Raw genomic sequence first — 72,089 nt, 5'->3', positions numbered from 1 at the left:
AGATAATTCCGATATGATTACTCCCTGTCCTGAAGGGTCAGTGCTCTGAGACTGAGACTACATCAGACTATGTCACATTTTCTCATCTTCCAATGTGCTTCTGAGGGCATCTTCATCTTGCTGCATATGCCTTCTTATTTTTCTAAAGTTAACTCAACATGATGACTTCAGGGAAATTTCCTGGACTACTCTGATTGAGACATTCCTCTCCCAGGCTCGCTTGAGTCCACCACTCTTGCAGAAATCATCGCAGTTGGACTGTGAACACTACTTGACTTGTCTGTCTCCATTATTAGGATAGAATCCAGGTGAGGGCCATGCTGGTTGGACTTGCTGTCCCCTAATAGAAAATATAAAATCAATGAACGAGCACAAGTTTACTGAGTATCCACTCTGTGTCAGTCACTGTGCGAGGATCTACAGGTACCAAAATCTAGAGGAAAGATACATACTAGATTAATAATCATACACGTCACTACATAATCTTGAACTGATAGTGCTTTGAAGGAAAAGAACAGGATGTTAGAAGCCTGTGTGGCAGGAGTCCTTGAATACTCAGGACTTTCACCTTGGCAGGAATGGAGAGGGAAGGTTAGCAGGTGTACTGGATGAGTCAATAGATAAGTGAGGGAGTGAAGGGGAAAGGGAACTTCGTAGCTGCTTCTGCTGACTTGATTTGTCCTGTGTACCTTGTTCAGGTGAGAGTACTTCAATTTTTTTCTTGGAAACCTAGCCTCTTTCATTTTCATCCTGACCTATGCCTCTTTCTAGCAATGGGTGCTTGACCTAAACAAATTGGATATGTCATCTCTCAGGCCCTCTCCCACATGATTAGTCTAGGGATCTTGGCAAAACTATAGAGAAAAACATTTCTTTCTTTGAGCGCTTGGGAGTTTCTGCTCAAAAGAGAAGAGAAAAGATGGACTGAGACAAACAGATTACTGATAATTCTTTTCTTTAGCACCTCCTGAATCCAGACATGCCTGAAACTCATGCAGATACAGCTGTGACTAAATTCATACATGTATGGCTCTTAAGTCTATTGACTAACAATTCTCTTTATTTGGCTTAAGCTCATTTTCATAGGGCTTCAGTTACTTGCAACTTAAAGTGTCTCTCTCTCTTTTTTTTATGGCTACACCATGTGGCTTGTGGAGATCCTAGTTCCCTGACCAGGGATTGAACCCTGGGCCCTCAGCAGTAAAAGTGCAGAGTCCTAACCACAGGACTGTCAGGGAATTCCCTAAAGTGTCTCTTTTAATACAATGATTTTAACTAATGTCAGTTGTTTGTTATATCCAAAGGTAGTAGGGGAGGCCTGCTAAAGCAATTGAGGAGGTCATTGAGCCAGGAAGAGCATAACCCAAACACACCAATATTTTCTGCACCAGGAGGGATTCCTCCCCAGGTTCTATGTTCTACAGTCTCTTTCCCATGGGCCCAGACCCTTGGGTCTACATCAGTGTTTGAGTGTTGTAGATGTGAAAGTCGATCAGTAGTGTCCGACTCTTTGTGACCCCATGAACTGCAACACTCCAGGCCTCCTGTCCATCACAAACTCCCGGAGTTTACTCAAACTCATGTTCATTGAGTCGGTGATGCCATCCAACCATCTCATCCTCTGTCGTCCCCTTCTCCTCTTACCCTCAATCTTGACCAGCATCAGGGTCTTTTCAAATGAGTCAGCTCTTAGCATCAGGTGGCCAAAGTATTGGAGTTTCCGCTTCAGCATCAGTCCTTCCAATGAACACCCCAGACTGATCTCCTTCAGGATGGACTGGTTGGATCTCCTTGCAGTCCAAGGGACTCTCAAGAGTCTTCTCCAACACCACAGCTCAAAAGCATCAATTCTTCGGCGCTCAGCATTCTTTATAGTCCAACTTTCACATCCATACATAACTACTGGAAAAACAATAGCCTTGACTAGACAGACCTTTGTTGACAAAGTAATGTCTCTGCTTTTTAATATGCTATCTAGGTTGGTCATAACCTTCCTTCCAAGGAGTAAGCGTCTTTTAATTTCGTGGCTGTAATAACCATCTGCAGTGATTTTGGAGCCCCCCCAAATAAAGTCTGACACTGTTTCCACTGTTTCACCATCTATTTCCCATGAAGTGATGGGACCAGATGCCATGATCTTAGTTTTCTGAATGTTGACCTTTAAGTCAACTTTTCACTCTCCTCTTTCACTTTCATCAGGAGGCTTTTTAGTTCTTCTTCACTTTCTGCCATAAGGGTGGTGTCATCTGCATATCTGAGGCTATTGATATTTCTCCAAGAAATCTTGATTCCAGCTTGTGATTCTTCCAGGCCAACATTTCTCACGATGTACTCTGCATATAAGTTAAATAAGCAGGGTGACAATATACAGCCTTGACATACTCCTTTTCCTATTTGGAACCAGTCTGTTGGTCCATGTCCAGTTCTAACTGTTGCTTCTGGACCTGCATACAGGTTTCTCAAGAGGCAGGTCAGGTGGTCTGGTATTCCCATCTCTTTCAGAATTTTCCACAGTTTATTGTGATCCACACAGTCAAAGGCTTTGGCATAGTCAATAAAGCAGAAATAGATTTTTTCTGGAACTCTCTTGCTTTTTTGATGATCCAGCAGATGTTGGCAATTTGATCTCTGGTTCCTCTGTCTTTTTTAAAAACCAGCTTGACATCTGGAAGTTCATGGTTCACATATGGTTGAAGCCTGGCTTGGAGAATTTTGAGCATTATTTTACTAGCATGTGAGATAGTGCTGTTGTACAGTAGTTTGAGCATTCTTTGGCATTGTCTTTCTTTCAGATTGGAATGAGAATTGACCTTTTCCAGTCCTGTGGCCACTGCTGAGTTTTCCAAATTTGCTGACATACTGAGTACAGCACTTTCACAGCATCACCTTTCAGGATTTGAAATAGCTCAACTAGAATTGGAATTCCATCACCTCCACTAGCTTTGTTCATAGTGATGCTTCCTAAGGTCCACTTGACTTCACATTCCAGGATATCTGGCTCTAGGTGAGTGATCACACCATCGTGATTATCTGGGTCATGAAGATCTTTTTTGTACAGTTCTTCTGTGTATTCTTGCCACCTCTTCTTAATATCTTCTGCTTTTGTTAGGTCCATACTTTTTCTGTCCTTTATCGAACCCATCTTTGCATAAAATATTCCCTTGGTATCTCTAATTTTCTTGAAGAGATCTCTAGTCTTTCCCATTCTGTTGTTTTCCTCTATTTCTTTGCATTGATCTCTGAGGAAAGCTTTCGTATCTCTCCTGGCTATTCTTTGGAACTCTGCATTCAAATGGGAATATCTTTCCTTTTCTCCTTTGCTTTTCACTTCTCTTCTTTTCACAGCTATTTGTAAGGCCTCCTCAGACAGCCATTTTGCTATTTTGCATTTCTTTTTCTTGGAAATCATCTTGATCCCTGTCTCCTGTACAATGTCACAAACCTCCGTCCATAGTTCATCAGGCACTTTGTCTATCAGATCTAGTCCCTTAAATCTATTTCTCACTTCCACTGTATAATCATAAGGGATTTGATTTAGGTCATATCTGAAAGGTCTAGTGGTTTTTCCCAACTTTCTTCAATTTAAGTCTGAATTTGGCATTAAGGAATTCATGATCTGAGCCACAGTCAGCTCCCAGTCTTGTTTTTGCTGACTATGTAGAGCTTCTCCATCTTTGACTGCAAAGAATATAGTCAATGATTTCGATGTTGACCATCTGGTGATGTCCATGTATAGAGTCTTCTCTTGTGTTGTTGGAAGAGGGTGTTTGCTATGACCAGAGCATTCTCTTGGCAAAACTCTATTAGCCTTTGCCCTGCTTCATTCCATACTCCAAGGCCAAATTTGCCTGTTACTCCAGGTGTTTCTTGACTTCCTACTTTTGCATTTCAGCCCCCTATAATGAAAAGGGCATCTTTTTTAGTTGTTAGTTCTAAAAGGTCTTGTAGGTCTTCATAGAACCGTCAGCTTCAGCTCCTTCAGCATTACTGGTCAGGACATAGACTTGGATTACCATGATATTATTGAATGGTTTGCCTTGGAAATGAACAGAGATCATTCTGTCATTTTTGAGTTTGCATCCAAGTACTGCATTTCAGACTCTTTTGTTGACTATGATGGCTTCTCCATTTCTTCTAAGGGATTCCTGCCACAGTAGTAGATATAATGGTCATCTGAGTTAAATTCTCCCATTCCAGTCCATCTTAGTTCGCTGATTCTTAGAATGTTGACGTTCACTCTTGCCATCTTGCCAGATACCCCACGTCCAAGATAAGGAGCAGCGGCTATGCTTTGCTGGAGCAGCCATGAAGAGATACCCCACATCCAAGGTAAGAGAAACCCAAGTAAGACGGTAGGCACTGAGAGAGGGCATCAGAGGGCAGACAGACTGAAACCACAATCACAGACAACTGACCGATCTGATCACACAGACCACAGCCTTGTCTAACTCAATGAGACTAAGCTATGCCATGTGGGGCCACCCAAGATGGACGGGTCATAGTGGAGAGGTCTGACAGAATGTGTTCCCATGGAGAAGGGAATGGCAAACCACTTCAGTAGTCTTACCTTGAGAACCCTATGAACAGTATGAAAATGCAAAAAGATAAGACACTGAAAGACGAACTCCCCAGATCGGTAGGTGCCCAATATGCTACTGGAGATCAGTGGAGAAATAACTCCAGAAAGAATGAAGGGATGGAGCCAAAGCAGAAACAACACCCAGTTGTGGATGTGACTGGTGATAGAAGCAGGGTCCGATGCTGTAAAGAGCCATATTGCATAGGAACATGTTAGGTTCATGAATAGAGGCAAATTGGAAGTGGTCAAGCAGGAAATGGCAAGAGTGAATGTTAACATAGACTATACAGTGCATGGAATTCTCCAGGCCAGAATATTGGAGTGGGTAGCCTTTCCCTGCTCCAGGGGATCTTCCCAACCCAAGGATCAAACCCAGGTCTCCCGCACTGCAGACAGATTCTTTACCAGCTGAGCCACCAGGGAAGCCCTTGAGTGTTGAAAGCAAACAGCAAATTAGCCAAGATAGTGGTGGTCAGGCTTTCTCACCCCACAGCTTCTCGCCCCACGTTTTGTAAACACATGGTTATGTCACGGTTGAGATCACTTATAGCACTGCATATGCGCGTCACAATGTACTCACTTGGCCACAGGTCGCTTCTGTTCTGTTTGCTTATATAAGCTCCACCTGAAAAGCCCCTGTGGCTGCATTATGGCTGTGTCCGCTGGGTCCACTGTGAGAGAATACAGCATGTCTGCGGCACAGCTGCTGTGCTAGTCGGGAGAAAATAAACATGCTTGCAGTTCCTACTGCAGTTTGAGTTTTCTTCCAGCTTCTCCACTCTCGCCTTGACTACCGTGGGTTCAGCAAACAGTGGGATACAAGACAAGTGTCTAGCAATAGATGTATTGAGGGAGGGCTGATAGAAGGAGATACAGATAGGAACCTTCCCGGGCCCTGGCCCAAGGTTCTGAAAAACCACAAGCTGCTTCTCTGTTGGAGGAATGTGGAATAACCCTGATTTAAGAGTGGAGAGCTGGCAGGCGAACTGGCTTTTGCTGGACTGTGTGAATCGAACCTGCAGGGCCAGGAAGCCTTGGACTGTCAGTGGCTTCCGTGAGCAGCAGTACCGGTGGGTATGACTGCCATCTAGTGCCAGATGTCACCTTCTGCAAGTTGTTTACTTGCGTTTCCAGCTGAAGGGCATTTTGGGAGCCAAATGGAGGTAGGAGGTCATTACCTCTATCATCAGGAAGAACTTATAATCTGGCTTTTGATATTATCTCTAATTTATCTTATTATACATAGAGTCCAGAATCAAACTGATTGGATGGAATAAAAAGGCAATCATTCCACAATATAAAATTTGTGTCTCATTTCAAACCTCTAGGTTACTGTGAATTTCATAGATGGTAGATAATGTTTTTTATAAAGAAATCCTGGAATGGTCACATTTCTGATTCAGGAGTCTTGTAGCAAACAGGCAGCACACTTCAAAGGGGTGGCTGGGAAGAGTTTAATGAAAGGGCTGTTCAAAAAGGATGGGAAGGGACTCAGGGAAACAATCAAGACCGGGAAAGCACTCTAGAGTTAGTGACAGTCGGAAGCAGCTAGCGCTCATAGGCCAGATGGAGCAAAAGCAGCAGAGGACCCAGAAGGACTGTTCCAGGGAGAGAGCCACTTGACAGTTGCTGTGGCCTCAGCTGCGGTTCTTGGTTGGGAAGCACACCCTTAGAGGAGGATTCACATGAAAGCAGTGTGATAAGGAATCCTTGGGCAGATCGGAAGGGGTGGGGGCACAGAAGCGGGGCAGAGGAGGAATCAGCAAGATGTTCTCTCAGGCAGAGTTCTGTGGATGGTGGTGTTAGCCTGACCCTTCAGAGGAAATTTGAGGGGTAGGCTATTTCTCAGAAGGTCTACCTGGAGGTAAAGAGGCTTGGCATTGAGTCCCTTAACTTGCAGTCATTGGTCAGGTGGATGGGGATGAGAGGAAGCAGGGCATTACATAGGACCTGGACCTTCTAAATATTCAGTTAGGGTGAAGCGCTAACTCCGGGGCTCTGAGAGCACCACCTGGGCACAGCTGAAGGTTCTGGGTGTTAGAAGAGCACGCTGAAAATCACTACAAAGTCATCCAAAGGGATCTGTGTGAAGCAAGAGCATCTGTTTCTACCGGGGATTAAGTCAGTGAGACATGATGGTTCAGTTAACTCCTGAAGGAGGAAGACACTGCGATGGATTTGGTGTACAAGAGGTTTACTTAGGGGAGAGGGTAATGTCTGATAAAGGGGGGCCTCAACACAGTCTGAGCTGACATTTTCAGCCAATCCCACGGAAACTCTAAAACAAAGATTGTCCATTAGAGGAGTTATGCAGTGGGCAGAAGTGACCAGGCCCTCATACCCTTGCATGTCCAGGAATTGATTGGTAGCCCACCAGGAAGGTCACGGATCCTGAAGGTGGTGCCGCTGGAGGCTCTTGGGTAAAGGTGCTCCTTGTGGCTGAATGGCAAGTTCTTTTACAAGGGAGGTCCAAATGGAGCACTCCCTCAGCTGCCACACTTAATCAAATGCGATGTTTCTGTTGTCTCAGCTAACTCCCCAACATCAGGAAAGAAGAGCTTGCCTGCATGGAGTAGAGAAACAAAAAGCTGAGGGACCTTCCTGGTGGTCCATTGGCTAAGAATCTGCCTGCCAATGCAAAGGATGTGGGTTTGACCCCTCGTTAGGGAATTAAGACTGAGTCTACATGCTGCAACTGAAGTCCAAACATCACAAAAAAGATCCCATGCCCTGCAACTAAGAGCCAGTGCAGTCACATGGATGAAATAAATTAACACTAAAAGAAAAAAAAGAAACAATAGGCCCAGAGAGAAATGTTGTCTTGGTGGCTCACTTGAGTACATAGATGCAGCTATACCCAGTCACATGCTTGGCTTTTTTAGTTATGTGAACCAGTGAACAGTCTTTCTGCTTAAGCCAATTTGAGTTTGGGTTTTCTTTTTCAGCAAAAGAAATCTTCTTGATTAATATGCTCTTTGAGCTTTACTTTTCTTAACTGTAAAATGTGACTTGGAGTTTGAGAAGGAAGAGGGACAACAAATGTAAAGCACAGGTGCAGAGTAGATGTCCCCAAATAGTATTTAAAACTATCAGAGAAAAAGGAAAAGGAGGCAAAGCGAGGCAGAGACATCTCCGGAGGGCCCTCTGTGTCCAGGGCCGGCCAGTGGGCTGAGTTCGGTGCTCAGCAAAGGCTGGTACCTGTCTTGCACCTTCCAGAGGCACTCAGCTATAAAACAGGGCTGGCCTCTTAAGTTGCTTTGAGCCTGTGACTTTCCTGCAGCAAATACTCCCTGATTCAGTGTGTTACTGGCCTCATAGGAAGAAAAGAAAATCTCTCTTTCAGGACAAGATATGAGAGAGTCTTCTCACTCTCTTTTTCTTTATATGGACAGTTCTCTGTATTTATTTTTGTTACTATTACTGTTTGTAGACTATTCCTTTGTGGAAACGTGAAGTTTATAACAAAATAAAAAGAATAAATATGAAACAACTACCTTTGCAGTGTTGCGATGACGCCAAAGCTTTAGGGGGAAAAAACCAAGAAAGAACAAAGACCTATAATTTATAACTCAGGAGTTATTTTTGGTTTTCTAAGAAGAATAAGAAATTTTATATTTTAAAGATCTGCTGAGTTTCCCACTGTTCTTCTTCTCATCTCCCACCAGAATTACAAAAATTTTGACTCCCCAGTAGAGATTTTGTGTTCTGAATGTTAAAACAATGACAGGAGTTGGGGAGAGAAGGTGTTGTTACATCTTAATTCTCCCAATCTCCCTGAGGAAGCACATGTCCTAATTACAGGAGCGAACAAAAAGTGGCTTTGAATAGCCATTTTGGTTCATCAGGTACTTAATACCTATTATTAAAGAAGCTTCTGACTGGGCTAATTGCATATTGTAAGACTAGAGCAACTACAGGTATTTTAGCACCACACGTGAAAGATCTTGAACAAAGTTAGAAATAGCATCAAAAGCCAGCGGAAAGTGGACTTCTCTGCCATCTTTCCTGGTTCTTTCTTACTTTCTGTCTTTAAGTCAGGGATAAACCAGATGACCTTTACTGATCCTTCTCATTTTGCTCAGTATCTGTGAGACCCCCAAAACTCACCTCTATATCATTTCTTTATGAAGCCCACCCCAGAATTTTCCGGTAGAGTTAGTTATTACTTCCTGGATCCCTGTGGTTGCCAGCACCCAGGATGGCTCTTAGTCATGTTCCTGGGATACATGCCCTCATTTAAAGTCTTGCCACGTTGCATAAAGCTGACCTGTATAACCAATAGGAAACTGCAGAAACGACAGAGTGTAGCTTCTGAAGTTAGACCATAAAAGATACTGTGGATTCCTTATTGTTCTTCCACCTACTTCCACACTGAAAGACCAGCTACCATGTCATAAGGACACTCAAGCACCCAATGGAGAAGTCCACATGGCTTTTCAAGAACTGAGGCTTCTTGCCATTAGCTAGTGTGGTGGTTTTAAAAGATGTCCACCATTTCTTTGATACATCTCTCTTAAAAGGTAGAGCTTAATTCCCTTCTTGAGTATGGACTGGACTTGTTAACTCACTTCTTTTTAAAATAGTTATTTACATTGTTATACTGTCTTTGGTTATTTTGAGTATTTTTTTTTTTTTTTTGTATTCTAAACTAATAGGAATGGAATTTTTATTCACCACAGTAGTTTAACGAAGGTAAGAATTACAACTCTTTTTCTGGCCATGCCTTGTGGCATGAGGGATCTTATTTTCCCAACCAGGGATTGAAACTCTGCTCCCAGCAATGGAAGCACAGAGTCTTAACCACTGGACCGCCAAGGAAGTTCCAACTCACTTCTAATAAATAGAATATTGAAGACAGGATGGTTTATGACTTCTGAGACTTGGTCATGAGCGAAATTGCAACTTTACCCGAGCCCTCTCTTTTAGATCACTTGATCTGGAGGGAATCTGCTGACGTGTCATGAGGCTACTCAAATATCCTGTGGATAAGACCACGAGGTGAGGAACGGGGGCCTCCTGCCAACAGCCACATGTGAGTCACCTTGGAAGCATATCCTCTAGCTCCAGTCAAGTCAGATGGCTGTAGCCCTGTTGACAGCTTGATTGCCACCTCCTTATGAGACATTCTGTGCCAGAACCATGTGGTTAAGCTGCTCCCAAATTTATAGTCATTTAAGCTTTTAATTAAATCTTAAAACTACATATCTAGTTTAATATTGATACCATTAGCTAAATTAGAGAAGGAAAATTTATTTATTTGCACTTCTAATGTATCAAAACAAACTTTATTATTTCTGGGTTATTTTTGTCCATATATATGCCATACTTAACAGTTAAGAGCTAAGACTGCAGTATATTATTTGTGGAGGTATACTGACCAATGAAACAATGAAACTGTCGTCACTTATATAGCATATACAAACAAAATGCAAATAAATATATTAAAAATAAAAATAATCTTTTCTAAATTGAAGTACAATTAACAAATTGTTTCAGGTATACAACACAATGATTTGATATTTTGTAAATACTACTAAATATCAAATCATTAAATGATCACCACAATAAGTCTAGTTAATACCCATACCATACATAGTTACAAAATCTTCCTTTCTTATCAAAATAACCTTTCAAGAGAAAGATTACTGAATTAAAGAGGCAACAGAAAAATAGCTGAACTGCTTTGAAAAACAGTTTGGCGGTTCCCAAAAAGTTAAATGTAAAGTTACCATGGGTACTTAGTCCATCAGTCTTGTCTGACTCTTTGTGACCCCAAGGACTGTGGCTGCCAGGCTACTCTGTCCATGGGGATTCGCCAGGCAAAAACACTGGAGTGGGTTGCCATGCCCTTCTCCAGGTAAAGTTACCATATTATCTTCTAATTCCAAACCGTAGTATATACATATGAGAAAAGAAAACATGTCTACATAAGAGCTTTTGAATGTTTATAGCAACATTACTTATAACTAAAAAGTGGAAACAACCCTTCCATCACAAAAGATGTCCATCAACTGTGAATGGATAAACAAAATGTGGAATACCCATACAATGGAATGTAATACAGCTTTTTTTTTTCATTTATTTTTATTAGTTGGAGGCTAACTACTTTACAAGATTGTAGTGGTTTTTGTCATACATTGACATGAATCAGCCATGGATTTACATGTATCCCCCATCCCGATCCCTCCTCCCAGTAATACAGCTTTAAAAAGAAACAGAACACTGGTACTTGCTACAACAGAGAAAAACTTTGAAAACATTGTGTTACATAAAAGAAGATAGTCATAAAAGACAACACACTCTGTGTGATACAATAAGAACTATATTTGGTTTTCTCCCCAGTTCCTGTCACAGAGTTTCAAAAACCCTTGGAATTTCCTGAGTGATAATGGTGACAGGAGCAGCTTTTGTTATTCATAAGCCCCTTTTGACTATACCAAGCTTTGTGCTAGTAGGATATCTCTTGGTGAGGCTCTAGGTAGCTTCAGAATGGAGGCTGGTTGCTAATGCAACCAAACATATGAATCAAAGGGTTGGAACTTTCAGTTAATCTCTGGACCTCTTGGGAGGAAGAGGGTTCAACACTGAGTTCAATCACCAATGGTCAATGAATTAGTCAGTCTGCTTATGTAATGGAACCGCTATAAAAAACCCTAAATGATAAGGTTTGGAAAGCTTTCCCATTGAGGTACCAGGAGGGTGGTGTGCCCAGAGAGGGAATGGAAGCCCTGTGCCCATAGCCCCGTACCTTGTCCTATGCATCTCTTCCATTTAACTGTTACTGAGTTGTATCCTCTTCTAACAAACTGGTAATAGTAAGTGATATGTTTTCCTGAGTCCTGTGAGCTTTTCTAGAAAATAACTGAAACTCTGAAGGGGATCATGGGGACTCCGGATTTATAGTGGATTGGTCAGAAGTACAGAAACTTGCAACTGGTATCTAAAGCTGGGGTAGTTTTATGGGACTCAGTTCTTAAAATGTGGGTTCTGTGCTAACTCCAGTTAGCATCAGAAATGTTAGTGTCAGAAATGTATTGTCCTATCTACTTCCCTGGTAGTCCAGTGGTTAGGAATCTACACTTTAACTGCCAAGGGCCTGGGTTCAACCCCTGGTTGGGGAACTAAGATCCTGCAAGCTGTGCAGAGTGGCCAAAAAGAATAAACGTATAACTGTAGGACACCCATAGTGTCTAGTGAGCTAGGGAATTGGTTAATGTGGAGAAAAAACTCCCCTCACCCTTGTTGCCAGAAGGGGTGTTGGAAAACACTACAGGCTATATGATTTCATTTATACAAAGTAATCAGAAAAGGTCTAAGTTCATAGAGACTAAAAGTAGATTAGTGATGGCCTTTGTTAGTCTGGTAGTCCCCAAGAAGAGTGTTGAGGTGCTGTCTGGTGTTGAGTGCTGAAGCTCAAGAAGTCTGTGATTGTCTTAGGGAGGAAATAAGCGTAGTAGAAAAGCTTTGTTTTGGTATGAGTTAGAGTGCCATTGGCTGTTAGATTAACGCAGAAGGATCAATAATATATAGTAAATAAGGTGTCTTTAAAAGGAAACAAACATAAAAATAGGTTATGAATTAATCAGTTGACAAAAATGTTGTGACCAGAGGCTTGCAGGAACCCAACCTTATATTTCCCCTAGAAACAATGGTATTCACTAATTCAGTGTTCGTGGTGACTTTGTTGAACTCATCTATTTATTTAAATTTATCTTTAGTTAATTATAGTTAATTTATAAAACTTAGAGAATTTAAATACTGCAAATAATGACAACTAGTGATATGTCCTTGTGTAGTTTCCTTTCACAGTGATTATGGCCCAGCCCTGTGTTACCAACAGAATACTGTGGAAGTAATTTCCCCATTACCTTCTGAGCCCATAAAAGCTTTGCATGCCCAGTCTTCTCAAGGACAATACCAAGTGACCCATCTGGAACCCCAAGTTAAGCTGACTGGTGAAGAACTGACTCTGCCAAAATGAATCTGTGAAGTCTCAAAGAGGAGACAGTTTACACAAATGGGCTTATACCAATTAAAAGGAATCAAGGACCTTGAAGAATCAGGTAAATATGCAAAAAAAAAAAAAGAAGAAAGCCTATGGGACTTATGGGACACTATCAAGAGAAACCACATTCACATTATGGGAATCTTAGGAGAGGTAAAAGAGACCGAAAATATATTTAAAGAAGTAATGGCTGAGAACTTCTTTAACATGGGAAGAGAAATTGACATTCAAAAGAGGCCCAAAGAATAACCCAAAACTGAATGCAAAAGGACACATAGAGACTCGCTAGATTTAAATTATTTGAAGTCAAAGTCAGAGAATTTCAGAGTACCCTCCCTCAGCAATGGCCTGCACTCTTGTCTGTGGAGTGTGTTCTTTCTAAATAAATCTACTTCTTACCGAAAAAAAAAAAAAAAGAGAGAGAATTTTGAAAGCAACAGGGAAAAGTGACAAGTCACAAGTATATAAGGGAATCCCATAGAACCATTGGAAGATTTCTCTATAGAAGTATTTTAGGCCAAGAAAGAATGGGATGGGATATTCAAAATATTGAAAGAAAAAAAAAAACAACAAACCAACATCAGCCAAGAATACTATATGTGGAAAAGCTGACTGTGAGGAATGAAGGAGTGATAAAAGACTTTCTAAAATAAGCAAGAGCTGACGGAGTTCCTCACCACTACTTCTTCCTTACAAGAAATGCTAAAGAAAGTTTTTCAAGTGGAAATAAAAGGACACTAACTAACATCATAAAAATACATGAAGGTAGTTGTGTAAAACTCATTGTGAACAGTAAATATGAGGTCAAAGTCAGATTCTCTAATATTGTAACGGTGGTGTGTAATTCACTTACAACTATAGTTTAAAAATTGAAAAAGAGCAACTTCCCTGGTAGTCCAGTGATTAAGACTCCACACTCCCAATGCAGGGGGCAAAGTTTCGAGCTCTGGTCAAGGAACTAAGATCCCACATGCTGCACAGCATGGCCTGAAAAATAAAGTTAAAAACAAACATTAAAAATAACCATAACTAAAATAATTTGCTTTTGAATACACACTATAAAAATGTAAACTATAAAATCAATAACCTAAAATTTAAAATAAAAGTGAAAGTCGCTCAATCATGTCCAACTCTTTGCAACCCCATGAACTATACAGTCCATGGAATTTTCCAGGCCAGAATACTGGAGTGGGTAACTGGTCCCTTCTCCAGGGGATGTTCCCAACCCAGGGATCAAACCCAGGTGTCCCGGATTCTTTACCAACTGAACAACCAGGGAAGCCCAAGAATACTGGAGTGAGTAGCCTAGTCCTTCTCTAGGGGATCTTCCCGACCCAGGAATTGAATCAGAGTCTCCTGCATTGCAGGCAGAGTCTTTACCAGCTGAGCTACCAGGCAAGCCCAAGTGTAAAGTAAAAATGTCAAGCTTGAGAATACTATCAAAGTTAGGCTGTCTTCAGCTTAAAATAGAATGTTATAAATGTAAGATGTTTTATGTAAACCTCGTGGTAACCACAAAGGAAACTCCGTTATAATTACAAGAAGATTATGGTAACAGAGTCAAGGCATACTGCTACATAAAGATATCAAATCATAAAAACAGCAAGATAAGAATCAAGGAGTAATGGATCCACAAAATAGAAAACAATTAACAAAATGGCAATATTATGGGAATACCAGACCACCTTATCTGCCTCCTGAGAAATCTGTTTGCAGGTCAAGAAGCAACAATTAGAATCAGATGTGGAACAACAGAATGGTTCCAAATTATGAAAGGAGTACGTCAAGGCTGTATATTGTCACCGTGCTTATTAAACTTATATGCAGACTATATCATGTGAAACGCCAGGCTGGATGAAGCACAAGCTGGAATCAAGATTGCTGGGAGAAATATCAATAACCTCAGATATGCAGATGATACCACCCTTATGGCAGAAAGTGAAGAACTAAAGAGCCTCTTGATGAAAGTGAAAGAGGAGAGTGAAAAAGTTGGCTTAAAACTTAACATTCAGAAGACGAAGATTGTGGCATCTGGCCCCATCACTTCCTGGCAAATAGATGGGGAAACAATGGAAACAGTGGCAAACTTTATTTTTTGGGGCTCCAAAATCACTGCAGATGGTGCCTTGAAATAAAAAGATGCTTGCTCCTTGGAAGAAAATCTTCAAGAAACCTAGATAGCATATTAAAACAGAGACATTACTTTGCCAACAAAGGTCTGTCTAGTCAAAGCTATGGTTTTTCCAGTAGTCATGTATGGATGTGAGAGTTGGACTATAAGAAAAGCTGAGTGCTGAAGAACTGATGCTTTTGAACTGTGGTGTTGGAGAAGACTCTTGAGAGTTCCTTGGACTGCAAGGAGATCCAACCAGTCAATCCTAAAGGAAATCAGTCCTGAATATTCATTGGAAGGACTGGTGCTGAAACTCCAATACTTTGGCTACCCGATGCCGAGAACGGACTCACTGGAAAAAACTCTGATGCTGGGCAAGATTGAAAGCAGGAGGAGAAGGAGACGACAGAGGATAAGATGGTTGGATGGCATCACTGACTCGATGGACATGAGTTTTAGCAAGCTCTGGGTGCTGGAGATGGACAGAGAAGCCTGGCATGCTGCAGTCCATGGGGTCACAAAGAGTCGGACACGACTGAGCGACTGAACTGAACTGAAGTCCTTACCTACCAATCATTGCTTGAAACATAAATGGATTAAACTATCCAATCAAAAGATGATTCAATGAAATATTGTCTACAAGACATCTAGTTTCAAGATACATGTAGATAGACTGAGAGTGAAGAGATAGAAAAAGATGTTTCAAGCAAACAGTAACCAAAAGAAAGCAGGGGTAACTATTCTTTTTTATTTTTGTTTATTTATTTATTTTTTACAATGGACTATGTTACAGCTCGGTTACAGCTCAGAGTTTTATTTGGCAAAGAAAGGATAGTATACCCTCGAGGAGTGAGGACAGGCCTACCCCAAAGGAGAGGCCTCTTTTTTATTTTTATCTTTTAATCGGAATATAGTTGCTTTACAGTGTTGTGTTAGTTTCTGGTATACAATGAAGCGAATCAGCTATATGTGTACATATATCCTCTCCTCTTGGACCTCTCTCTCATCCCTCTCCATCTCACACATATAGGACACCACAGAACACCAAGCTGAGTTCCCTGTGCTATACTGCTGGTTCCCATTAGCCTTCAATTTGGTAGCCTGTTCTTATGAGACAAAACTAGCTTTAAGCTAAAAATGATCTCAAGATACAAAAGGTCATTTTTGGTTGCTATGTCATGTCCAATTCCTTGAGATCCCAAGGACTGCAGCATGCCAGGCTTCCCTGTCTTTCACTAACTCCCAGAATTTGCTCAAATTCACATCCACTGGGTCGATGATGCTACCTAACCATCTCATCCTCTGCTGTTCTCTTCTTTTGCGTTCAGTCTTTCCCAACATCCAGGTGTTTTCCAATGGGTCAGCTGATCCCATCAAGTGGCCAAAGTATTGGAATTTCAGTTTCACCATCAGTCCTTGCAATGAATATTCAGGGTTGATTTCCTTTAGGATTGATTGGTTTGTTCTCCTTGCTGTCCTAGGAAATCTCAGCAGTCTTTTCCATCACTACACTTTGAAAGCATCGGTTCTTTTTTTTTTTTGAAAGCATCAATTCTTTGGTGCTTAGAATTCTTCATGGTCCCACTCTGATATCCATACATGACTATTGGAAAAACCATAGCTTTGACTATATAGACCTTTGTCGGCAAAGTGATGTCTCTACTTTTTAGTACACTCTCTATGTTTGCCATACTTTTCCTTCCAAGGAGAAAGTATCATCTAATTTCATGGCTGCAGTCACCATCCATAGTGATTTTGGAACACAAGAAAATAAAGTCCGTCACTACTTCTATTTTTCACTCTTCTACTTGCCATGAAGTGAAGGAACTAGATACTATGATCTTAGTTTTTTGAATGTTGAATTTTAAGCCAGCTTTTTCACTCTCCTCTTTCATCCTCATCAAGAGGCTCTTTGGTTCTTCTTCATTTTCTGCCATTAACATGGTATCACCTGCATATTTGAGGTTGTTGATATTTCTCCCAGGAATCTTGGTTCCAGCTTGTGATTCATCCAGCCCAGCATTTCATGTGATGTACTCTGCATATAAGTTAAATAAGCAGGGTGACATTATTCAGCCTGTCGTACTCCTTTCCCAATTTTGAACCAGTCAGTTGTTCCATATAAAGTTCTAACTGCTGCTTCTTGACCTGCATACAGATTTCTCAGGAGGCAGATAATGTGGTCGGGTATTCCCATCTCTTTAAGAATTTTTGACAATTTGTTGTGATTCACACAAATGCTTTCACATAGTCAATGAAGCATAAGCAGATGTTTTTCTGAAGTTCCGTTGCTTTCTCTACAATCCAAAGAATGTTGGCCATTTGATCCCTGGTTACTCTGTCGTTTCTATACCCAGCTTGTACATCTTGAAGTTCATACTGCTGAAATCTAACCTGAAGGATTTTGAGCAGAACCTTACCAGCATGTGAAATGAGTGCAATTGTACAGTAGTTTGAACATTCTTTGACACTGCCCTTCTTTGGAATTAGAATGAAAACTGACCTTTTTCAGTCCTGTGGCCACAGCTGAGTTTTCCAAATTTGATGACATGTTGAGTGAAGAACTTTAACAGCATCATCTTTTAGGATTTTAAATAGCTCAGATGCAATTCCATCACCTCCACTGGTTTTGCTTGTAGCAATGCTTCCTAAGGCCCACTTGACGTCACACTTTAGGATGTCTGGCTCTAGGTGAGTGACCACACACACCTTTATGATTATTTTGGTCATTAAGACCTTTTTTGTATAGTTCTTCTGTGTATTTTTGCCATCTCTTCTTAATCTCTCCTGCCTCTGTTAGGTCTTTCACTGCACCAATCCTTGCATGAAATGGTCCCTTGATTTCTCCAATTTTCTTGAAGAGATCTCTAGTCTTTCCTATTCTATTGTTTTCCTTTACTTCTTGCATTGTTCATTGAAGAAGGCCTTCTTGTCTCTCCTTGCTATTCTCTGAAACTCTGCATTCAGTTGAGTATATCTCTCCCTTTCTCCCTTGCTTTTAGCTTCTTTTCTTTCCTCAGCTATTTGTAAAGCTTCCTCAGACAACCACTTTTCCTTCTTGCATTTCTTTTTCTTGGGGATGGTTTTGGTCACTACCTACTGTTATTAACCTCTGTCCATAGTTCTTTAGGCACTCTATCTACTAGATCTAATCACTTGAATCTATTCATCACCTCCACTGTATAATCTTAAGGGACTTGATTTAGGTCATACCTAAATGGCCTAGTAGTTTTCTGTATTTTTTTGAATTTAAGACTGAATTTTTCAATAGTGACAAAGGAATCAATCCATTGATAAGATATCAAAATTTTAATTTTTAATGTACCCAATATTAGAGAACCTAAATATGTAAAGCAAATACTAACAGAACTAAAAGAAGAAATATACAGTGATATAATAATAATTGAGGGGAATTCCCTTAAATAATAATAGGGGACTTTAGTACTCCATGATTGAAAAATTCTTAAAGAGATGGGAATACCAGACCACTTTACTTGGCTCCTGAGAAATATGTATGCAAGTCAAGAAGCAACAGGTAGCGCTGGGCATGGAAGAACAGAGTGGTTCAAAATTGGGAAAGGAGTACAAGGCTATATACTGTCATCCTGCTTATTAAACTTATATGCAGAGTACATCACATGAAATGCCAGTCTGAATGAAGCTCAAGCTGGGATCAAGTTTCCTGGGAGAAATATCAATAACCTCAGATATGCAGATGATACCACCCTTATGGCAGAAAGTGAAGAAGAACTAAAGAACCTCTTGATGAGGATGAAAGAGGAGAGTGAAAAAGTTGGCTTAAAACTCAACATTCAACAAACTAAGATCATGGCATCTGGTCCCATCACTTCATGGCAAATAGATGGGTGAGCAATGGAAACAGTGGCTGATTTTATTTTTGGGGGGGCTCCAAAACCACAGCAGATGGTGACTGCAGCCATGAAATTAAAAGATGCTTACTCCTTAGAAGGAAAGTTATGACCAAACTAGATAGCATATTAAAAAGCAGAGATGTTACCTTGCCAACAAAGGTCTGTTTAGTCAAGGCTATGATTTTTCCAGTGGTCATGTATGGAAGTGAGAGCTGGACTGTGAAGAAAGCTGAGCGCCAAAAAATTGATGCTTTTGAATTGTGGTGTTGGAGAAGACTCTTGAGAGTCCCTTGGATTGCAAGGAGATCCAACCAGTGCATCCTAAAGGAGATCAGTCTTGGGTGTTCATTGGAAGGACTGATGCTGAAGCTGAAACTCCAATACTTTGGTCACCTGAAGTGAATAACTGACTCATTTGAAAAGACTGATGCTGGGAAAGATTGAAGGTGGGAGGAGAAGGGGACGATAGAGGATGAGATGGTTGGATGGCATCACCGACTCAATGGACATGAGTTTGAGTAAACTCCGGGAGTTGGCAATGGACAGGGAGGCCTGGTGTGCTGCAGTCCATGGGGTCACAAAGAGTAGGACACGACTGAGCAACTGAACTGAACTGAACAGATATATAGCTTGCAAATTTTTTTCCCCATTTTCTCGTTGTCTTTTTGTTTTGTTGACTGTTTCCTTTGTTGTGTAGCAGATGTTTTCAAATTTGATGTATTTTCGTTTATTTTTTGTTTGTTGCTTTGCTTTTGGTGTGATGCCCCAAAACATCACTGCCAGCTCCAGTGTCAAGAACTCCCTCTATGTTTTCTTCTAGGAGTTTTACAGTCTCAGGTCTTATATTTAAGTGTTTAATCCATCTCAAGATAATTTTGTAGTATAGTTTAAAATCAAGATGTTTGGCATAGTCTGGGGGTCCAGTTTCATTCTTTTGCATGTGACTATCCAGTTTCCCAACCCCATTTACTGATGAGATGATCCTTTCCCAATTGTATGCTCTTTGGTGCCCTTGTCAAATATCAGGTGACTGCATATACGTTGCTTTATTTGGGGGCACTCTATTTGTTTTTTAATAATTTATTTTATTTTGGTTGCACTGGGTCTTCATTGCTGTGTGCAGGCTTTCTCTAGTTGTGGAGAGAGGGGGCTACTCTCAAGTTGTGGTGCACAGGCTTCTCATTGCAGTGGCTTCTCTTGTCATGGACAACAGGCTCTAGGTGCAGAGGTTTCAGTTGCAGCACACAAGCTCAGTAGTTGTGGCTTGTTGGCCCAAGAGTGTTCAGGATTCAGTAGTTGTGGTTGTTGTTGTGTAAGTTGTGGCTTAGTTGCTCTGTGACATGGACATGTGGAATCTTCTTGGACCAAGGATTAAACCCATGTCCCCTGCATTGGTAGGCAGATTTTTATCCACTGTATCACCAGGCAAGTCCTGGGCACTCTATTTTGTTCCATTGATCAATGCGCCTACTTTTATGGCTATACCATCCTGGTTTCTTTCTTTGTTTTATTTTTGGACATGCTGCTTGGCTTGCAGGATCTCAGTTCCCCAACCAGGAACTGAACCTGGGCCATGGTAGTGAAAGCCTGGAATAACCACTGGACAACCAGGGAACTACTGAACCTTACAGTTTTGATTACTACGTCCTTATAATATAATTTATTAAAAATTTTTTTTCATGGGAAAGGCATTTTATTTTAAATATCACAGAGTGCACATGTCAATCTTAAACTCCAGTCTATCCACCCTTCCCCTTGGTAACTATAAGTTCCTTCTCTAAGTCTGTGAGTCTCTTTCTGTTCTATAAATAAGTTCATTTGTATCATTTAAAAAAGATTCCAAATATAAGTGATATCACAAGACATTTCTTTGTCTGACTTACTTCCCTTAGTAAGATATTCTCCAGGTCTATCCATGTTTCTGCAAATGGCATTATTTCATTCTTTTTAAAAAAGCTTTAATTTTTTTATTGGAGTATATCCAATTAACAATGTTGTGGTAGTTTTAGGTGAATAGTGAATGGACTCATCCATACATATACATGTATCCATTCTCCTCCAAACCTCACTCCCTCCAGGATGTCACATAACATTGTGTAGAGTTCCATATATTATATGATAGGTCCTTGTTGGTTATCCATTTTGAATATAGCAGTGTGTACATGTCCATCCCCTGCTCCCTAACTATCCCTTCCCCCTGGCAACCATAAGCTCACTTTCTAAGTCTGTGAGTCTCTTTCTGTTCTGTAAATAAGTTCATTTGTATCATTTCTTTTTAGATTTCATATATAAAGGATGTTATATGATATTTATTCTTCTCTGTCTGACTTACTTCACTCAGTATGACCCTCCCTAGGTCCACCCATGTTGCTGCAAATGGCATTATTTCATTCTTTTTAATGGCTGAGTAATATTCCATCATATATATGCATCATATCTTCTTTATCCACTCAGCTGCTGATAGACATTTAGGTTGCTTCCATGGCTTGGCTATTGTAACCAGTGCTGCAATAAACATTGGGGTAAATGTATCCTTTCAAGCCATGTTTTTCTCTAGATATATGCTCAAGAGTGAGATTGCAGGATGATACTGTAGACCTATTTTTAGTCTTTTAAGCAATCTCCATACTGTTCTCCATAGTAGCTGTACCAATTTACATTCCCACCAACAGTGTAGGAGGGTTCCCTATTTGCCACATCCTTTCTAGCATTTACTATTTGCAGCTTTTTTGATGATGGCCATTCTGTCTGGTGTGAGGTGATATCTCATTGTAGTTTTGATTTGCATTTCTCTAAAAATTAGCAATGTTCTCTAAAAGTTGAGCCTCATTTTATGTGTGTCTTGTCCATTTGTATGCCTTCTTTGGAGAAGTGTCTCTTTAGGTTTTTTGCCCATTTTTGGACTTTTTTTAAAATTTAGTTTTTGATATTGTGCTACACGAGCTGTTTGTAAATTTTGGAGACTCATCCTTCATTGGTCACATTGATTGCAAATGCTCTCTCCCATTTTGTGGGTTGTCTTTTCATTTTGTTTATGGTTTCCTTTGCTGTGCAAAAGCTTTTGAATTTAATTAGGTCCCATTTGTTTATTTTAGTTTTTATTTCCATTACTCTGCAAGACAGATCAAAAATATAGTGTCAACATTTACGTCAAAGAATGTTCTGTCTTTGTTTTCCTCTGAGAGTTTTATAGAATTTGGTCTTACATTTAGGTGTTTAATCCATTTTGAGTTTGTTTTTGTGCATTGTGTAAAAGAATGTTCTAATTTCATTTTTCTTTACATGTAGCTGTCCAGTTTCCCCAGATCCATTTGTTGAAGAGACTACCTTTCCTCCACTTCATAGTCTTTCCTCTGTTGTCAGAGATTAATTGGCCATAGGTGCGTGGGTTTATTTCTGGCTTTTTTATTCTGTTACCTTAATCTATATATCTGTTTTTGTGGTAGTACCATACTGCTTTGATGACTGTAGCTTTAGTGTAGTCTGAAGTCAGAGAGCCTGATTCCTCCAGCTCTGTTTTTCTTTCTCAAGATTGCTTTGGCTACTCAGGGTCTTTCATGTCTCCATACAAATTTAAAAAAGATTTTTTTTTGTTCTAGTTCTGTGAAAAATGGCATTGGTAATTTAACTCAAATTGCACTGAATCTATAGATAACCTTTGGTAGTTTAGCCATTTTCACAATACTGATTCTTCCAGTACAAGAACATGGAATATCTCTCCATCTGTCCATGTCATCTTTGATTTCTTTCATCAGTATCTCAAAGTTTTCCAAGTATAGGTCTTTTGGCTCCTTAGGTAGGTATATTTCTAGGTATTTTATTGCTTTTGATGCAGCTATAAAGGGGACTGTTTTATTTCTTTTTCTGATCTTTCATTGTTAGTGCATAGACATGCAACAGATTTCTGTGTATTAATTTTGTATCCTGCTACTTTACCAAATTCATTGATGAGCTCTAGTGATTTTCTGTGTATAGTATCATGCCATCTGCAAACAGTTGCAGTTTTACTTCTTTTTCTCCAATTTGGATTCCATTTATTTATTTCTCTTCTCTGATTGCTCTGGCTAGGACTTCCAAAACTATGTTGAATAATAGTGGTGAGAGTGGACCTCCTTGCCTTGTTCCTGGTCTTAGAGGAAATGTTTTCAGTTTTTCACCATTGAGAACAATGTTTGCTGTGGGTTTGTCATATATAGCCTTTATTATGTTGAGATAGGTTCCCTTTATACCCACTTTCTGGAGTTTTTATTATAAATGGGTATTGAATTTTATCAAAAGCCTTTTCTATATTAAGATGATCATATAGTTTTTATTCTTCAATTTGTTGATGTGATGTATCACATTGATTGATTTATATATATTGAACAGTCTTTGCATCACTGGGATAAATCCCACTTGATCATGGTATTCAGTTCAGTTCAGTTCAGTCACTCAGTCGTGTCCAACTCTTTGAGACCCCATGTCCATTGAGTCGGTGATGCCATCCAACCATTTTGTCTTCTGTTGTCCCCTTCTCCTCCCACCTTCTATTTTTCCCAGCATCAAGGTCTTTTCCAATGAGTCAGTTCTTCGCATCAGGTGGTCAAAGTATTGGAGTTTCAGCTTCAGCATCGGTCCTTCCAATGAATGTCCAGGACTGATGTCCTTTAGGATGGACTGGTTTGACCTCCTTGCAGTCCAACGGACTCTCAAGAGTCTTCTCTAACACCACAGTTGAAAAGCATCTTTTCTTCGGTGCTCAGCTTTCTTTATAGTCCAATTCTCTTACATGACTACTGGAAAAATCATAGCTTTGACTAGACAGACCTTTGTTGGCAAAGTAATGTCTCTGCTTTTTAATATGCTGTCTAGGTTGGTCATAGCTCTTTTTCCAAGGAGCAAGCATCTTTTAATTTCATGACTGCAGTCTTCATCTGCAGTGATCTTGGAGACCAATAAAATAAAGTCTGTCACTGTTTCCACTGTTTCCCCATCTATTTGCCATGAAGTGATGGGACCAGATGTCATGATCTTAGTTTTCTGAATGTTGAGCTTTAAGCCAACTTTTTCACTTTCCTCTTTCACTTTTATCAAGAGGTTTTTTAGTTCTTCTTCGCTTTTTACCATAAGGGTGGTTTCATTTGCATATCTGAGGTTATTGACATTTCTCCTGGCAATCTTGGTTCCAGCTTGTGCTTCATCCAGCATTTCTCATGATGTACTCTGCATATAAGTTAAATAAGCAGGGTGACAATACACAGCCTTGACGTACTCCTTTCCCTATTTGGAACCAGTTTGTTGTTCCGTGCCTGGTTCTAACTGTTGCTTCCTGACCTGCATACAGATTCCTCAAGAGGCAGATCAGGTGGTTTGGTCTTCCCATCTCTTTAAGAATTTTCCAGAGTTTTTTGTGGTCCACACACTTAAAGGCTTTGGCATAGTCAATAAAGCAGAAATAGATGTATTTATGGAACTCTCTTGCTTTTTCAATGATCCAACAGATGTTGGAACCTCTGGTTCCTCTGCCTTTTCTAAATCCAGCTTGAACAGCTGGAAGCTAATGGTTCACGTATGGTTGAAGCCTGGCTTGGAGAATTTTGAGCATTACTTTATCAGCGTGTGAGATGAGTGCTGTTGTGCAGTAGTTTGAGCATTCTTTGGCATTGTCTTTCTTTGGGATTGGAATGAAAACTGCCCTTTTCCAGTCCTGTGGCCACTGCTGAGTTTTCCAAATTTGCTGGCATATTGGGTGCAGCACTTTAACAGCATCATCTTTTAGGATTTGAAATAGCTCAATTGAAATTATATCACTTCCACTAGCTTTGTTTGTAGTGATGCTTCCTAAGTCCCACTTGACTTCGCATTCTAAAATGTCTGGCTCTAGGTTGGTGATCACACCCTCATGATTATTTGGGTCATGAAGATCTTTTTTGTATAGTCTCTATAGTTCTTCTGTGTATAGAGGTATAGAGGAAAACAATAGAATGGGAAAGTCTAGATATCTCTTGAAGAAAATTAGAGATACCAAGGGAACATTTAATGCAAATATGGGCACAATAAAGGACAGAAACTGTATGGACCTAACAGAAGCAGAAGATATTAAGAAGAGGTGGCAAGAATACACAGAAGAACGATACAAAAAAGATCCTCATGACACAGATAATCACAAGGGTGTGATCACCAGCCTAGAGCCAGATATTTTAGAATGCAAAGTCAAGTGGGCCTTAGGATGACTCAGTAGTTGCGACTCACAGACAAGAGTTCAGGCTCAATAGTTGTGAATCACAGGCTTAGTTGCTCTGCAGCATGTGAAATCTTCCCAGATCAGGGATCGAACCCATGTCCCCTGCATTGGCAGGCAGACTCTTATCCAATGCATCATCAGGGAAGTCCTTATAGTTTATTTCTAATCTCAGAAGAATTGTGGTTGGAAAAAATACTTGATTTTATTTCAATTTTCTTAAGTTCACTGAGGCTCACTTTTTAGCCCAGGATATGGTCAATTCTGGAGAATGTTCCATGTGTACTTGAGAAGAATATGTATTCTGCTACTTTTGGATGGAATGCTCTATAAATATCCATTAAGTCCACCTGATCTAATTTGTCATTTCATGCCTTTGTTTACTTATTAGTTTTATGTCTGGATGATCTGTTCATTCATGAAGTAGGGTGCTAAAGTTCTCCACTATTATAGTGTTACTGTCCATTTCTCCCTTTAAGCTCTTAGTATTTGACTTATATATTGAGGTTCTTCTATGTTGAATACATATATATTTACAATTGTTATATATTCTTCTAGGATTGTTCCCTTGATTATTGTGTAATGTCCTTCTTTGTCTCTTGTAATAGTCTTTATTTTAAAAAGTCTATCTTGTCTTAAATGAGTACTGCTACTCTAGCTTTTTTTTGATATTCATGGAATATTTCTTTTCCATTACCTTGCTTTCAGACTGTATGTGTCTCTAGATCTGATGTGGGCCTCTTATAGATAGCATATATATGTGTCTTGTTTTGTAACCGTTTAGCCAGTCTGCTAGGACATTCAGCCCAAGCCTGCCAGGACTGCTGGTTGACCTGCACTGTGGAAAGGAAGAGAACAAGAACCAATGATGACCAGGCCCCTGGCCCACACTTGTGCCAGTGATGGTGGAGGACCCAGGCATGGATTAGTATGGTTGCATGCACATACAACCACCATCTCCTGGCCCTGCATTCCCTCCCTGGGAAAGGGGTTCATGGAGTCACCCACCAATGCCGTCTGTCTCTCATCTGCATCTGCCTCTCCTCTTTCCCCAGTGTCACCAGCTTTCTTCTTTTTTTGGGTTCATCTGGCCATTCAACATCTTTTGTGATTGCATGTGAATTTTTGGCAAGCAGATTGTTATCCACTGTACCACCACGAAAGTCCTATAATTTTTATATCAAGTAGTAAAACATCTGCTTGCAATACAAGAGAACTGGGTTTGATCCTTGGTTCGGAAAGATCCCCTGGAGAAGGTAACAGCTACCCATTCTAATATTCTTACCTGGAGAATTCCATGGACAGAGGAGTCTGGTGGGCTACAGTCTATGGTGTGACTGTAAAGAGTGAGACACAAATAAGCAACTAATACTTTCACTTATAATTTTTAGTGTAGAGATATTTCACCTCTTTGGGTAAAATTATTCCTAAATATTCTATTACTTTTGATGCTACTGTCAATGGGGCTGCTTTCTTAACTTATCTTTCCTGTAGTTCATTGTTTGTGTTTAAAAATACAACTGATTTTTTAAAATATTTATTTACTTAATTAATTTATTTGGCTATGCTGAGTCTTAGTTGTACCACGTGGGATCTTCGATATTTGTGGTAGCATGTGGGATCTAGTTCCCTGGAGAGAGATAGAACCTGGGGCCCCTGCATTGGGAGCACAGAGCCACTGGATGGCCAGGGAAGTCCCCTGCAATTGATTTTTTGCATATTGAATTTTTTGTCCTGTAACTTTATTGAATTAATTTACTAGTTCTAATGACGTCTGTTGTTGTAGTTCTAGCTATAGAACTGCAAACAGAGACAAATTTTCTTCTTCCCCTACTATTTGCTTTTGTTGTTCTGTCACTCAGTCGTGTCCAACTCTTTGTGACCCCATGGACTGCAGCATGCCAAGCTTCCCTGTCCTTCACTGTCTCCTGGAGTTTGCTCGAATGCACGTCCATTGAGTTGGTGATGCTGTCCAACGATCTTATCCTCTGTCATCCCTTTCTCCTCCTGCCTTCAATCTTTCCCAGCATCAAGGTCTTTTCCAATGAGTCAGTTCTTCACATCAGGTGGCCAAAGTTTTGGAGTTTCAGCTTCAGCATCAGTCTTTCCAATGGATATTCAGGGTTGATTTCCTTTGGGATTGATTGAACTCCTTGCTGTCCAAGGGACTCTCAAGAGTTTTCTCCAACACCACAGTTCAAAAGCATCAATTCTTTGGTGCTCAGCCTTCTTTGTGGCTCAAATCTCACATCCTTACATGACTACTGGAAAAACCGTGGCTTTGACTATAAGGACCTTTGTTGGCAAAGTGATGCCTCTGCTTTTTAATGAGCTGCCTAGGTTTGTCAAAGTTTTTCTTTCAAGGAGCTTTCTTTTAATATCATGACTGCAGTCACCATTTGCAGTGAGTTTAGAGCCCAAGAAAATAAAGTCTCTCACTGTCTCCATTGTTTCCCCATCTATTTGCCATGAAGTGATGGGGCCACATGCCATGATCTTCATTTTTTGAATATTGCATTTTCAGGTAGCCTTTTCACTCTCCTCTTTCACCTTCATCAAGAGGCTCTTTAGTTCCTCTTTGCTTTCTGCCATTAGGGTGGTGTCATCTGCATATCTGAGGTTGTTGACATTTCTCCTGGCATCATGATTCCAGCTTGTGCTTCATTCAGTCTGGCATTTTGCATGATGTTACATAACTTATGAGTTTATATTATATATGTTAACTTATATAACTTTCATATAAGTTAAATAAGCTAGGTGGAAATGTAGAGCCTTGATGTTTTACTTTCCCAATTTTGAACCAGTCTCTTATTCTGTGTCCAGTTCCAGCTGCTGTTTCTTGACCTTCATACAGGTTTCTCAGGAGGCAAGTAAGGTGGTCTGGTATTCCCATCTCTTTAAGAATTTTCCAAAAATAATTTCCACTTATGTAGGCTATATATCTTTTTCTCATTTAATTGCTCTGGTTAGGACTTCCAGTACCATGTTGAATAGAAGTGGTGAGAGTGGGCACCCTTGTCTTGACCTGATCTTTCCCCTAAGATCAGGTCAAGACAAGGGAACCCACCAAAAAAAGATACCCCATGTCTAAGGACAAAGGAGAAGCCACAACAAGATGGTAGGAGGGTTGCAATCACATCAAAATCAAACTTCATACCTGCCAGAGACTCTCGGAGGAGACAGATAAAAACTTGTGTGCACTAGTACCCAGGAAAAGAGATTAGTGACCCCCACAAGAGACTGAATCAGACCTGCCTGTGAGTGTTTGAGGGTTTCCCGCAGAGGCATGGGTCAGCAGTGGCCTGCCACAGGGATGGGGCACTGATAGCAGTAGTCTTGGGATGCGTGGAGTGGTGGCATAAGTCCTCTTGGAAGAGGTCACCATTAGTCCTACCATAGAGTCACTGGGTGGGTGACCCACAAACTGGAGAACAATTATACCAAAGAAGATCTCACATGATTGTGAAGGTTCTAGGCCCCACATTAGACTTCCCAAACTAAGGCAAAAGACTGGGAATCCCCAGTTTTTAAGGTCAATGGGATTTGGTTACAGAACTTCCACAGGATTGGTGAAAACAAGGACTTTTGGAGGGCACAAACAAAACCTTGTGGGCACCAGGACCCAGGGGAAAGAGGAATGTTCCAGTAGTCATGTATGAATGTGAGAGTTGGATCACAAAGAAGGCTGAGCACAGAAATATAGATGCTTTCAAACTGTGGTGCTAGAGAAGACTCTTGAGAGTCCCTTGGACAACAAGGATATCAAACCAGTCAATCCTTAAAGGAAATCAACCCTGAATACTCATTGGAAAGACTGATGCTGTAGCTGAAGCTCTAATACTTTGGCCATTTGATGCAAAGAGCTGACTTGTTGGAAAAGACCCTGATGCTGGGAAAGATTGAAGGCAGGAGGAGAAGGGAACGACAGAGGATTAGATGGTTGCACAGCATCACTGACTCAGTGGACATGAGCTTGAGTAAACTCCAGGAGCTAGTGAAGGACAGGGAAGCCTGGTGTGCTGCAGTCCACGGGGTCACAAAGAGTCAGACACAGCTGAGCTGTTGAACAATAACAGCAACAAAGTTATTAGCTATGGGTTTATCATATGTGGCCTTTATCATTATTATACCTAATTTGTTGAGAGTTTATCATGAAAGAATGATAAATTTTGGCAAATGCCTTTTCTTCATCTGAGATGATCATATGATTTTCATCCTTGAATCTGTTAAAGTGGTGTATTAGCATTATTGATTTGTATATGTTGAATCTCAGGGTTAAATTCCACTTGATCATCACCATATAATCTTTTTACTCTGCTGTTGAATTCATATTCCTCATATTTTGCTGAGGATTTTTACATCTATGTTTTCCAGGGATATTGTACTGTTATTTTCTAGTTTTCCTTTCTTGTTTTGATGTCAGGGTAATTGGCCTTCTAAAATAAGTTTAGAAGTATTCCTTTGCCTTCAGTTTTTTGCAAGAATTTGAGAACGACTGGAATTAATTCTTTAAATGGTAGAATTCACTAATGAAACCATCTTGTCCTAAGCTTTTCTGTTTGGGAAGATTTTAAAATTACTAATTCAATCTTCGTGCTTGTTACTGGTTTGTTCAGATTTTTAATTTCTTCATGATCCAGTCTAGACCTTGTACTGACAGAATCAATTTTACTTCTCCTAAAAAAGTGGAAATCGCTCAGTCACTCGTGACTCTTTGTGACCCCTTGGACTATACAGTCCATGGAATTCTCTAGGCCAGAATACTGGAGTGGGCAAACTTTCTCTTCTCCAGGGGATCTTCCCAATCCAGGAATCGAACTGGGGCCTCCTGCATGGCAGGTGGATTCTTTACTAACTGAGCTATCAGGGAATGTTGAAGTTTGCTTTCTCACAGTTTTGCAGAGTTGAGCCAGCTTTCTGCATATGCTCACAAGCTTTCTGCCAATGCTTATACTTGCCACCTCAAGGGCACACACAGGATGCTGGCTGCAAGGCAGAAGACTGTGTGGGTGAGGTGTGGAGAGTGTTGGGAATGCCTTTGGGCCAGTTGGGGGGACCTGCTGATAAGGCCTCTTCAGAGATTTGTGGGTGATCCTCTAACGGAGTCTGCAAAACAGAAGAATTCACATCTCTCTGATGCATTCCAAGCACCGCCTGCTGTGTTCCCAGCCTCTCCTCACTCTTAGCTGTGTAACTTACCTCGTATTCTGGATATGGTAAGGAAGAAGCGGGCTTCTTTGGGAGTGTCCTGCACAGCTGGGGGGAAAACTGGGCACTCACTCACATGCTCTCACTTGCTGCTGTGAAAGAAATTCCAGCCCTAGGAGGTCTCTTTTTCCTCTGAGATGTGCTACACCGAGGGAGGAATGACAAATCATATAAAACTGCTTTTTGGTCCTCTTTAATGTGTCCAGTCTTGGATTTGCTTTTTGCTCCAAGGATGTGCTAGAACTTCTTCACTGGACTCCTGGACTTTCACAAAGATACCTTCACTTGTATGTGTTGTCAAAACTAGTGTTCTTTGAAGGGAGGATGGTAGAAAACTCCTATTCCACCATTTTGTTGCTGATACCGCTGTGGTTTATTCCATTGAATGGTTTTTGTATGTTGAACATCCCTGAATTCTGAGCATAAATCTCATTTGGGTCATGACATATAAACCTTTCATATGTTGCTAAATTTGGTTTGTTAGTATTTTGTGAAGGATGAAAGTAGTGAAGTGCAAGTGGTAGTAGCTTAGTTGTGTCCAACTCTTTGTGACCCCATGGCTCCTTTGTCCATGGAATTCTCCCAGCAAGAGTACTGGAGTGGGTAGTCCTTCCCTTCTCCAGGGGATCTACCTGACCCAGAGATCAAACCCAGGTCTCAGATTCTTTACTATCTGAGCCACTAGGGAAGCTTTTTGGATTTTAATGTATCAGTGGAAGGAAGGAATGCAAGTACGGCAGTTAAGACTGAAGAACAAAAATTTAAGTTAGAAAGTTGGAAGAACAGTTTCATGTATTATTTCATATTCTAACAAAAATTATCAGTGAAAGAGACCATGAGCTTGACATTGCACATATGAAAAATTATAATTAAATATTATACAAATATAGGACAGTTTGAATTGCACTTTCCCTCAAAAGAAGATCCCCATACAGGAAAATCATGGATCTGAAATCAATTTATTTCATTGAAAGACATTTTAAATTCTAACCATTACTCTTGGATAAATTGTTAGCTCTAGCTACTCATTAAGATAGAATATGAATTTCTTTTCTTGTTCCTTGGCATTTTTTTTTTTTTTTTCAAAATTGCAGCTAAAGGAAAAAAATCAATGGCAGCCCTGGGGAGATCCAGCCTAAAAACAGAGATGCAGATTTGGGGTCAAGTGTTTCCTAAACATCTTGACCCCACAGTCCTTGACCACACAATATAGACCAGAGGGCAGTACAGATCCCCAAGGCCTGAGTGGCAGGGCTAGAGGCCAAGATGTCTGGGTCAGGCCCTTATGACTTTGGGAGTGTGCTGTGGGCACACCAGAGACCCCTCCGTCTTTTATTTCATATCACTTCAGGTGAGTCATTGGTATGGAGGTGAAGGTCCAACCAGGGTGGATGCTACAGGTGGGTGGTCCCTGGAGTGAGTAGTCCGGCATAGCCTGCAGCATTGCACTCAGAGCATCCTTTTGTGGGCTTTTGATCCGTACTGGATCGCCTTCAGCTCCTTGTGGAAGTGGAGGATAAGCTCAGCCCCATTTTCCTTAGTGGGAATGTGGAAATACTTGCCTTGGTACAGGATTTGATGCTTATGGTAGATCTGACAAGCAGTTCCTGAAGCATAGACTCCTCCAGCGCCCGCAGGAACACGTTCATGGTGATCTTACATTCCACCATCTGGAACTCACTCCAGGGCCAAGTCAGGTCCAGCAGACTCTGTCCGACTAGTCAAGGCAGGATGACACGGTCCAGTGTCGGAGTCACCAGTTCCAGCGCCCCATCGTCGTCGTGGGTCCAGAAGACGAAGATACTCATAGTGCCCACCTTGATGAATTGGAGGTCAGGCCCGTATAGCCAGAGGAGTTGTTCGCAGCCCTTCTTTTGTGCCTCCTGCTGCACGAAGGCGGTGGGCGCTTAATTTTCCCTCAGCTTGCAGTCGCTGACCCCACCTACCCAGGCTCAGATGAAGGATGGATCCGTCAGGAGGGAGACAGGGCTCAAGGCATATCCAGGGAAGATTGCAGACAGCTAGCGAGGGTTTCTTACAGATTACCACCGGCCTCACATAGAGGCTGGAGTCCACGCCCTCAGGACCCATCCTTGTCTTCTTCCACCAGCCGGCGGATGCACTCCAACAACTCAGCTTTGTCAAAACTGCAGGCAGAGGCGCAGGGCTGAACACAGCCTGAGTTCCCTGTTGAGCCAAAGTCGGAAGAGGTGCATGCGCTGCTTCCCGCGTTTGAACGCCTTCAGGTCTTCGAGGAGCTGCAGGGAGTAATGGAGGGCCGAGCTGGCCGAGAGCAGAGTGAGGTTTTGGAAGGGCTGGATTTGGGGCTGACCCCAGCCTTTCTCCCCGTTCCGTCCCACCATCAGGATGTGATCAGTGAACGCCTTCCTGAACAGCAGGGGTCAGGCTTCTTTTGCGGCTCCTGTGTCATTTCCAGCTGCCCGTCAGCAGCTTTGAGGCTGGATGAGGCATATCGTCTGGGACCACACAAAAGCCAAAGAACAGTGAGAAAATTTGGGGTCCAAATCTCTCTCCCTTCATCCCCTCTAAAGCCTCGTGCTCCTTTCTGAGGGGGCCCCTCCTCCTCCGAATATAAATTATGAAACTACATCATCATATCATTTTGGATAAAGGGTAAGAATGAATCATGAATTTACTAAAATTGCTTTAAAATCTATTCTTCCATCACCATTAACATAGTTTAATGGTTTTAAATAGTTTTCCTGTCACGAGAACCCAGAGACAGTTTCGATATAAATTTTTCTCTACAAGTGGCGCTTTTATCAATCCAAACTCATTTAGGTAAATGACTAAACAAGAAGCAACCTTATTTGTCACATTGAAAACTTTAAATATTTATATACATTGTCTTCATTCAAAGTGTGCTTACAAGTATTAACATGTAGAATAGAAATTTCACTGATGCCTTTGCTTTCCTTAAAATTGTAGAACAGATATCAGTGCAATAGCCATTGTAATAAATGCTCATTGGCAAATTTTGTCAGAATAAAGTTTACTTTCTTAAATTATTTTCTTTGTTATGTTTGCTCCGATTGTCGAAATGTAATTTTTTTAAGTGTAATTTTATGGCTGTCGAATTCCACATTTAAAAATAAACTTGTATTTTGTATATATTTTTTTCACTTCATTTTACGAGTAATTTTTTTTTCTTAAAAATACATGATGAATTTAAAACAAACTGGTCTTTCACTGTGTACTCTTAAGTAGTAACAGATCTAAACAGCTAGATGGTTTTGGAGGGCAGACAAATTGCATATTATTCAAATTTGCCCACTAGGGCCTTAGGCCCTATCATATCGTTAAACGAATGAATTTTTAATCACCAACGATGGGTCCAGGGCGTTAATGACATCTCTACTCCAATTCCTCAATGATTAGACTTGCGAAACTGAAGTTTATCAAACATGAGGATCTGTGCTAAGCAACTCACTCACCACCTGCTTTTCACTCTCTCTTCTTCCTCTCGAGAGAGGGCAGGCTCAGCACCATGATCCTATCTGTGCTCAATACCACGACCCATTCATTGGTCGAGCCCGACGCCCTTCACTGCGGAGTCGCGGCAAGCCACGCCCCCATGCCGGCCTAGAGGGGGCGTACCCATTGTTGCGCCAGAAGATCCAGGCCAAGCAATCTTGTGAGAAGCTGGTCCGTGTGAATGGGGGCTGTTCCGCAGACCCTCAGAGCCGGCGCACGTCGCGCCTCGCCCCCTCGGCCCGCGGGCTCTGAGCGAGCTTGCGCCCTCTCTGAGCGAGAGCTCCCGCTCTCACCCGTCAGAGCCTGGGTCTGGCTAGCCTGGGCCTGGCGGGCTGAGGCTGGGCGGCTGAGGTACGGAGGGGCGGAGCCCGAGCCGCTGCTGCCGCCGCTCCCTTCGGAAAAAAGCTTGTCTGCAACTTGAGCCAAGAAAGTGAAGATGGCCACCAAATCATGCCCCGAGTGAGACCAACAGGTGCGCGCCGGGAGCCGGGCACCGAACACGCGGGCCAGCGGAGCGGGTGCGCGCGGGCAAGTGGCCGTTGCCCGTGGCCGTTGGCTGTGGAGAGGCCGCCTCGCCGGGGTCCCGGCGGCCGAGCGAGTGGGCCAGCTCTCGGGCTCTGTGGCCACCGCGGGATCCCCGAACCGGCTCGGCCGAGCCGAGGGGTTGCCGGGGAAGCGCCCGGAGCCGCAGCCCGGCCGGTGTCCACCTGGCGGCGGTCAGATGGGCGAGTGTCTTGCCCTGTGGCTGGGCTGCGTGATAGGGGGCGTGGGTTTATCCTGAGCCGACGGGGCGACCTGTCCGGAGCCTCCCCGAGTGGCCTGTCCGGCTCCGGTGACAGCGGCAGGAGTGTAGGGCAGCGGCCCATGTGGACGAGAACGGTCCCTCAGCCCCCTGCTGCCCCGACGGGAGTGCCTGAGTCCTAAGTCAGGGCTCCTGGCTCCCAAATCCCCCTCCTGCCAGTCAGGGTTGCTTTGTTTCCATTTCAGATGTGTATGGTGGACCCCCCAAACTGTCGTGTCCCCCCCCCCCCCGCCCCGCCACCTGGGCGGATGCTTAAATGTGACAGTAAGGTCTGCAGTGTAATGATGCTTTCCTTTTAGACTTAAGTATTTAATGATCTATATGCTTTTAAATAATTTGCATAATACCAATAGTCATTAATTTGGTCTAGTTTTTAGTAGAACACTTTAAAATACTAAGTCCCCATTAAAATCCTATTTTTCTGAGTTCTCTCCTCTATAATGTTGCATATTCTTCTAACTTTTTAAGAGATGAGTTTGCCTTACTTATGTGGTTTCTTGAACTTTCAATATCTGCTTTCTAAACTAAATTCATTAGGTCATGAAGTGGTTTTATGATCGCTGTTGATCTGGGGATCAGATTGACATTTAAAAACTCTCAGTTATGAAAATAAACACTGCATGTGGTGAGAACAGCATCAGAATTGTGGTCAGTAAGGATCCTCACAGCATTCCTGAGGTTTTCTCTGCTTCCCTAAATGACAGCCCAGGTGTAAAGAAGAGGAAAAAAAAAGCTCATGCCAGTGGTTGCAAGTTATCATGGCTTGGTAATTTCATGTTTTTTAGCCCATGAGCAAGGCCTTAACTTCCAAGGTTTTGCAGAGAATGGAATGAATATACTGCATTTAGGGAAGCCTGAAGCTGTGGCTTCTCACCAGGAGCCTTCCAGTCCAGATGCCAACAAAGGGTCAGTTTTACTTTAAGCAGCATTGCTTAGTAACACTGCTGCCATTCCATCTTTATTGGGTTGACAGGGTCAGAGTGACAGAAAGGTGACCAAAGGTATTTTTTTCTAATGATGGAGTTTTGTTTACCCTTTACTAATGTGTCATACATAACCCAATGGAAAAAAAATTTTTTTTTTAAACTTGGATTTGTATTTCCAAAGTTTTACCAAATGTAAACCAACTCCTGTCACAGAGGATGGACAAATCTTGGGACTCCCATGACCAGGGCCAGGGGACACCCCAGGTTGCTGGACGCCTCGGAGCTCCAGGTGAGTGCAGCTGAGACAGACGGGCACAAGGATACGTGTGCTTTATTGCTTATGCTGCACAGTGAATACAGTAAACCCCCTTTAAAAAGTAAGGCACGTGAGTGGCCTTCTGTGCAAGTTCCATATTATTTAAAGTTCCTATTGGCTAATAAAGCATTTCCACTCTAGAACTAGAGCTATCTAAAAAAGCACATGATAAGCTTTTTGCAAGCAGAATACCTGAAACATTATTATGTTACCTCATGGCACAATTAAACAGCCTCATATCAAACGTCTGTATCTAAGGAAAGATATAACTATTGTTACAAGTGGGAAACGTTAACCAGCTTATCCACATATATACAGTTGGGTCCCCAAATAGTAGTTATACAAAATTTAAAGAAAGAACAGTATCTAACTGCATTGGTGTCTGTTTCATTAAAGGTAAGAGATTTGGCATTTTCAGTCTTTTTTTTTTTCCCATAAGTCATGCTGGTATTTGCAGAAAGGCAGGGTCATACGATGCTGAAGACCATGGACAGATACTGTTCATATGACACTTGGATCCAGCCGTCCTGGTCTGTATCGTAGCGTCTGAATATATCTGTCAACCTCTGCAGCACAATGCAGCCCTGGATGAAGTCGTCGAAGGCAATCTGCCTTCGGCCTTGTCGGTCAAACTTCCGAATGAGGATGTCGTGAAACTGGTCAGAGAGCCGGTACCCGAAACCTGAGAGGGCTTGCTTGAGCTCGTTCTTGTCGATCATGCCCGAGTTGTCTCTGTCGTACGTGCGGAAGACGTTCTGCCAGTCCGTGATGTACTTCCAGACACCAGTGAACTCACTGAAGTTCGCGCCAGCCTTGTTCTCTCTGTCAAACATGGATATGATCGATCTGACAGTCACTGGATTAAATGGAGTCCAGGTGCCATTGGACAGTGCTTGCTGAAGCTCGTCGTCAGATATCACACCGCTCCTGTCCTTATCAACCCTCTGGAAGACGTTCCACAGGAAGCTCTGGTCCGGCAGCGCGGCGCCCGCGGCAGGGCCGGCGCCGGGCCCGGGCGGTACGGGTAGGCGGCCATGGGCCGAGGAGCGGCGGGGCTGAGGTACTACTGAAAAAAATTTTTTTATTGACTCCTACGAACAAAGCTAGTGGAGGTGATGAAATTCCAGTTGAGCTATTTGAAATCCTGAAAGATGATGCTGTGAAAGTGCTGCACTTATATGCCAGCAAATTTGAAAAACTCAGCAGTGGCCACAGGACTGGAAAAGGGCAGTTTTCATTCCAATCCCAAAGAAAGGCAATGCTAAAGAATGCTCAAACTACTGCACAATTGCACTCAGCTCACACGCTAGTAAAGTAATGCTCAAAATTCTCCAAGCCAGGCTTCAGCAATACGTGAACCGTGAACTTCCAGATGTTCAAGCTGGTTTTAGAAAAGGCAGAGGAACCAGAGATCAAATTGCCAATATCCACTGGATCATCAAAAAAGCAAGACAGTTCCAGAAAAACATCTATTTCTGCTTTATTGACTATGCCAAAGCCTTTGACTGTGTGGATCACCACAAACTGTGGAAAATTCTGAAAGAGATGGGAATACCAGACCACCTGACCTGCCTCTTGAGAAATCTGTATGCAGGTCAGGAAGCAACAGTTAGAACTCGACATGGACCAACAGACTGGTTCCAAACAGGAAAAGGAGTATGCCAAGGCTGTATGTTGTCACCCTGCTTATTTAACTTATATGCAGAGTACATCATGAAAAACTCTGGGCTGGAAGAAGCACAAGCTGGAATCAAGGTTGCCGGGAGAAATATCAATAACCTCAGATGTGCAGATGACACTACCCTTATGGCAGAAAGTGAAGAGGAACTAAAAAGCCTCTTTTTTTTTTTTTTTTGATAGGGCCAAGTCTGTTTTACTTTTTGACAACCGGTTTTATATCCTTTCACAGAACGTTTTCAAGGTACAAGATGCTTACTCATGATTACACAGGATTAGTATTAACATCATTTTGTTTTACTAAAAAGCCTCTTGATGAAAGTGAAAGAGGAGAGTGAAAAAGTTGACTTAAAGCTCAACATTCAGAAAACTAAGATCCTGGCATCTGGTCTCATCACTTCATTAGGAATAGATGGGGAAACAGTGGAAATAGTGTCAGACTATTTTTTTGGGCTCCAAAATCACTGCAGATGGTGATTGCAGCCATGAAATTAAAAGACGCTTACTCCTTGGAAGGAAAGTTATCACCAACCTAAGGTCGCACAGAGTCGGATACGACTGAAGTGACTTAGCAGCAGCAGCAGCAGATAGCATATTAAAAAGCAGAAACATTACTTCACCAACAAAGATCCATCTAGTCAAGGCTATGGTTTTTCCAGTGGTCATGTATGGATGTGAGAGCTGGGCTGTGAAGAAAGCTGAGCACCAAAAATTGATGCTTCTGAACTATGGTGTTGGAGAAGATTCTTGAGAGTCCCTTGGACTGCAGGGAGATCCACCTAGTCCATCCTAAAGGAGATCAGTCCTGGGTGTTCATTGGAAGGACTGATGCTGAAGCCGAAACTCCAATACTTTGGCCACCTCATGTGAAGAGTTGACTCATTGGAAGAGTCCCTGATGCTGGGAGGGATTAGGGGCAGGAGGAGAAGGGGATGACAGAGGATGAGATGGCTGGATGGCATTACCGACTCTATGGACATGAGTTTGAGTAAACTCTGGGAGTTGGTGATGGACAGGGAGGCCTGGTGTGCTGGGGTTGCAAAGAGTCTGAGCGACTGAGCGACTGAACTGAGTGACTGAACTGAACTGATATGTATAAAATTTTATTATTTTTAACTAGAAAAAGTAATTCATTTCAAGTTCTCTTAATTAAAACCATTTGTAAGACATCTTTTATGCCAAAATGGAGGCCTTAATATATGTTTCTTTTAAAATTCTTTTTAACTTTCCCTCTGAGCAAGAGAAATTTACTGCTGCTACTTTCTCTCAGCAGTGCTTTATTGTTTTCAATGTATAGATTTTGTACATATTTGTTAAGTTTTTTGTTATGAATTTAATTTTTTGGATGCTACTATAAGTTGAATTATTTTAAAATTTTCATTTTATCAATGTTCATTTATTATATATAGAAATAAAATTGATTTTTTTATTGAAAGATATAAAATTCACCATATAAACATTTTAAAGTATATATATACTTCAATGGCATAATATATTCACAGTATGGTATAACCATCACCACCATCTAGTTCTAGAACATTTTCATCACTTCAAAATGAGACCCTGTTTTCAATTAAGCACTCACTTCCTGATTCATGCTCCCTCTAGTCCCTAGTAACTACGAATTTGCTTTCTGTTTCTGTGGATTTGCCTATTATTGATATTTCATATAAGTGGAGTCATGCAATGTGTCCTTTGATATCTGACTTCTTTCATTTGGTTTATCCATATTGTTCTGTATATCAGTACTTTGTTCTTTTTTATGGCCAAATGACATTCCATTGTGTGGATATATCGCATTTTGTTAATCCATTCAGCAGTTGATGGACATTTTGGTGGTTTACACCTTTTGGTTATTGTGAATAGTGCTGCTGTTAATATTCATGTCTAAATTATGTGTGTGTTTAATATATTCTTTTTAGGACATTACTACTCAAGTTTTGTTTTTTGGCTCCACCGCATGGCTTGTAGGATCTCAATTCCCCAACCAGGGATTGAACCTGGACCATGGCAGTGAAAGTGCTGAATCATTGTGGTTTTGATTTGCAATTCCCTAATAATTAAAGACATTGAACATTTTTTCATGTGTTTCTTGGTCATTTATATATGTTCCTTGGAGAAATATCTATTCAGGTTCGTTGCCCATTTTTTAAAAAAATTAATTTTATTTGTTTTTGGCTGTACAGGCTTGTCTCTAGTTTCAGCAAAGAAGGGCTACTCTTCAGTAGTAGCTTCTACTACTTCTCTTGTAGCTTCTACAGGCTTCTCTTGAGGTGGCTGCTTCTTGTGGAGCACAGGCTCTAGGGTGTATGGGCTTCAGTAGTTGTAGTATGGGGGTCCAGTAGTCGTGATTTCCAGGCTCTGGAGCACAAGCTCAATAGTTGTGGCACACAGGCTTCTTTCCTTTGCGCATGTGGGATCTTTCTAGATCAGGGATCCAACTTGTGTCTCCTGCATTGGCAGGCAGATTCTTTACCACTGAGCCACCAGGGAAGCCCTCATTGCCCATTTTTAATTGACTTGTCAATTGGGTTGTTTTATTTGAGTTTTAAGTGGTTTTGTATATCCTGGATGCTAGACCCTTCAGTTCAGTTCAGTTCAGTTGCTCAGTCATGTCTGACTCTTTGCAACCCCATGGACTATAGCATGCCAGGCTTCCCTGTCCATCACCAACTCCTGTCTATTGAGTCAGTGATGCTATCCAGCCATCTCACCCTCTCTTGTCCCCTTCTCCTCCTGCCTTCAATCTTTTCCAGCATCAGGGTCTTTTCCAAAGAGTCAGTTCTTCGCATCAGGTGGCCAAAGTATTAGAGTTTCAGCTTCAACATCAGTCCTTCCAATGAACATTCAGGACTGATTTCCTTTAGGATGGACTGCTTAGATCTCCTTGCAGTCCAAGGGACTCTTAAAAGAGTCTTCCTCAACACCACAGTTCAAAAGCATCAGTTCTTTGGCGCTTAGCTTTCTTTATGGTCCAACTCTCATATCCATACTTGACTACTGGAAAAACCATAGCTTTGACTAGATGGATCTTTGTTGGCAAAGTAACGTCTCTGCTTTTTAATATGCTGTCTAGGTTGGTCATAGCTTCTCTCTCAAGGAACAAGTGTATATGAATTTCATGGTTGCAGTCACCAACTGCTCTGAGTTTGGAGCCCAAGAAAATAAAGTCTGTCACTGTTTCCATTGTTTCCATATCTATTTGCCATGAAGTGATAGGACCCAATGCCGTGATCATCACTTTTTGATTGTTGAGTTTTAAGCCAGCTTTTTTACTCTTCTCTTTTACTTTCATCAAGAGGCTCTTTAGTTCCTCTTTGCTTTCTGCCATTAGGGTGGTGTCATCTGCATATCTGAGGCTTTTGATGTTTCTCCCAGCAATCTTGATTCCATCTTGTGCCTCATCCAGCCCAGCATTTTGTATGATGTACTCTGCATATAGGCTAAATAAGCTGGGTGACAATATAGAGCTTTACTGTACTCCTTTCATAATTTGGAACCAGTCTGTTCCATGTCTGGTTCTAACTGTTGCTTCTTGACCTGCACACAGATTTCTCAGGAAGCAGGTAAGGTGATCTGGTACTCCCATCTCTTTAAGAATTTTCCACAGTTGTGATCCACACAAAATCTTTAGCGTAAAAGTGGATGTTTTTCTGAATTCTCTTGCTTTTTCTGTGATCCAATGGGTGTTGGCAATTTGATCTCTGGTTCCTCTGCCTTTTCTAAATCCAGCTTGAATATCTGGAAGTTCTCAGTTCACGTACTGTTGAAGCCTCACTTGGAGAATTTTGAGCATTACTTTGCCAGTGTGTGAGATGAGTGCCTTATCAGACATATGATTTGCAAATATTTGCAAAAACCCATTATGTGGGTTGTGTTTTTACTCTCTTGATGGTACCCTTTGATGCACAGAAGTTTTTCATTTTGATGTAGTCCAGTATATCTGTTTTTTCTTTCATTGCTTGTGCTTTTGGTGCCAGAACTAAGAAACTATTGTGTGACCCAACATTATAAAGATTTACCCTTTCTCTCATCTAAGGGTTTTATAGTTTTAGTTGTTATATGTATGTCCTTGATTCATTTTGAGTTAATTTTTGTATATAGTGTGATGTACGAGTTCAGCTTCATTCTGTTATACGTGCATATTTCACTGTTCTAGCACCTTTAGTTGAGACTAGTTTTTCCTCATTGTGTGGTCTTGGCACCATTGTTGAAAGTCAGTTGATGACAGATTAATAGGTTTATTTCTGGACTCTCAACTCTATTCGATTGATTTATATGTCTGTTCTTATTGCCAGCATTACACTCTTTAGTTTTTCTTTTCTTACTGATACACAGGATTCTTTTAAAGACTGTTTAAAAAAATTGATTTACAATGTTGTGTTAGTTTCAGGTATACAGCAAAGTGATTCAGGTGTATGTGTGTGTATATTTATATATCCTTTTTCAGATTTTCCCATTATAGGTTATTGCAAAATACTGAATATAGTCCCTGTGCTATACAGTAGGCCCTTGTTTTTTATTTTACATATAGTTATGTGTATCTGTTAATCCCAAACTTCTCATTTTCCCCCCTTCCCTTTTTGGTAAGCATCAGTTACCAAATTTTGCCCATTGCTTTTTATTTTCTATGTCTGTGAGTTTGTTTCTGTTTTTTTTGGTTTTTTTTTTCCGCTAAGACAGCAAAAGAGATGATTTATTGTACACATTACATTCAGCCACAACTGAGAAGAGAACTAGTCCACAGTTATCACAGGTCCAGGGCAAAGGACCAAAAGGGACGGCTTGGATCCGAGCAAGGTCGGTCTCTCAAAGGTGGTCAAGGCGATCGGAATGGCCATAGATGTTCCAGGTCCACTGAGAAGTTCTAGATAGTAGGCATGCAGTCCACAATTTGTACCAGCGTCCCTGGCCTCTGGCGTCCCTTGTTTCTGCTTCTGTGGCTTCCATGGGTGTACAAGTTTACTTGGACCTCTGCCTCACCTTTCTTCTTTTGCGCTTCAGCCTGCGCATTCACTTCTTCCTCCACTTCGCTCTCATGGCGCAGAGGTTTCTCAAAAGATGGCGCTAAGGCTGAGAGTGTTTCTGTTTTGTAAACAAGTTCATATTGTATTTTTTTTTTTTAAGATTCCACGTATAAGTGGTATCATATAGTATTTGTCTGTCTCTGTCTGATTTACTGTACTTCATATGATAATTTTTAGGTCCATCCATGCTACTGATTATAGCATTATTCCATTCATTTTTAGAAGGAGTAATACCACGTCTTTATCCATTTATCTGTTAATGGATACTTAGGTTGCTTCCGTGTCTTCATTATTGTAAATAGCACAGCTATAAACATAGGGGTACACGTATCTTTTCGAATTACAGTGTTGTTTAGGTATGTATGCCCAGGAATGGGATTGCTGGATCTTATGGTAACTCTAGATTTTGAGGAACCTCCACACTGGTTTCCATTATGTTTACATTCCCATCGAAACTGTAAAAGGGTTCAGTTTTCTCCACATCTTCTCCAGCATTTATTATTTGTAGATTTTTTGATGATGGCCATTCTAACTGGTGTGAGGTGTTACCTCACCATAGTTTTGATTTGTGTTTCTCTAACACTTAGCAATGCTGAGCATCTTTTCAGGTGCCCACTGGCCATCTGTATATCTTCTTTGGAGAAATATCTATTTAGGTCTTTTGCCCATTTACTAATTGAGTTGTTTGTTTTTTTGATATTGAGCTGTAGGAGCTGTTTATGTATTCTGGAAATTAAGCCCTTGTCAGTCACATTATTTGGAAATATTTTCTCCCATTCCATAGGTTGTCTTTTCATTTTGTTTACAGTTTTCTGTGCAAAAGCTTATATATTTGATTAGGCCCCATTTGTTTACTTTTGCTTTTATTTCTATTGCCTTGGAAGACTGATCTAAGAAATGTCAGAGAATATTTTGCATATGTTTTCTTCTAGGAGTTTTATGGTGTCATGTCTTATATTTAAGTCTTTAAGCCATTTTGAGTTTGTGTTTGTGAGGGAGTGTTCTAACTTCATTGATTTACGTGTGACTGTCCCGCTTTCCCAACCCTACTTGCTGAAAAGCCTGTCTTTTCTCCATTGTATATTCTTGTCTCCTTTGTCTAAAATTAATTTTTAAAGACTATTTAAAATTTGAGGTGTAATTAAGGGGGGATGGGCAATATAGGGGTAGGAGATTAAGAACTACAAGCTGTCATGTATAAATAAGCTAAAAGGATATATTGTATAACGGGATATAGCCAGTATTTCATAACTATTGTAAATGGAGTATAACCTTTAAAAATTTTGTATCAATATTTTATTATATACATATAGCATATAACATTGTGCATCAACTATAATTCAGTTTTAGAAATTAAGGTGTAATAGTGTATAATATACATAATTATGATTACATGTTGTTTAGTTGCTAAGTGTGTCCAACTCTTTTGTGACCCTATGGGCTGTAGCCCACCAGGCTCCTCTGTTCATGGGATTTCCAAGGCAAAAAGACTGGAGTGGGTAGCCATTTCCTTCTCCAGGGGATCTTCTTGGCCCAGGGATCAAACCCCTGTCTCCTGCATTGCCAGGTGGATTCTTTACCACTGAGCCACCAGGAAGTCCTATATATTACAAACATAATTATAAATTTAGTATATAATTATGGAGAAAATAATTGTACATGATATGACCAACAAAGACTTAATTTCCAGAATATATAAACAGCTTATCCAACTCAAAAACAAAAAAAGAAGCAACCCGATGAAAAATGGGGAGAAGACCTAAGTAGGTATTTTTTCAAGAAAGACATACAGATGGCCAATAGGCACATGAAAAGTGCTCATAATCACTAATTATTAGAGAGATGCAAATCAAAACTATAATGGGGTACCACCTCACTTTGGTCAGAATGGCCATCAATTAAAAGTCCGAGGTGTGCTCAGAGTAGGGGGCCTGAAGAAATGGCTCCTTTGCTTACAACACACCCAACAGGAATCAGGGTTCATTGTAACAAGAGGCACAAAATTTGTGGCCTTCTATGAACAAGTAACCAACACATGTCCTCCTGTACCTCCACGTGGCTGCTGGGCAGGACCAGTGGGACAGGGCTCAACATTTGAAGGAAAACTACAGTATTTAGTAGGTGAATTTGCCATCTAGAGCCTATTTGGTCCATACATGGGTAGGCCATGAGCGATCTTACAGACATAAAAGCTTTGAACCTCTCTGTTTAAGGAAAAAGAAAGGAAAAAAAAAAAAAAAGATTCTATATGCCATTCTGGAAAAGACAAAACTATGGAGACAATAAAAAGAACAGTGCCAAGAGTTTGAGGGAGTGAAAGGGAGATGAATACACAGATACAGAAGTTTCTATGAGCAGTGAAAATACTTTGAATATTATAATGATGGTTATATGTCATCAAACTTTTGTCCAAATCTGCAGAATGTGGAACACTATTCATTTCATTAAAGTGAAACCTAAATGTGAATTGTGGGCTTTGACTTTGGTGCTATATGTCAATGTAGTTCATCCTTGTTTTTTTTTTTTTTTTTAAAGGTACTACTCTGTTGATATTGGTTATGCATGTGAGAAGAGGCACCGGTGATATGGGGAATTTCTGTACTTTCCTATCAGTTTTGTTGTAAACCTAAAACTTCTTTTAAAAAGTCTCAAAAAAAATTAACACTCAGGATAGAAGTTTTTGGCAAAACTTTTGTTTCACTTTTATAAATATATGTATATTATATATGTGTATGTGTTTGTTGGATTGTGATTTTTTTTAACATCAAAAAAGTTTCTAGGCCACTGTAGTTAAATTATACTGACAAAAGCACAAATTAACCTAAAAAAACCCAAGTCTACAAGTAATAAATGTAAGACAGGGTGTGGAGAAAAGGGAACACTGTTGGCTGGAATGTAAAGTGGTGCAGCCACTGTGGAAAACAGTGTGGCAGTTCCTCAAAAACTAAAAACAGAATTACCATATGATCCAACAATCCCACTCTTCAGCATATAGCCAGATAAAACTATAATTTGAGAAGATACCTGAACCGCTATGTTTATAGTAGCACTATAAACATGGGAGCAACCTAAGTATCCATCAACAGATGAATGGATAAAGAAGATGTGGTGTATCTATACCATGGAATATTACTCATTCTAAAGAAGTATGAAATAATGACATTTGCTGCAACATGGATGGATCTAGGGATTATCATACTAAGTGAAGTAAGTCAGAGAAATACAAACACCATATGATATCACTTGTATGTGGAATCTAAAATACAACACAGATGAACATATCTATGAAACAGAAACAGATTCGCAGACGTAGAGAACAGACTTGCAGTTGCCAACAGGGGTTGTACGGGAGAAGGATCGGGAGTTTGGAATTAGCAGATGCAAACTGGTGTATATATAGTGGATAAACAACAAGGTCTTCATGTGTAGCACAGGGAGCTATATTCAATATGATAAACCATAATAGAAAAGAATGTGAAAAAGAATATATATATATATATATATATATATATATATATATATAACTGAATTACTTTGCTGTACAGTAGAAATTAACATTGTGGATCAACTATAATAAATATTTAAAAAATTGATATAATTGATGTAATGTTATATTAGTTATATGTATTAGTAATAGCAATGGGTTAGTTTCAGGTGTATAATATAATGATTTGATATTTGTATATATTTTGAAATGAACACACAGTAAGACTTTATTTATAGCAGTTTTAGTTTCAACCAAGTTGAGAAGACGGTACAGAGATTTCTTATATACCCTTTGCCCTCCCACGTGCATAGCTTCCTTCATGGTGGCATCTTCCACTAGACTGGTAAATTTGTTAAAATTGATGACTCTACATTGACACATCATTGTCACCTGAAGTCCATAGTTTACATTATTATTCACTCTTGGTGTTGTACATTCTGTGTGTGAATAAATATATAATGACATGTACCATCATTACAATATCACTGAGTATTTTCACTGTCCTAAAAATCCTCTGTGCTTTGCCTATTCATCCCTCCTTCTCCGTGATCCCTGGGAACCACTGATGTGTTTACCATCTCCATAGTTTTGCCTTTTCCAGAATGTCAGATAGTTGGAATCATATAGGGTGTAACCTTTTCAGATTGTCTTCTTTCACTTATTAATATCTATTTAATCTTCCTCCATGTCTTTTCAGGGTTGGATAGCTCTTCTTTTTTAAAAGAATAATATTCCATTTTCTGGAAGTTCCACAGTTTATCCATTTGCTTACTGAGGGACATCTTGGTTGTGTCCAAGTTTTGGCAGTTATGAATTGAGCTGTTTTAAACATTGTGTTCAGGTTTCTGTGCAGATATGTTTTTAACTGTTTAAGGTGAATATCAGGAAGCATAATTTCTGGACTGTAAGATAAGAGTGTGTTTAGATGTGTAAGAAATTGCTGAACTGTCTTCTAACGTGGCTGTAGCATTTTACATTCACACCAACAATGAATGAGTGTTCTCATAGCTTTACATCCTTGTCAGCCTTTGGTGTTGTCAGTGTTCCAGATTCTGGCTATTCTAATAGATGTGTACTGGAGTCTTGGGATGGGGAATACATGTAAATCCATGGCTGATTCATGTCGATGTATGACAAAAACCACTACAATATTGTAAAGTAATTAGCCTCCAACTAATAAAAATAAATGGAAAAAAAGAAAATAAAAAAAAAAGAAAAAAGCTACATGAAATTCCAGCTGAGCTATTTAAAATCTAAAAGACGATGGTGTGGAAGCGCTTCACTCAATATGTCAACAGATTTGGAAAACTCAGCAGTGGCCACAGGACTGGAAGAGATCAAGTTTTCATTCCAGTCCCAAAGAAGGGCAATGCCAAAGAATGTTCAAACTACCGTACAATTGTGTTCACTTCACACGGTAGCAAGGTTATGCTCAAAATCCTTCAAGTTAGGCTTCAGCAGTACCTGAACTGAGAACTTCCAAATGTACAAGATGGGCTTCAAAGAGACAGAGAGACCAGAGGTCAAATTGCCAGCGTTTGTTGGGTCATGGAGAAGCAAGGGAGTTCCAAAAAAACATCTGCTTATGCTTCATGGACTATGCTAAAAACTTTGACCATGTGAATCTCAACAAACTGTGGAAAATTCTTAGAGATGGGAGTACCAGATCGTGAGAAACTGTATGTGGGAAACTGTGTCGTGAGAAACTGTATGTGGGTCAAGAAGCAACTGGACATGGAACAACTGACTGGTTCAAAATTGGGAAAGGAATACAAGGCTGTATATTATCACCCTGCTTATTTAACTTATGTTATTTAACGTACAGAGTACGCCATGCAAAATGCTGGGCTGGATAAATCACTAGCTGGAATCACGATTACTGGGGGAAATAAGAACAGCCTCATATTTAGGTGATACTACTCTAATGGCAGGAAAGTTATGACCAACCTAGATAGCATATTAAAAAGCAGAGATATTACTTTGCCAACAAAGGTCCGTCTAGTCAAGGCTGTGGTTTTTCCAGTGGTCATGTATGGATGTGAGAGTTGGACTGTGAAGAAAGATGAGCACCGAAGAATTGATGCTTTTGAACTGTGATGTTGGAGAAGACTCTTGAGAGTCCCTTGGACTGCAAGGAGATCCAACCAGTCCATCCTAAAGGAGATCAGTCCTGGATGTTCATTGGAAGAACTGATGCTGAAGCTGAAACTCCAGTACTTGACCACCTGATGCGAAGGGCTGACTCATTGGAAAAGACCCTGATGCTGAGAGGGATTGGGGGCAGGAGGAGAAGGGGACAACAGAGGATGAGATGGCTGGATGGCATCATGAGTTTGAGTAAACTCTATGGACATGAGTTTGAGTAAACTCCAGGAGTTGGTGGTGGACAGGGAGGCCTGGTGTGCTGTGATTCATGGGGTCGCAAAGAGTTGGACACGACTGAGCGACTGAACTGAACTCTAATGGCAGAAAGTGAAGAACTAAAGAGCCTCTTGAGGGTGAAAGAGGAGAGTGAAAAAGCTGACTTAAAACTCAACATTTAAAAAAACTAAGATCATGGTATCCAGTCCCATCACTTCATGGCAAGTAGATGGGGAAAAAGTGGAAACAGTGACAGACACCATGTTCTTGGGCTCCAAAATCACTGTGGATGGTGACTGCAGCCATGAAAGTAAAAAACACTTGCTCCATGTGTAAAGTTGTCTCTTGGGTTGTTGGAAGAGGGTGTTTGCTATGACTAGTGTGTTCTCTTGGCAAAACACTGTTAGGCTTTTCCCTGCTCCATTTTGTACTCCAAGGCCAAACTTGCCTGTTACTCCAGGTCTCTTGATTTCCTACTTTTGCACTCCAATCTCCTATAGTGTAAAGTAGATCTTTTTTTGGTGTTAGTTCTAGAAGGTTTTGTAGGTCTTCACAGAACTGGTCAACTTCAGCTTCTTCAGCAACAGTGGTTGGGGCATAGACTTGAATTACTGTGATGTTGAATGGTTTACTTTAGAAAAAGATCATTCTGTTGTTTTTGAGATGCACCCAAGTACTACATTTTGGACTCTCTTTTGTTGCTTGTGAGGGCTGCTGCATTTCTTGTATGGGATTCTTGCCCACAGTAGTAGATATAATGGTCATCTGAACTAAATTCATCCATTCCCGTCCATTTTAGTTCACTGATAGGTCCTAAGATGTTAATATTCAATCTTGCGTCTCCTGCTTGACCACGTCCAGTTTTCCTTGATTCATGGACCTAACATTTCAGGTTCCTATGCAATATTGTTCTTTACAGCATCAGACTTTACTTTCACCACCAGACACATCCATAGCTAAATATCTTTTCTGCTTTTGTCCAGCCACTTCATTCTTTCTGGAGCTATTAGTAATTGCCCTCTGCTCTTCCTCAGTAGCTTGTTGGGTACCTTCCAACCCATGGGGCTCATCTTCCAGTGTCATACCTTTTGCCTTTTCATACTGTCTCTGGGGTTTTCCAGGCAAAAATACTGGAGTGGATTGCCATTTCCTTCTTCAGTGGACCATGTTTTGTCAGAAAACTCTTCACTATGCCCCATCCATTTGGGGTCCCCTTCACAGCCTGGCTCATAGCTTCATTGAATTATGCAAGCCCCTTTGCCATGATGAGGCTGCAATCCATGAAGGGGACTGGCCCTCTTGGCAGTGTTCAAATAAGCCTAATATCTTTTCAGCTCTTTGAGCTTTTGAAGACAACACATTTCTCATTTACAAATTTTACTTAAGCCTATTTATACTATTACTTACAGATACTTTGAATGGAGACCCTATAACAAAATGCTCTGAAATTTTGTCCAGGTTGAGAAAAACATGCAGTCTCCTTATGTCTTGCTTCTCACATGGTTCACTGAACCCAAGGTAGATAAGGTGCGACAGGGGAAGCTGGAAGGAGACTCGAGGAGCTGTGGGGACTGCAGACGTGTTTATTCTCTCTGGGCAACAGCAGCCAGGTGTCCTCAAATAGTACTGATATACTAAGACAGAACAAAAGTGGTCCATGGTCAAGTGGGTGTGCAGGCACAATGCTCCAGGTGCTTCATAACCATGCAAGGCCAGCAATATTGTTTACAGAACACACGGTAGGAGGGCGTGAGAGAGTGGGCAGGGGAGCCTGACTGATGCCATGTTGTCTAGATGTTTTCCCCACACCTTAGTTCCCCCAAAGACCTCTTCACTGTAGAGGCTTTAGCAACCTCTTCCTTTGCTGCCTAAAGTCTCTCAGCTACCCATTATGGCCATAAATTGTCTGGAAACTTTTGATGCAAGAAGCTGCCCTCCTTGATCCCATGCTATACACCATTAGTAGTAGTTGCTGGCTACATACTGATTTTCCTGGAAAATCTGATAGGTCCTGAGACCATGACCCTGCTTCCTCAGCTGCCTATTATGCCTTAGATCATGGAAGTACTCAGTACATCATCAAGGCCTCCTTCCCAAAACAAAAGCAGTACAGTACCTACAGTATAGTTAAACCTGAGCCTCTGGCATATTCCACCTCCAGGAGGGATTGGTTTCCCTTGTCCTCCGTTCTTTGCTAGATGCCATAGTGCTGGAGGATGTCACCCTTCTGTTGGACCTTTTAGATACTTGGGGAGCGCCTGGGGATCAACTGAGTGAACATTAAAAGGAGTTTGTACAGTTTTGGATGGCATCACAGTTGATGGAGCCCATGGGAAAGCTGTTGCTGTTAATTCCCTAAGCAGGATGTTCCTGATCAAGGGCAGGATCCGAGGGTTGGCACTACTGGCCAAACTTCACACAGTTATCTTAGCACTATATGCTCTACCCAACAGTCAATTCTCTTTCACATTTTTTCTGACTCTTGAGCCATAGCCAATAGTTGGTTGTCTGGTCCTGCCAGTGACAGCAACAACTCCTTACCCAGGGTTGCTCCTTTACGTAAAAAGAATTCTGGGAATCTCTTGCCTTACAAGATACTCAGTATTAACCAAATATTTCTCTGCACGTGCTAAAGCCACAATACAAGACCTCATCAAGACCTTCTTTATCCCTTTTGAAGTTCCAGATATTATCCATAGTGACCAAGGCACTCATTTCACTTCTCAAAATATACAATGCTGAGCTGCTGAACATGGCATTCAGTGGAACTCTCTCCTTTATTACTCTCAAGCTGCCAACCTCATATAGTGCCAAAATGGCTTAATTAAAGAAGTTCACATTCAATTAAGTGAAATGTCACCAGTTAAGTATGAGGAGTGAATTGTAATAAAATGCCTGACTGGTTTTGATACTTGATCGCTAACACTTTTGAAGCCCTAGCACTTCTAGCCATTTCTGTCCTATATCTGGAGAAGTTGATGAGAAAGCTCAGATACTTTCTTCTTTAATGCTGACAGAAAGTTCAAGGCATGTAAGCCACAGCTACTCACATACAGAAACCCTCACCCCAGTCCGTTTCCCTAACTACAGTAAAAACAGGACCACTTTCTTTGCCTTGCTCTCTCAAACCAACTTAGACCTCCTTAGGAGCCTTCCCTGCTCTCCCCAAAAAGACACATTATGAAACCCTTTACATACCTTCCAGGTGCTGAATGGTATCATCAGGGTCAACATCTGAACCAAATTTTGGATAGTAGGTCCTTTCATCTCTGTAGCATGAGCACAGTGGTAGAGAGAGGATTTTTTTCAACAAGTAGTTGTGTAGCAATTGGATAGAACATGCAAAAACTCAAAAAAACTTTTTCCCCACTTGTTTTTGTTATGGTGAGATACATATGACATAAAATTTATCATCTTAACCATTTTAATTAAAACTGTACATTTTAAGTTAAATTTTAAACCATGAAGCTTCTAGAATAATCTCTATTAACATAAGTTAGGCAAATGTTTGTTAATTACACACCAAAAGCATGATCCATAATAGAAAAATTGATAAAATGATAAATTTGACTTTATCAAAATTAAAACTCCTGCTTTTTGAAAGACACTGATAGAGGACTTGTATCCAAAATAAAGGACTCTCAAAGCTCAATAATAAGAACATCTAAAAAACAGGGGCAAAAATTTAAATAGATGTTATACCAAAGTAGACATATAGATGGCAATAAGCACATGAAAAAAATGTTCAACATAATTAGTCATGTGGGATATGCATATTACCATAATGAAACCCCACTACTCTACTAGAATAGCTGAAATTAAACCCTGAACCTACCAAGTCTTGCTGAGGATATTGAGGAACTGAAACTCTCATACACTACTGGTGACCATGTAAAGTAGTACACTTTGGAAAGTAGTCTGGTAGTTTTCTTAGAAAATTAAATACTTACCTACTATATAATCCAGGAGTAGGAAATGACAATCCATTCCAGTATTCTTGCCTGGAAAATTCCATGGACAGAGGAGGTGTGCTCCAGTATCCTTGCCTGGAAAATTCCATGGACAGAGGAGCCTGGCGGGCTACAGCCCTGGCATCGCCAAGAGTTGGACACAACTGAGTGACTGAGTGCACATATAATCCAACCATTAGGCATTTATTCAAGAGGAAAGAAAGTATGTCTGTACAAAGACATGTATTTGCTGTATTCATAGCACTTTGTTTATAATAGCTGCTGCTGCTGCTAAGTCGCTTCAGTCATGTCCGACTCTGTGTGACCCTGTAGACGGCAGCCCACCAGGCTCCCCCATCCCTGGGATTCTCCAGGCAAGAATATTGTAGTGGGTTGCCATTTCCTTCTCCAATGCATGAAAGTGAAAAGTGAAAGTGAAGTCGCTTAGTTGTGTCCGACCCCGAGTGACCCCATGTACTGAAGCCCACCAGGCTCCTCCATCCATGGGATTTTCCAGGCAAGAGTACTGGAGTGTGTTGCCATTGCTTTCTCCTTGTAATAGCTAAAAACTGGAAATAGTCCATATGTACATCAGCAAGTTGATGGATAAACAAATGATGATATATCCTTACATGGAATAGTATTTACCAATGAACTTATTACATGGAACACCATGGACAAATCTCAAAATAGTTATTCTGAGTGAAAGAGGCTAAACAAAAAAAAGAGCATGTACTTATGATTCCATTTATATATAACTTTAGAAAATTCAAACTAATCTATAGTGCAGAAAGCTGGTCAGTATTTACCTGGGGATGTCCTGAGGTGACCATGTATGATAAAAAGTAGAGCTAGTGAATTAACCAATTTATAAATATCTTTGTTATAATTGATTAAAGAAACAGCATCTTGGACATGGAATTGTTAAACCATGTCTGAGAAATATATGTCAGGACTTGTTCATTTAGTTTGGCAGCAGAAGGGCAGAAGGAAGTATAAAGGGAGAGATGTATGTGGATGTGTTCATGTTTATATTTTACTGAAAACCACTGATATGTGTGCATCTCTTGGCTGTACTATAGGAATGCATTTTTAAGTAATTCAGTGGAAACACCTGTTTGCTAATACTTGAATAATGTATTAGATTGGATAATGAAGCATCTTAGAAGCATTATACTTTATGTACTCTGTTGCTTTATGTACTCTGTCTCATTTTTAACTGAACATTAAAGGAATGCAGTATGTTAATGCTAATTCTGCCAATATCTTTATCTAGAGACCTGTTGTCATTTTTGTCTTTTCTGAAATTTTTGTCACCAGAAGTCAGTAAATGCAGGATTACAATTTTTTCCTTCCAGATTGAGTTGATGTAGTGTAATCTTGGTTATCAAAATACTCATAGCTTTGGGATTTTGAAATGATAAATATTCATGATGTGTGAAACAGCATGATACATAACTATAGGATCTTAATTACATGAAAATGGATGCTTAGTTGTGAAAATACACAGTGAGACCTGGAAGGACATGTCAAATGGTAAACTGCTTGTGATTATGAATGACTTTGTTTTTTGCTTCTTGTGTCTTTTGATTTCCTATTATGCGCATGTTACTTTTAAGAAATAAATGTTATTTTAAAAACTTTTGGAAAAGGGAAGGGCAGGAGGGGAGGTTACAAACGGACACGAGGAAACTTTTGGGGATGATAGATATATTCACTGTCTTGATTGTGATAGCTTCATGGGCATATACACAATGTCAAAACATATCAAACTGTACATTTTAAATGTATGTATTTTATCGTATGTCTTTTATACCTTAGTGAAGTTGTTAAAGTGATATATATATATATTTTCACTTAAAAAATGTGTAAAAATAGAGGCTGGCAGGAAGACTGTGGAGCAGCTGGAAGCTCGCCTGACTCCCAGGACTGCCTCCATCATCATTCAGCACTCTCATCTTGAACTGTAAACTCTTTCCTGGAAGAAGATCAAGTCTTCAGAGAGAATAAGATGGCAGAGGAGTAGGTGGACGTGTAGTACATCTCTCTCCACAGATATATCAGGACTACACCTTCAGGCACAGAAGTGCATGCAGAACACCAGCTGAGAGCGGACAGGAATACCTGGCCAGTGGGAAAGAATATATAGAACCACGCAAAACTCAGTAAGATGAAGGAACTAGGGGGGAAAAACAGGAGTGGTGGTAGGACTGGACCTGCCCTCAGTGGGTGGGGAAACTGAAGCAAGGGTCTGATCCCCACAACAGGGCAATTGTCTGAGTCAGAGAAGAAACATTTAAGGCTGAGAGTGAAACAGCTGATCTGTGGCAGCCTAGATTGAATGAGAATCAGAGTCCTTGCTGCAGCCATAGATACCCCAGACAGGAATGCTGGTCCCCTGGAAGGTGCAGCAGCTGGGAGCTGGAGTTTAGGGATTGTGGAGCAATCCCAGGGTGAAAGTTGCTGTTAACTGTGGAGAGACAGGTTGAGGGGATGTGAGGGAGGAGATCGTGGTGGGAAATGCTGGTGGAGGAAAGCCGGGCAGCCATGGAAGCAAGGGGGTACTGCTGAGTCACTGTAGGGGGTGGAGCCATCACCATAGCCTCTCTCTCCCTGCATGCCAGCATCAGTAGCTGAACAGTAGAGAAGCTGGCCCACCAAACACCTGATACACTGAACTACAGAGTAGATCCCACCCAGGGTGCCCCTTTAAGTGCCTGACACACCGATCTACAGAGTAGGACCCCAGACAGGGGGACCCCCTCTATGTGCCTGATGCCCCGAACTACAGAGAAGGACCCCAGGCAAGGGAGCCCTAAGTGCCTGAACGGGCGGAGCTACGGAGAAAGACTGGCAAAGAGGCCTTCTGGTTGCCAGCTAAAAGAGGCTCGAAGAAAGGCTCTAAGAGGGCCATAACTCCTGCTGCAGATGCAGTCCGTGTCCCTGCACACTTGGTGTTCCCAGGGTCCCCGCAAGCCAAGCAGCTGCACCACCTTCATGCTCAGCTCTCACTGGGGCAGAGCTGCCACAGGCAAAAAAAGTCTTTCGACACAGGGTCGCTTCAGTTGTATCTGACTCTTTGCAACCCTGTAGACTGTGGCCTTCCAGGCTTCTCTGTCAGAGAGAGGTATCCCCAGGCAAGAATACTGGAGCATATTGGCCAATACTGGTTGCTATACCCTTCTAGAGCGTTATATTTCCTGTTGCCTTAGCTGCCAACCCCCCTGAGTACCTGGTGCTGCCAGAACCCCTGTGACCCAAGCAACTGCACCACCTGGCCCTCACAGGGGCAAACCCAAGCCCTCCAGGGCAGCCTCAGGTGCAAATCTCCAGTGGATGACCCACATGTAGAAGTGGAAATAAAACCACAATTGAAACCCAAGGGCGGTGTGGCTAAGGAAGAAGACCCAAAACCTCCCCACCAACTGTACAAGCTGCAAATTAAATCCACATGATCAGCTAGGCAGACTCTGTCAATGGAATATATAAAATGTCATTGACAGCTCCCACAAAAGAAAACGCACTAGTTCTGATGGCTGTGGACATTGAAGGCAAAAACACAGAGGAGTAGGACCAGATTAGAATCTGAGCTGCCCCCATAGCAGGTCCAGAGATCTGCAGAGTGTTGGAGGGCGTTCTAGGGGGGTGAGGTGGACTGTGACTCCCGGCGAGTGTGACTCTGACAGCAGTGACTCAAGAAAAACATTTATTATTCTTATTTTTTGACTTGTTCTATAGATACTTTTGGATTATTTTTTCTTTTTCTTTTTCTCCTTCCCCCCCACCTCCCCTGTTGTAGTTGTTGGTTTAATTGGCACTAAGAAATCCAATTAAGCTTTTGAGCTTTTTTTTTCTCAGTCACATTTTTTTAATTGTTTTCATAATCCTCTGCCTCTATGTTGGGCTCTTGCGACTCTGTGGAGTTTTCCTTTTTTTCTCCCCCCTTCGTTAATTTTAATTTTCAATTTTTTTACCTATTATTTTTTTTCTACATTTATTCCTTTGTTTGCTTTTCCTACTGTTCTCTTCTCCTTGCAGTTAACCTTTAATGTATAGTAACCTTTATCTACCTCTATTTAACTTTGCGTATCTGTTCTTTCTTTTCTTTCTCTCCTTTCCTCTTAAGATATTTGTTAGTTTTATTTTCATTGCTTTATTCTCCAATTGGCACATTGCTTTACTCTTGTTTTCCAGTTTGTGCTTTAATTCGTTTTGTTCTAGTAGATATAATTTTTGGTTTCCTTTGTTTGCCAGGTCAATCTATTGTACTTTATTTTTATTGCACTGTTTTGATTTTGCTTATGGGTGTATATGTGTATATTCAGTCACACTTTGTGTTGTTGTTATAAAACTGTGTCTCTACATTAGACTTTTGCAGGTCTGTGTTTTCCTCCCCCCCCCCCCTTTTTCTCTCTTCTTCCTTTTTTTTCTTTTCTCTTTTTTATGACTTTAATTTTTAATTTTTTTAAACCTATTATATTTTTTCTACATTTATTCCTTTGTTTGCCTTTCCTACTGTATTTTCCCCTTGCAGGTAATCTTTAATGTATATAAGTCTTCTTCATCTACCACTAGTTAACTTTGCATATCTATTCTTTCTTTCTTTTCTTTCTTTCCCTTCCTCTCAACATATTTGTTAGTTTGTTTTCATTGCTTTATTCCACACTTGGCACCTTACTTTAGTTTTATTTTCCAATTTGTGCTTTAGTTAGTTTTGTTCTTAAGTGGTAAATAAAATTTTTTATTTCCTTTGTTCGCTGGGTCAATCTACTGTATTTTTGTTGGACTGTTTTGACTTCGCTCATGGGTGTATATGTATATGTGTTTATTCCATTATTTTTATTGTTATTTGCCTGATTTTGTAACTGCCATTTGTCTGGGATTCATTTTTGGTTTCTCATTTTTGTATATTTGTTTTAATCTCAATAATGCCATAACAAACCACTTGTGGAATCTTTGTTCCTGACCAGAGATCAAGCCCTGACCTTTGGAGTGGGAGCACTGACTCCAAGACCCGAGACTACCAGAGAACTAACCCTAGGGAGTACCAAATAGTGAGAACTCACACAAAGGAAACCACATGAATACAAGACTGGGCATTACTCAACCACCAGTAGAACCCTGTGCAGGATGCCTCATCTAAACCACAAACAAAGCAAAAATACAAACCCAGTCATTAGCAGACAGGATTATCACCTCACTCAGCCTTGCCCATCAGAGAAAAAATAAACAAACAAACAAAAACTCAGCACAAATCTCTCTATATGAAGCTCACACAAACCACTGGACCAACCTTAGGAGGGCAGAAACCAAAAGGAAAAAAGAATTCAACCTTCTTGAAGAAAAGAATTCAACTTTCCTTGAAGCCTGGGAAAAGGAGACCTCAAACACAATAAGTTAAAAAAAAAAAAAAATAATGAAAAGGCAGAGAAATGCTGCACAAATGAAGGAACAAACTAGAAACACAGAAGTCCAAATAAATGAAGAGGAAATTGGCAAACTACCTGAAAAAGAATTCAGAATAATGATAGTAAAGATGATCAAAAACCTTGAAAACAAAATGGAGAAAATGCAAGAAGCAATGAACAGAGACCTAGAAGAATTAAAGAGTAAACATACAGAGACAAACAACACAATTACTGAAATGAAAAATACTCTAGAAGGAATCAACAGCAAAATATCTGAAGCAGAAAAACGAATCAGTGAACTGGAAGATAAAATGGTGGAAATAACTTCTGAAGAGCAGAATAAAATAAAAAGAATGAAAAGAAATGAGGACAGTCTCAGAAACCCCTAGGACCATATCAAATGCACCAACATTTGAGTTATAGGGGTCTCAGAAGAAGAAGAGAAAAAGAAAGGGTATGAGAAAATTTTTGAAGAGATTATAGTTGAAAATTTCCACAGCATGGAAAAGGAAACAAGTCAATCAAGGAAAGGAAAAGGCACAGAGTCCCATACAGGATAAACCCAAGGAGAAACACGCCAAGACACATACTGATCAAACTAACAAAAACTAAACAGAAAGAACATTAAAAGCAGCAAGGGAGAAGCAACAAGTAACATACACGGGGAACCCCATATGCTTAACAGTTGATCTTTCAGCAGAAACTCTGCAAGTCAGAAGAGAATGGAAGAATATATCTAAAGTGCTGAAAGGGAAAAATCTACAACCAAGATTACTGTACCCAGCAAGGATCTCATTCAAAATTGATGGATAAATAAGCTTTTCAGACAAGCAGAAGTTAAGAGAATTCAGTACCACCAAATCAGCTTTACAACAAATGTTAAAGGGACTTATATAGTCAAGAAATACAAGAGAAGAAAAAACATCTACAAAATCAACCCCAAACAATTAAGAAAATGGCAATTTCTGGAGTGGGTTGCCATTTCCTTCTCCAGAGGATCTTCCTGACCCGGGGATTGAACCTGGGTCTCCCACATTGTAGGCAGACGTTTTACCATCTGCGCCACCAGAGAAGTCAAGAGAAGAAAAAACATGTGAAAAATCAACCCCAAACAATTAAGAAAATGGCAATAGGAACATATATATCAATAATTACTTGAAATGTAAATGGATTGAATGCTTCAACCAGAAGACATAGACTGACTGAGTGGATACAAAAACAAGACCCGTATATGTGCTGTCTACAAGAAATCCACTTCAGATCTAAAGACACATATAGACTGAAAGTGAGAGGATGGACAAATATATTCCATATAAATGGGAAGCAAAAGAAAGCTGGAGGAGCAATCCTCATATCAGACAAAATAGACCTTTAAATAAAGAAGATTACAAGAGATAAGGACACAACATAATGATCAAGGCATCAATCTAAGAGGAAGCCATAACAATTGTAAATATCTAGGCACCCAACATAGGAGCACCTCAATACATCATAAGACAAACACTAACAGACATAAAAGGAGAAATTGACAGTAACACAAGAATAGTAGGAGACTTTAACACCACACTCACACCAATGGACAGATCATCAAAACAGAAAAATAATAAGGAAACACACGTCTTAAGTGATACATTAGATCAGATGTATCTCATTGATATCTTCAGGACATTCCATCCAAATACAGAAGAATACACCTTCTTCTCAAGTGCACATGGAACATTCTCCAGGCTAGACCATATCTTGGGTCACAAATTGAACCTCAGTAAATTTAAGAAAATTGAAATTGTATCAGGCATCTTCTCTGACCACAATACTATGAGACTAGATACCAATTACAAGAAAAAAAACTGCAAGAAACACAAACACATGGAGATTAAACAACACGTTTCTAAATAACCAACATGTTAGTGAAGAAATCAAAAGGGAAATAAAAAAAAAATTCTAGAAAGAAATGACAATGAAAACATGACAACTCAAAACCTATGGTATGCAACAAAAGCAGTCCTAAGAGGGAAGTTTATAGCAATACAATCCTACCTCAAGAAACAAGAAAAACATTGAATAGAGACCCTAACTTTACACCTAAAACAACTGGAAAAAGAACAAAAACCCCCCAAAATTAGTAGAAGGAAAGAAATCAGAAAGATCCAAGCAGAAATAAATGAAAAAGAAATGAAAGACACAATAGTAAAGATTAATAACTAAAAGCTGGTTCTTTGAGAAGATAAAATTAAAAAACTTTTAGCTGGACTGATCAAGGAAAAAAGAGAAGAATCAAATCAACAAAATTAGAAATGAAAAAGGAGAGGTTACAACAGACAATGCAGAAATGCAAAGGATTATAAGAGACTATTATGAACAACTATATGACAATAAAATGGATAACCTGGAAGAAATGGACAGATTCTTAGAAAAATTCAATCTTCCAAGACTGAACCAGGAAGAAATATAAACTTTGAACAACCCAATCACAAGCACTGAAATTGAAGCCATGATCCAAAATCTCCCAAAAAACAAAAGCCCAGGACCAGATGGCTTCACAGGAGAATTTTATCAAATATTTAGAGAAGAGCTAATGCCTATCCTTCTAAACTCTTGCAAAAAATTGCAGGGGAAGGAACACTTTCAAACTCATTCTGTAAGGCCACGATCACCCTGATACCAAAACCAGACAAAGACAACATGAAAAAAGAAAACTACAGGCTGATATCACTGATGAACATAGATGCAAAAATCCTCAACAAAATTTTAGCAAATAGAATTTAGCAACACATCAAAAAGCTCACACACTGTGATCAAGTTGGTTTTATTCCAGAGGTGCAAGGATTCTTCAATATATGCAAATCAATCAATGTGATACACCTTATTAACAAATTGAAAGATAAAAACCATATCTCAATAGATGCAGAAAAACCCTTTGACAAAATTCAACACCCATTTATGATTAAAACTCTTCAAAAAATGGGCATAGAAGGAATGTACATCAACATAGTAAAGGCCATATATGATAAGCCTACAGCAAACATTATTCTCAATGGTGAAAAACTGAAACCACTGTATGAACCAGCAATCCCACGCCTAGGCCCTGAGGAAACCAAAATTGAAAAGACACATGTATCCCATTGTTCACTGCAGCAGTATTTACAATAGCTAGAACGTGGAAGCAACCTAGATATCCATCGACAGATGAATGGATAAAGAAGTTGTGGTACATATACACAGTGGAATATTACTCTGCCATTAAAAGGAATGCGTTTGAGTCAGTTCTAATCAGGTGGACAAACCTAGAACCTATTATACAGAGTGAAATGAGTCAGAAAAAGAAAGATAAATACCATATTCTAACACATATATATGGAATCTAGAAAAATGGTACTGAAGAATTTATTTACAGGGTAACAATGGAGAAACAGATACAGAAAATAGACTTATGGACATGGGGAGAGGGGAACAGAGGGTGAAATGTATGGAAAGAGTAACATGGAAACATATTACCACATGTAAAATAGATAGCCAATGGGAATTTGCTGTATGGCTCAGGAAACTCAAACGGGGACTCTGTACCAACCTAGTGGGGTGGATGGGGAGGGAGCTGGGAGGGAGGTTCAAAAGAGAGGGAATATATGTATACCTGGGCTGATTCATGTTGAGGTTTGACAGAAAACAGCAAAATTCTGTAAAGCAATCTTCAATAAAAAATAAATAAATTTTTAAAAAATGTGTAAAAATCATGGACTACTTCAGGTAGTAAAGGAATTTAGAAAAGAAACAGAAAACTGCAGGGCTTACAGGATTTGTTCAAAGTCTTTCCTCAAGCAGAGACTAGGAAAACCTATGTCTCAGCACCTTTTTTTTAGTCTTCCATATTACTTTCCCTCAAATTGGCTGTTGTGAATGATCCTTTTTCTATAATTGGCACTAACCCTCTTCTCGTCTCATGTTTGAATTCTTACATTCATTTTCAGTTCTGTTTTATTATCAGTAATCTATTTATCTAAGTCTTACTCCTTACTCCCTTTTGAAGTCTGTCAAATGTTATCTTTTTTTTTTTTTTTTAATACATTCTCTCTATCAGCATTTGCAGAATAGGCCAACAACTTCTCTTTCTGGGATTAATGTAATAAATTTCCAACTAATTCCTTTCTTCCCATCTAATCCATAGTGTAACTCTTCTGAAATTGACATTTTAGGGAATGAATTTTTTGTATTTCACATTCTTCCCCTGGCCGTTCACATATCAAACATTTACTAAATATGTGCAATTGTAAAGGACCTGGAGAATGGGAAGGACATGATTCTTAACTCTAATGAGGAGGCATTTAGATATAAATGTGATTTTTACCTTCAAGTTACTATTGTTTAGTTGAAGATACCACATAAACACTTGAAAAATTTAATAAATAGTAAAATAGAGATTTTTTTTTTTTCATTTTTTCCTCCCTCTAGGTTCCTATTGCATATAAATCTTGTCCCTGTGGTAATGTATTTATTAATAGCAAACTTCTAAAAATAACACACTCAGAGAAATTATCACCTTGTACAGGTAGTTGTGAGAGTTTACCACCTTTCCATCTTTTATGTGTCTATTATATAAATTTAAAATTAGTTTTTGTGAGTTAAAATATTTTTTTTGCTGATGAAGTTACAGTATTAAAATCTATTGAAGTACATTTTTAGCTTTCACTGAAACAGTAAATCAATTTATGATGATTTGTTCTTTATCCAATTTAAATGTTAACTTCTTCACAATACTGATAAACTTTGTAACAAATTTTAATAAGAATTTTAATTTAAGAGAGTTAATTGGAAAAAAGAGAACTTTGGTTTTATTATTAATATAATTTTTAAAAGTACTATTTTGTTCAGTTTGCTGATTTAGACAGAATAAAAAATTACTGATTTTAATTTTGGGTTTATAGCTTTCTCTTTAAAGTTGACAAATCTAGATTTATTCAAGAAGTGCATTTAGAGAAGGTGGGTTTCTGTTTTTTTTTTCTCTATGTGATAAGATCAGATTTCTGACAGTGAACCCCAAATGGGAGTAGATTTATTACAAACACTTATTGAGGCTAACGTGTGCCAGGTACTGTGTCTCTTGGCAAAAAAAAAAAAAAAAAAAAAATCTATTCCCAAGACAGATTCAGTGCTATCACAAAGGAAAAAAATATATATATATACATATATATATATAGGAATGTACATATGGAATATATAGGAAAAATAGCAGCTAGTAATAAGTCTAGGTAGGAAATTAAAATAGGGTACGGTTTTAGAGGATGACTGGAAGATAACTTTTGCTTGAGTGGTCAGGGAATGCATATCTTGAGGAAGTAATATTTTAGCTAATATCTGAATAGATGAAGGGGCTAAACATGAAAATGTTTAGAAGAACATTTCTTAGAAGAAATGGAGTAGCCATCATCATCAACAAAAGAGTCCGAAATGCAGTACTTGGATGCAATCTCAAAAATGACAGAATGATCTCTTGTTTGTTTCCAAGGCAAACCATTCAATATCACGGTAATCCAAGCCTATGCCCCAACCAGTAACGCTGAAGAAGCCGAAGTTGAATGGTTCTATGAAGACCTACAGGACCTTTTAGAACTAACACCCAAAAAAGATGTCCTTTTCATTATAGGGGACTGGAATGCAAAATTAGGAAGTCAAGAAACACCTGGAGTAACAGGCAAATTTGGCCTTGGAGTACAGAATGAAGCAGGGCAAAGGCTAAAAGAGTTTTGCCAAGAGAACGCACTGGTCATAGCAAACACCCTCTTCCAACAACACAAGACTCTACACATGGACATCACCAGATGGTCAACACTGAAATCAGATTGATTATATTCTTTGCAGCCAAAGATGGATAAGCTCTATACAGTCAAAAGAGCTCTATACAGGAAAAACAAGACCAGGAGCTGACTGTGACTCAGATCATGAACTCCTTATTGCCAAATTCAGACTTAAACTGAAGAAGGTAGGGATAACCACTAGACCATTCAAGTATGACCTAAATCAAATCCCTTATGATTAAACAGTGGAAGTGAGAAATAGATTTAAGGGACTAGATCTGATAGAGAGCCTGATGAACTATGGACGGAGGTTCGTGACATCATACAGGAGACAGGGATCAAGACTATCCCCATGGAAAAAAAATGCAAAAAGGCAAAATGGTTGTCTGAGGAGGCCTTACAAATAGCTGTGAAACAAAGAGAAGCTTAAAGCAAAGGAGTAAAGGAAAGATATTCCCATTTGAATGCAGAGTTCCAAAGAATAGTCAGGAGAGATAAGAAAGCCTTCCTCAGTGATCAATGCAAAGAAATAGAGGAAAACAACAGAATGGGAAAGACTAGAGATCTCTTCAAGAAAATTAGAGATACCAAGGGAACATTTCATGCAAAAATGGGCTCAATAAAGGACAGAAAAAGTATGGACCTAACAGGAGCAGAAGATATTAAGAAAAGGTGGCAAGAATACACAGAAGAATTGTGCAAAAAAGATCTTCATGACCCAGATAATCACAATGGTGTGATCACTCACCTAGAGCCAGATATCCTGGAATGTGAAGTCAAGTGGGCCTTAGAAAGCATCACTACAAACAAAGCTAGTGGATGTGATGGAATTTCAGTTGAGCTATTTGAAATCCTGAAAGATGATGCTGTGAAAGTCCTGCACTTAATACGCCAGCAAATTTGAAAACCTCAGCAGTGGCCACAGGACTGGAAAAGGTTCGTTTTCATTCCAATCCCTAAGAAAGGCAATCCCAAAGAATGCTCAAACTACTGCACAATTACACTCATCTCACACGTTAGTAAAGTAATGCTCAAAATTCTCCAAGCCAGGCTTCAGCAAGACATGAACCAAGAACTTCCAGATGTTCAAGCTGGTTGTACAAAAGGCAGAGGAACCAGAGATCAAATTGCCAACATCCGCTGGATCATCGAAAAAGCAAGAGAGTTCCAGAAAAACATCTATTTCTGCTTTATTGACTATGCCAAAGCCTTTGACTGTGTGGATCACAATAAACTGTGGAAAATTCTGAAAGAGATGGGAATACCAGACCACCTGACCTGCCTCTTGAGAAACCTGTATGCAGGTCAGGAAGCAACAGTTAGAACTGGACATGGGACAACAGACTGGTTCCAAATAGGAAAAGGAGTATGTCAACACTGTATATTGTCACCCTGCTTATTTAACTTATATGCAGAGTACATCATGAAAAACGCTGGGCTGGAAGAAGCACAAGCTGGAATCAAGATTTCTGGGAGAAATCAATAACCTCAGATATGCAGATGACACCACCCTTATGGCAAAAAGTGAAGAGGAACTAAAAAGCCTCTTGATGAAAGTGAAAGAGGAGAGTGAAAAAGTTGGCTCAAAGCTTAACATTCAGAAAACTAAGATCATGGCATCCGGTCCCATCACCTCATGGGAAATAGATGGGGAGACAGTGGAAATAGTGGCAGACTTTATTTTTTTGGGCTCCAAAATCACTGCAGATGGTGACTGCAGCCATGAAATTAAAAGACGCTTACTCCTTGGAAGGAAAGTTATGACCAACCTAGATAGCATATTAAAAAGCAGAGACATTACTTTGCCAACAAAAGTCTGTCTAGTCAAGGCTATGGTTTTTCCAGTGGTCATGTATGGATGTGAGAGCTGGACTGCGAAGAAAACTGAGCACCAAAAAATGGATGCTTTTGAACTGTGGTGTTGGAGAAGACTCTTGAGAGTCCCTTGGACTGCAAGGAGATCCAACCAGTCCATCCTGAAGGAGATCAGTCCTGGGTGTTCATTGGAAGGACTGATGCTGAAGCTGAAACTCCAGTACTTTGGCCACCTCATGTGAAGAGTTGACTCACTGGAAAAGACCCTGATGCTGGGAGGGATTGGGGGCAGGAGGAGAAGGGGAAGACAGAAGATGAGATGGCTGGATGGCATCACTGACTCGATGGGCATGAACTTGAATAAACTCCAGGAGTTGGTGATGGACAGGGAGGCCTGGTGTGCTGCTATTCATGGGGTCACAAAGAGTCGGATAGGACTGAGTGACTGAACTGAAACATGAAAACCAGGGAAGTCAAATTTTAGGCAGGGGGAAAAACAAAGGTAAACATTCTAAGGCTGGATTTATTCCAGGAGTACAAAGTTGGTACTATGGGTTAAGAAATTTCCCCTCCTTTTCTCTTTGTTCTTTTTGCTTAGCAATTAAAATGACATAAAGCAGATTAATAGGAGAAAGTCAAGTTTATCACATGAGCATGGTAATCCATATAAATATAGAGAATTTCACAGAAAACAAGTGAGGTGAGGTCTGTAAATATATATTCTGGACTAAGGAGAAGGAGGTAGGGGTCTGACGCTTCAAGGGAAAATAAAGTAATTCACAGGAATATAAAAAGAGATAATATTTGGTTGACAAATATTTGCTGGGCCGTCCAAAGCTAATGGGACACAGAGGACTTTGATCAAATGGGCTTTGCTACGTTCCTCCCTCTACCACACCTTACACTTTTCTGTATTTATCTATGGTGATAGCTTCTTCCTAGGACGGGGCTCCTATCTTAAATTCCTTTAGGCAGTTAAGAGGGAAGTTCAAAGGTTCTTCCTGAGTTATTTGTGCTTTGATTGTTTTCAGCTCAAAATAATCCAGAAGTCAGTCAGAGTGACAAACTTGGCCCCATCAGTGTAATATAAGGAAATCTATTAATATCATATCAACACTGATAAAGTCTTTGGCAATATTCAGTACCCATTTATGATAGAAACACTCAAGGAATTGAAGAATAATTTAACAAAGTATATATATATGTCATGTGTGTGAAAGTTACTCAGTCATGTCCAACTCTTTGCAACCCCATGGACTGTCCTGGAATTTTCCAGGCCAGAATATTGGAGTATTCTGGGTAACCAGGTAACTGTTCCCTTCTCCAGGGGATCTTCCCAACCCAGGGATTGAACTCAGGTCTCCCACATTGCAGGCGGATTCTTAACTGTTTCAGCTACCAGGGAAGCCCAAGAATACTGGAGTGGGCAGCCTATCCTTTCTTCAGGGGATCTTCCTGACTCAGGAATCAAACGGGGGTCTCCTGCATTGTAGATGGATTCTTTACCAGCAGAGCTACAAGGGAAGCCCTTAATAAAGTATGTATTTTAGTGTTAGTGTCTTACTTAAATGGGGAAACATTATGAAAGTGAGAGTGAAAGTGAAGTCGCTCAGTCATGTCCGACTCTTTGCGACCCCATGGAATGTATAGCCTACCAGGCTCCTCTGTCCATGGAATTTTCCAGGCAAGAGTACTGAATTGGGTTGCCAGTTCCTTCTCCAGGGGATCTTCCTGACCCAGGGATCTAACCCAGTCTCCCACATTGCAGGCAGATGCTTTACCTTCTGAGCCACCAGGGAACCTAAGGAAACACTGTAGGCATATCCACTAATATTGGGAGCAAGGCAAACATTCCCACTATCTCCACTACTATTCAATATTATGTTAGAGGTAAGTTAGCCAAGACAGTTAAATGAGAGAAATCAGTAAGAGGGATAAGAATGAGTAACAGAGAAGTAAAACAGTAACTATTTGTAGATCATAGTATACCTGGACCCCCAGAGAATCAGTAATAAAACTAACTCAAACTGAAAATCCAGTGAAGGAGCAGGATTTAAAATTAACAAAAATCAGCTTTCATAAGGCAGGCATACCACATTTTGCTTCACTTTATAGAGTTCACAGATAACTGCATTTTTTACAAATTGAAAGTTTGCAGCAACACTACATCAGACAAGTCTTTACATGTCTTTTTTCCAATAGCATTTGCTTACTTTGTGTCTCTGTATCACATTTTGGTAATTTTCACAAAATTAGAAGTGGAGTTTGAAGATGTGACTGAATTGCTGCAATCTCATGATAAAAACTTTATAACACTCAAGGAGTTTCAGAGAAAGTGATTTCTTGAGATAGAGTTTATTCTTGGTAAAAATGCTGTGAAGATCATTGAAATGACAACAGATAATTTAAAATATTTTATAAACTTAGTTAATAAAGCAGAGGCAGGGCTTGAAAGGATGGAATCCAATTTTGAAAGAAGTTCTACTATGAGTAAAATGTTGTCATACAGCGTTGCATGCTACAGAGAAATCATTTATGAAAGTGTTAGGGGAACCACTGACTGAAGTCACCCACCCTGGCTAGGCAAGACAGTAGCCACTTGCACGAGTTATATTACAGTAGGAGGTTTTGGTAAGGAATATGGAACTAACAAGCTACCATCAATAAGAAGAATTTGGGAAAGGTCAAAATGAGGGAGGAGATGCCAGTCCATATGTTCTACCGGCCTCCCTGAGTTATTCTCCCTGGAATCCACTTTGGTTGAATGCTATGTGTACACCACCAGGAAGGACCCTGAGTGTCAGAATGATTGGCCAGAAACAACCTGGAAACTAACCCCATCACCATAAACCCTGAGGCTTCGGGCCACATGGCGAGCAGTTCTCCAGGGTTGCCTTACCCTGCTGGTCTCTGCCCTGGCACTGCTTCCCAACAAAATCTCTCGCTTTCTCAACATGTATGTCTGCTCAGACAGTTCCTTTCCAAGTGTTAGACAGGAGCCCACTCTTGGGACCTGGAAGGGGTCCCCCTTCCTGCAACAAAAGAATGAGTTAATTGATGTGGCAAACTTCCTTTCTGTCTTTTTTTAAGAAATTGCCACAGCCACCCCAACCTTTCAGCAACCACTGCCTTGATCAGTCAGCAGCCGTAAACATCAAGGCAAGACTCCACAGCAAAAAGAGAATGACTGAAGGCTCAGATGATGGTTAGTTGTTGGTTTTTTTTTTTTTTAGCAATAAAGTAGTTTCAAATTAAGGTATATACATTTTTATACATAAGGCTATTATACACTTAATAAACTATAGTATAATATAAACATAATTTTATAAACTTGCACTCGGAAACCAGAAACTTTGTTTCACTTGCTTTATTGCAGTATTCATTATTGCCCTGGTCTGGAACCAAACCTGCAATATTTCTGAGGTTTGCCTGTAGTAAACAGAACATAATGTTGGAGAAAAGCCCATTTACAACAGCTAACTAGAAGATTAAATACTTAGGAATAAATTTAATAAGGTGCAAAACCTATACAAGGAAATTTAAAACACCCCTGAAAGATATTAAAGCAAGTTTAAACAAATAGCAAAACATGAAGATGTCAATCCTTTCCAATTTATAAAATCAATGCAACCTTAATAAAAATTCTAAGAAGTTATTTTACTGAATTAGACTGATTTTTTTTTAAGTTCATATGGAAAAACTAATATGCAAAAAATAACCAGGAAAATTGTCAGTTGACTTTCAGTAAGGGTCCCAAGGAAACTAAATGGGAAAGAAAATTTTTTCAGCAAATAGTATTAATACACCCTGCTGGATATCTACATCTGAAAGAATACAGTTGGGCCTCTATGTCACGGTATACACAAAAACCAATTCAAATTTGATCATAAGCCTAAATGCAAGAGCTAATCAAACTGTTGAGGCAGTCTGAGTACAGGTTGAAAAGAATTTCCAGACGCAGAGAATTTCAGAAGGGATTGAGTTTATTAAGAGCAAGGAGCAGAAATATGAAGGCCCTGTGAGCGCAGTGGGCTGACCTCCTGACAGACCAGGGAGAGTTGACAGTTTTTGTGGGTTAGTGGCCAATTTTTATAACCTCAAGACAAAATTCCTGCTGGAAGGTTGGCCCTAGAGGATTGGTCAGGGTGCTGTAGGGTGACTACTGCGGCATCTTTGCCTAGTTTGGAATCAGGAAGCCTGCCGGTGACGATCATAGAGGCTTTTGGCAATGGTTACGATGATGCTAAAGCTGAAACTACAGTACTTTGGCCACCTCATGAGAAGAGTTGACTCATTGGAAAAGACCCTGCTGCTGTGAGGGATTGGGGGCAGGAGGAGAAGGGAACAACAGAAGATGAGATGGCTGGATGGCATCACCGGCTCAATGGACATGAGCTTGAGTAAACTCCGGGAGTTGGTGATGGACAGGGAGGCCTGGCGTGCTGCGATTCATGGGGTCACAAAGAGTCGGACACGACTGAGCCACTGAACTGAACTGAACAAAGGGGCTTAGCTTCAGAGTGACCTTGATTCTGGGCTCTATTTCTGTGGCCTTGGTACAAGGCCTTGCACCTGTGGCCTTGGGGCAAGACTCAACATTCCCCCCTCTTATTAATGGGCCAAATCTTTGGCCCCTTAACACAATGCTCATGTCTAACTACCTGCCTATCCTCATCTCAGATCATGGAGATCCAGGTCATTGGGATAAGGGGTGGACACTGCTCTAGTTTCTTCCTTCTGGACAGGAGCATCATGGGGTCCTGGGTTCCAAAGCCTGCTCTCCGTCAGGGTGCATTTGTGGAGGGAGATGAGAGTCCACGGAATGATAACATGGCTTGTTCCAGTGTAGTCTGTGTGCTAATTGGCTGCTATCCTTGTTGTAACTTCATCTGGAGATTTAGTTATTGTACTCTAGAGAAATAAACTTGACAAGAAGTTTAGCTATACATGGCCCAAAGATTAATAGAAGCAGAAAAGCTACTAAGGGGCCTGGAAGAGGGGCTAGCCTGGAGAACCAGGGCCAAACAGACATTGGTTTGTGATGTTAGTGTTTCTCTAGGTAAAAGATGATGAAAGAATTGGGGCTGATGAAAATCTTTGAAAATATCTAACAATCTGAAGACTTGTTCTGTCAGTTTTTCCCAGAGCACAGAGTGCCTCATTTCTGATTTCTACCCTGAACTCCTTTCAGAGGATGTTGAAGGTGGCTGCAGTGGCTCCTGATATAATCTTTGTAGAGGCAGACAGCAAGTGCCAGTTCCCAGTTGGCAGGGCTCCTTCATGGCAGTAAATTTGACCATTGGTTTGGGGACGTTTTATAATCATTTTGTCCCATGATGCTATGAATGCTCATTCCCAGATCTAGTGAAGATTTTTCTGAGAGATCACTTATTATGCTGTTACTGGACTTCTTCATGAAAGTAGTAAAAGTTCTGGACCATAGCTTCCTTACTAGTAGTCTCTTATAGTCCAGGAAAATATTCCATCTTGTTGTCTCTTTGCATATTTAGAGTTACATAATTATGATCATTGATCTCATATGGAACTATATATCATCATTTTATTAGAGACTCAGTCACACATTTGGTAATATAAGAGACAACAATTTTATAAAATAGGCACTATAGAAAGTGATATAGCTAGCAGTAATAGTAACTTCACAAGTAAGAATTTAAGAACTTTTATTAGGTGTTGTCCAGTATATACCTAGGTTATCTGACTTAATCTATTAAATGACTATAGCCAGTGTTAATCTGGTTGTTGATCATGGCGCATCTGATTTTTACTTAAAGATTGATCATCAAGTTAGGTTTCAAAAACAAACTTAGAGTGCCCTTTATTAGCTCAGTTAAATCTTATAACAGTATAACAGCAAAGGACTAGCTGGGAAGTGAGTCTTGGTAAACACAGACCTTATTAACAAAACTAGAATTTAATATTTGGGCTTTTCAGGTGGCACTAGTAGTAAGGAACCTGCCCGCCAATGCAGGAGATGTAAGAGATGCGGGTTCAATCCCTGGGTTGGGAAGATCCCCGGGAGGAGGGCATGGCAACCCACTCTGTACTCTTGCCTGGAGAATCTCATGGACAGAGGAGTCTGGCAGGCTACAGTCCGCAGGGTTGCAAAGAGTCAGACACAGCTGAAATGAATTAGTACAGCACACAGAATTTAACATTTAGTGAAACTTTTTTTTTCTAAAATTATTCCCATTTTTATTAAACATAGCCAAGACTAATTTGTTTTTTAAATAAGTTTAGTCCATTGACTATAGATGTCATAAACCTGTCATCAGATTTTATCTAAGTAGAATTTTTTCTTCTAGAGGTCCCCAGTATACTTTGAGATTCCTATATCAGGAGACAGTCTTTTTATTTACCTGATAAGGCTGTACAGAACCCAAGTGTCTTCAGTTTCTGGAGGGACAAGGCAGAGAGGAAAGATAAATGCTTATTTTACCTACAGGTATAAATTACCAAACTGTTTTGAACCATAAGTAGCTTGAGGAGGAAGAAGCTCTTCTCCTTAAGGTTAGAAGCCAGTAATATGTCAGACAAAAGGTCATGAACATTGTAATCTTATTTAGCAGTTTAGTTAACCCCATGTAATTAATTTTTGTTCTATTGTCCTTGCCTGATGATTAAGGATGATAGTAACAGTGATAGTTTTAAGAAGTTTGTGAAGCTTTTGTTAAGGCTTATATGATTTGTCTGATGAAGTGGGTGCCTTGATCACTGGGGATTGTAGAATGTATACTCAAGTGGAAGACACACTTTTAACCATTTTTTCCTCCATTGTGAGAGCATCAACCCTGCAGCCAGGAAAGGCTTTATCCCATCAAATAAAAGTGAAGTTTGTCAGGGAGCCAAAATCCAAGCAGCCATCTTGGATTTCCTGTAGCCCTGATTTACAGCATTGTTTATCCATTTTAAATTCTCTGATTTATGAGTAGAAGGGCTAATTTTTGTATAAGCAGAATGAGCTTTGCCTATGTGTGCCATAGTCCTCACAGATCATTGTGAAATAATATTTATTTTATCA

At 40.2% G+C, this 72,089-nt stretch overlaps 1 non-coding gene and 2 pseudogenes across 1 annotated transcript; 1 reads left to right on the top strand and 2 right to left on the bottom strand.

Annotated features, from left to right (window-relative positions):
- Nucleotides 1-31,446: 31,446 nt before the first annotated feature.
- Nucleotides 31,447-32,467, bottom strand: LOC136157442 (branched-chain-amino-acid aminotransferase, mitochondrial pseudogene; annotated as a pseudogene).
- Nucleotides 32,468-35,385: 2,918 nt separating this feature from the next.
- Nucleotides 35,386-36,572, bottom strand: LOC136158657 (programmed cell death protein 6 pseudogene; annotated as a pseudogene).
- Nucleotides 36,573-44,148: 7,576 nt separating this feature from the next.
- LOC136162342 (small nucleolar RNA SNORA11) lies at nucleotides 44,149-44,277 on the top strand. The gene has a single exon (XR_010662142.1). It is a non-coding gene; the product is annotated as a small nucleolar RNA SNORA11 (small nucleolar RNA).
- The last annotated feature ends 27,812 nt before the right edge of the window (nucleotides 44,278-72,089 follow it).

Source organism: Muntiacus reevesi, chromosome 2 (assembly GCF_963930625.1).
Source record: "Muntiacus reevesi chromosome 2, mMunRee1.1, whole genome shotgun sequence".
Classification (NCBI taxonomy): Eukaryota; Metazoa; Chordata; class Mammalia; order Artiodactyla; family Cervidae; genus Muntiacus; species Muntiacus reevesi.
The sequence above is the reverse complement of the archived record's forward strand: the minus strand, read 5'-3'. Positions and strand labels throughout refer to the sequence as shown.